Genomic DNA, 72089 nt, shown 5'->3' on the forward strand with positions numbered 1-72089 from the left:
ATGTGTATACTGTATATCTATCTATTGTAACCTTTCACTCTGTGATTTTACTGTACATGGCACATAAATTGATGGCTTTTATTCTTTCTTTTACCGAATGTTACTGACTTTTTCCAATTTTAGGAAAAATGTTCGTGTTACTGATCACGAATCCAAATGTATCATATTCATGCCGAATTTATGTTTGGCGATTGTTTTCCAAACATATTCACTCATCTCTAGTAGTCACGGACCTATTGCACTCTGATATAATAGGACGGGAGTATGCCTGGTTGCCCCGACAACAGCCAGGTCGCTCCTAAAGAAGCCACGTCACAGGCTGCAGCTGACAGGTCAGGGACTTAAAACGCCCAGCTTAGGGATTTAATTCTAAAAGGTTGTTTGATAATATGGCTGTACTTAATGGGCTTGCTCAAGAGCCGGAGGCTGACACCCGATATCCATACTTTGCTGTAAATGGGGAGTTACTATACCGGGTCACTAAGCTGATAAGGGAGACAATTCAGAAGGTGTTAGACATGGCTCATACACATGTGTTAGGTGGTCATCTGGGCATAGAAAAACCCAGGAAAGGAGTCTCCAGAGGTTCTATTGGCTTGAATATGAACATAAGGATGAGTGACCTCATGGAGATCAACATCCAACACTGCGGAGACACCATCACATGTTTCTCAACGCAGTGATCTAGAGCAATGCCCCCATCCCTTATGGGAAATATGCAAAAGCATGTAAATCAACAGCCGCGGAGACACCATCACATGTTTCTCAACGCAAGCAATGACTAGCCAGGTCTTTCCCCGGGAAGGAACAACCACGGGAAGGGCAGTCTCCAATGAAGGAAACCACCTATGCCAAAACATGGTATCCATCCACAGACAGCTGTTTCGGGGTATTGCCCCTCATCAGTGTGTAGTAGGAAACTGGCTAGTAGGAGCAATGCCTAGTGAAAGGCTATGAACATAAGGATGAGTGACCTCATGGAGATCAACATCCAACACTGCGGAGACACCATCACATGTTTCTCAACGCAGTGATCTAGAGCAATGCCCCCATCCCTTATGGGAAATATGCAAAAGCATGTAAATCAACAGCCGCGAAGACACCATCACATGTTTCTCAACGCAAGCAATGACTAGCCAGGTCTTTCCCCGGGAAGGAACAACCACGGGAAGGGCAGTCTCCAATGAAGGAAACCACCTATGCCAAAACATGGTATCCATCCACAGACAGCTGTTTCGGGGTATTGCCCCTCATCAGTGTGGAGTAGGAAACTGGCTAGTAGGAGCAATGCCTAGTGAAAGGCTATGAACATAAGGATGAGTGACCTCATGGAGATCAACATCCAACACTGCTGAGACACCATCACATGTTTCTCAACGCAGTGATCTAGAGCAATGCCCCCATCCCTTATGGGAAATATGCAAAAGCATGTAAATCAACAGCCGCGGAGACACCATCACATGTTTCTCAACGCAAGCAATGACTAGCCAGGTCTTTCCCCGGGAAGGAACAACCACGGGAAGGGCAGTCTCCAATGAAGGAAACCACCTATGCCAAAACATGGTATCCATCCACAGACAGCTGTTTCGGGGTATTGCCCCTCATCAGTGTGGAGTAGGAAACTGGCTAGTAGGAGCAATGCCTAGTGAAAGGCTATGAACATAAGGATGAGTGACCTCATGGAGATCAACATCCAACACTGCGGAGACACCATCACATGTTTCTCAACGCAGTGATCTAGAGCAATGCCCCCATCCCTTATGGGAAATATGCAAAAGCATGTAAATCAACAGCCGCGGAGACACCATCACATGTTTCTCAACGCAAGCAATGACTAGCCAGGTCTTTCCCCGGGAAGGAACAACCACGGGAAGGGCAGTCTCCAATGAAGGAAACCACCTATGCCAAAACATGGTACCCATCCACAGACAGCTGTTTCGGGGTATTGCCCCTCATCAGTGTGGAGTAGGAAACTGGCTAGTAGGAGCAATGCCTAGTGAAAGGCTATGAACATAAGGATGAGTGACCTCATGGAGATCAACATCCAACACTGCGGAGACACCATCACATGTTTCTCAACTCAGTGATCTAGAGCAATGCCCCCATCCCTTATGGGAAATATGCAAAAGCAAGTAAATCAACAGCCGCGGAGACACCATCACATGTTTCTCAACGCAAGCAATGACTAGCCAGGTCTTTCCCCGGGAAGGAACAACCACGGGAAGGGCAGTCTCCAATGAAGGAAACCACCTATGCCAAAACATGGTATCCATCCACAGACAGCTGTTTCGGGGTATTGCCCCTCATCAGTGTGGAGTAGGAAACTGGCTAGTAGGAGCAATGCCTAGTGAAAGGCTATGAACATAAGGATGAGTGACCTCATGGAGATCAACATCCAACACTGCGGAGACACCATCACATGTTTCTCAACGCAGTGATCTAGAGCAATGCCCCCATCCCTTATGGGAAATATGCAAAAGCATGTAAATCAACAGCCGCGGAGACACCATCACATGTTTCTCAACGCAAGCAATGACTAGCCAGGTCTTTCCCCGGGAAGGAACAACCACGGGAAGGGCAGTCTCCAATGAAGGAAACCACCTATGCCAAAACATGGTATCCATCCACAGACAGCTGTTTCGGGGTATTGCCCCTCATCAGTGTGGAGTAGGAAACTGGCTAGTAGGAGCACTGCCTAGTGAAAGGCTATGAACATAAGGATGAGTGACCTCATGGAGATCAACATCCAACACTGCGGAGACACCATCACATGTTTCTCAACGCAGTGATCTAGAGCAATGCCCCCATCCCTTATGGGAAATATGCAAAAGCATGTAAATCAACAGCCGCGGAGACACCATCACATGTTTCTCAACGCAAGCAATGACTAGCCAGGTCTTTCCCCGGGAAGGAACAACCACGGGAAGGGCAGTCTCCAATGAAGGAAACCACCTATGCCAAAACATGGTATCCATCCACAGACAGCTGTTTCGGGGTATTGCCCCTCATCAGTGTGGAGTAGGAAACTGGCTAGTAGGAGCAATGCCTAGTGAAAGGCTATGAACATAAGGATGAGTGACCTCATGGAGATCAACATCCAACACTGCGGAGACACCATCACATGTTTCTCAACGCAGTGATCTAGAGCAATGCCCCCATCCCTTATGGGAAATATGCAAAAGCATGTAAATCAACAGTCGCGGAGACACCATCACATGTTTCTCAACGCAAGCAATGACTAGCCAGGTCTTTCCCCGGGAAGGAACAACCACGGGAAGGGCAGTCTCCAATGAAGGAAACCACCTATGCCAAAACATGGTATCCATCCACAGACAGCTGTTTCGGGGTATTGCCCCTCATCAGTGTGGAGTAGGAAACTGGCTAGTAGGAGCAATGCCTAGTGAAAGGCTATGAACATAAGGATGAGTAACCTCATGGAGATCAACATCCAACACTGCGGAGACACCATCACATGTTTCTCAACGCAGTGATCTAGAGCAATGCCCCCATCCCTTATGGGAAATATGCAAAAGCATGTAAATCAACAGCCGCGGAGACACCATCACATGTTTCTCAACGCAAGCAATGACTAGCCAGGTCTTTCCCCGGGAAGGAACAACCACGGGAAGGGCAGTCTCCAATGAAGGAAACCACCTATGCCAAAACATGGTATCCATCCACAGACAGCTGTTTCGGGGTATTGCCCCTCATCAGTGTGGAGTAGGAAACTGGCTAGTAGGAGCAATGCCTAGTGAAAGGCTATGAACATAAGGATGAGTGACCTCATGGAGATCAACATCCAACACTGCGGAGACACCATCACATGTTTCTCAACGCAGTGATCTAGAGCAATGCCCCCATCCCTTATGGGAAATATGCAAAAGCATGTAAATCAACAGCCGCGGAAACACCATCACATGTTTCTCAACGCAAGCAATGACTAGCCAGGTCTTTCCCCGGGAAGGAACAACCACGGGAAGGGCAGTCTCCAATGAAGGAAACCACCTATGTCAAAACATGGTATCCATCCACAGACAGCTGTTTCGGGGTATTGCCCCTCATCAGTGTGGAGTAGGAAACTGGCTAGTAGGAGCAATGCCTAGTGAAAGGCTATGAACATAAGGATGAGTGACCTCATGGAGATCAACATCCAACACTGCTGAGACACCATCACATGTTTCTCAACGCAGTGATCTAGAGCAATGCCCCCATCCCTTATGGGAAATATGCAAAAGCATGTAAATCAACAGCCGCGGAGACACCATCACATGTTTCTCAACGCAAGCAATGACTAGCCAGGTCTTTCCCCGGGAAGGAACAACCACGGGAAGGGCAGTCTATTGGCTTGAATGTCACAGAGAAATCTTAAATTATTTTAGGTCACATCCCACCTGCCAGCTGACCTCCCCAGTAGCCCACTTCCATAGCCCCTTAGTGCCATTACCTATTCTTGAGGTGCCATTTGATTGCATAGCCATGTATCTAGTGGGACCCCTTGTCAAGTTCACCAGAGGGCATCAGTATATCTTGGTGGTACTGGACTATGCTACATGGTACCCGGAGGCCATACCGCTACAAAACTCCTCCACCAGGTGTATAGCCTGGGAGTTGGTCCATGTCTTTTCAAGATCAGGGTTGCCTAATGAGATCCTAATGGACCAAGGGACCTTATTCATGTCAAAGGTGATGAGAAAATTGTGATGAACCCTGCAAATCATCCAGCTCAGGACCTCAGTCAATCATCCACAGTTCGATGGCTTGGTGGAAATTTTCAATAGACCTTGAAGGCCATGTTGAGGAAGGTCGTAGAGAAGGACGGCTGGGACTAGGACTGTCTACTACCATACCTTCTATTCTCCATCAGGAAGTCACACAGACCTCTATTGGGTTCTCCCCTTTTGAACTATTGTATGGCTAACACCCCAGTGGGCTCCTCGACATAGCAAAGGAGACATGGGAGCAGGAGTCTACATTCTACCAAAGTGTAATCGAGCATGTGGCCCAGATTAAACAGAGGATTGCCAAGGTGAAACACATCATGAGAGAACACCTCCTCAAAGCACAAAAGTCACAGACGAGGGTGTACAATAGTTCAGTGAGGGTAAGACACATCGACCCTGGAGATCGAGTACTCGTGCTCGTACCTACAGAGGAGAGCAATTTCCTGGCCAAGTGGCAAGGCCCCTACAAAATAGTTGAAAAGGTTGGAGATGTCAACTATAAAGTCCATCAACCAGGGAGAAGGAAGCACTACCAGGTATACCATGTCAACCTAATTAAGCTATGGCAAGTTAGGGAGTCCGTGGAAGCTCCGTGTTTGGTGGCTAAGCCTGAAGCTGACCTAGAAGATGTTAAGGTGGCAGAGACACTGTCACGTGCCCAGAAGCAACAGTGCCGATAGTAGCTACATCGGAACAGAGACTTGTTCCCAGAACTGCTACGTTGCACAAAGGTGATAGAGCATAATGTTCTGATGGAGCCTCATGTCCGGGTCAACTTGAAGTCATATTGAATTCCCGAAGCCCGCCGAGAGGTGATCTCTAAAGAGGTGAAGTGGATGCTGAGCCTGGGAGTCATGGAGGAATCCAAGAGTGGCTGGTCCAGTCCAAAAGACTTAGTGCTGAAACCAGATGGAGAATGGCGGTTTTGTAATGACTATAGGAAGCTGAATGAGGTCTCTAAGTTCGATACATACCCAATGCCCCATGTCAATGAACTAATTGAGAGGTTAGGGCCGGTTTGGTACATTACTAGCCTTGACTACACAAAAGGGTATTGGCAAATTTCCTTGTCCCAAGATGCCAAGGAGAAGACTACCTTTTCAACACCAGATGGATGCTTCCAGTATACAAGGATGCCGTTTGGGTTAAAAGGAGCTGCAGCCACATTCCAGATAGCCATGGACCGGATCCTAGCTCCCCACAAGAGGTACGCAGTGGCTTACCTGGATGACATTGTGATCTTCAGCCAGGATTGGGGAAGCCATTGGAGCAAAGTCCAGGCAATACTTGATGCTCTACGAGAGGCAGGGTTTTCAATAAACCTAAAGAAGTGTTTGTTTTGGGAATGGAGGAAGCTAAATATTTGGGTTATGTAGTAGGAATGGGTGAAATAAAGTCCCAAATAAATAAAGTTGAGGCAATTCAGAGTTGGCCCCAACCCCTCTCTAAAAAAGCAGGTCAGTTCCTGGGCATTGTGGGCTACTACTGCCGGTTTATCCCAAACTTCACCATGGTAGGTGCCTCTCTAGCGGACCGCCTTAAAGGGACAAAGTCGGCTAGGCTAAGTGGTCTCCAGAAGCTGAGACGGCATTCCAAGAACTGAATCTAGCACTGTGTAAACAGCCGGTGCTGGTGGCACTGGATTTCTCCAAGGAGATTGTGGTCCAGACGGATGCGTCAGATGTCGGGCGGGGTGCTGTCTTATCACAAAATATGAACGGGGAAGCGCACCCCATAATGTATCTGAGTTGGAAGTTGTCATCCTGAGAGAAAAATTACTCCATAGTGGAGAAGGAATGTTTGGCCATAAAGTGGGTGCTGGACACTCTAAGGCTGGTTTCACATTTGCGTTTTTTTTCGTGGTAATTTAGCGCTAAATAGCGCATGCGTTTTTTTTTCCTATACTTTGCATGGGATGCGCTTATGTGCGCATACACATGCGTTTGTACGCGTTTTACCGCGCATGCGTTTTTTTGCGGTATGCGCTCGGGCGCACAAAATGCAACTTGTTGCATTTTTTGTGCGTCCGATTTGCCTCAAAAAAACGCATGTGCGCGCAATGCGTTTTTTTACAGCAAGACACCCATTATAAGTCTATGGTGAGCATATGTGCGCATTGGCATGCTTATGTATGCGTTTTTTTGCACATGCGTTTTTTTTTTACCATTAGTTTAGACAATGGAATTTAGGGGTTTGGGTAAAATTAGGGTTAGTTAAGGGGGTTTAGGGTTAGGGTTAGGGTCAGGGTTAGGGTTAGGGTTAGGGTCAGGGTTAGGGTTAAGTATGGTTTGGTTAAGGGTTAGGGTCAGGGTTAGGGTTAGGGTTAGGGTTAGGGTTAGGGTCAGGGTTAGGGTCAGGGTTAGGGTTAAGTATGGTTTGGTTAAGGGTTAGGGTCAGGGTTAGGGTTAGGGTTAGGGTCAGGGTTAGGGTTAGGGTTAGGGTCAGGGTTAGGGTTAAGTATGGTTTGGTTAAGGGTTAGGGTCAGGGTTAGGGTTAGGGTTAGGGTTAGGGTCAGGGTTAGGGTTAGGGTTAGGGTTAGGGTTAGGGTCAGGGTTAGGGTTAAGTATGGTTTGGTTAAGGGTTAGGGTCAAGGTTAGGGTTAGGGTCAGGGTTAGGGTCAGGGTTAGGGTTAAGTATGGTTTCGTTAAGGGTTAGGGTCAGGGTTAGGGTTAGGGTTAGGGTCAGGGTCAGGGTTAGGGTTAGGGTTAGGGTTAGGGTCAGGGTTAGGGTTAAGTATGGTTTGGTTAAGGGTTAGGGTCAGGGTTAGGGTTAGGGTTAGGGTTAGGGTCAGGGTTAGGGTCAGGGTTAGGGTTAAGTATGGTTTGGTTAAGGGTTAGGGTCAGGGTTAGGGTTAGGGTTAGGGTCAGGGTTAGGGTTAGGGTTAAGGTTAGTTAGGGTTTGGGTTAGGGTTAAGTATGGTTTGGTTAAGGGTTAGGGTCAGGGTTAGGGTTAAGTATGGTTTGGTTAAGGGTTAGGGTTAGGGTCAGGGTTAGGGTTAGGGTTAGGGTTAGGGTCAGGGTTAGGGTTAGTAAAGTCATGGTTTGGGTTAGTGTGAGGGGCCACCTAATGATGGAAAAAAACGCAAACGCGGTAAAAACGCACTAAAAACGCATACAAACGCATAAAAACGCTGCGTTTTTTTCATGCATGCTCATAAAAATGCTTGAAAAAAACGCAGCAGTTGTATGCTTTTGTATGCGTTTTTCAATGCGTTTTTTTGCGGGAAAAACGCGCTGCAAAAAAAAGCAAGTGTGAAACAGGCCTAAGGTACTATCTTTTAGGCAGGAAGGTCAGACTAGTGTTAGACCATGCCCCACTGAAGTGGATGAGGGAGAAGAAGGGGAACAATGCTCAAGTGACCAGGTTGTTCCTAGCACTTCAGGATTTTAACTTCCATGTGGAGCAAAGGCCAGGGAAACTGCATGGCAATGCTGACACTCTGTCGAGAATCCACTGTTTGATGGCAGAAGGTGCCAAGCCCCATGGCTTTGGGAAGAGGGGGGTATGTAAGATGGCAGCCGGACAGGTCCTTGAGGGGAGATATGTTTCATTGCAGTTGGTAGCTTTAGTGATGTGAGCTCGGAAAGCATGCTTCAGCACATATAGTGCTGAGAGAGTTATTAGGCCATTCCAGGGTTTTACAAGCAGTCAAAAGAGATGGATGGGAATGACTGCTCATATATCCTAACCCCAGGGGTGTGGTTTGGCAGATAAAATGGAGACCGAGTGTCACATTCAGTGTCTGTGTCTGGAGATGTGTGGACCTTCTGTGTGTTGGTCTGTGCTAAGGCCTAAAGAACAGGACACTTTCCTGAGTGGGCACTTTGTGCCAGAAAAGGCTGTTCTTTTTGTTTTCTTCCCAGAACGGCTTATGCAGTCTTAATAAATCTGCCTGGACATTTCAGCAATACCACTTCCTGTGCCTACTTCAACCGCAGCTGAGTGAGTACAAACCTCCACAGGTAATACCATTCTGAAGATACCCAGCGCCTACCAGGAGGAAATGAACTTTATTCTTCCAGGCAGACTGGAGTTTTCTGTCAAAGAGACACAGCTTCAGTTACCACTCAATATACAGTGAGCAGTGCCTGCAACATTGCCCCATCACTGACTGACAGTCACTATGCACTGAAGCAACTCCAGCTGCACCTCTATGACTGAAAGCTTGAGGCCGTTTTCAGCCAGAGGGCTGGATTTGGCCTGTGGGCCACACTTTGCCCAATTCTGCTCTAGAAGATTCTAAAGGTACTGTCACACTTAGCGATGTACCAGCGATCCCGACCAGCGATGACGCGGTCAGGATCGCTGGTACATCGCTAAGTGGTCGCTAGTGAGCTCACCAGCGACATCGCGCTGGGGTCGGGGGTCGCTACCTACCTGTCAGACGAGGCAATGATGGCGTCCTCCCGCCCGCGTCCACGTGTCGCTCGTCGGCACCACAGGAAGCCCAGCAGGAAGCTGACGACGAGAAATGGCCCAGGATGTTCTCGCGCGATCAGCGATAACCAGCGGGGGAGCGGTCGGAGGTAAGTATCAGACATAGCGATATCGCTATAACGTCACAAAAACCAGTGACGTTATAGCGATATTGCTAGCGATATCGCTTAGTGTGACAGGCCCTTAAGAAAGTAAGTGATAATGGTGCAAAGGACAGGAGAAAAGACAAATACAATATTTTTTGTTAACAATAATTCTTGAACTTTCTATTCGTCTTATACAGATAATGACAAATTTATTTTGGACTGCAGCAGTGTATGCAACAGGTTTCGGAACAGTAGGAGGTTATGCTGCTCTCTATGTGATATTTTCAGTGAACTGCCTCTCATCAGCCGCTGCCGCTAGTCATTAGTAGTGACAACCTGAGAAGCCACAGGCAAGGAGACTAAAGCCACATATTGTGTCTCACAAGCTGAGAGTTGTGGAAAAATTACCTTAAATTGCATTAAAAAATTACAATACAGTTTTGAATGAAATATATAAACGACTGATTATCATTCTTTTGCAAGCTATCAAGTACCAATCTTCACATGTTCTTGTATGGATTTAACAATATAAAAATTCAGTTTGGAATACGTTATATGCATTAGATTTAGTTTGTTTTAATGGACACCATGCATATTTACACAAATGGCATAAATTTCATGCATTTTTCATGGCATTTTTATTCTCTCACATGTTGTGCATGCATTTTTCCTAGCATTTATTAACCCATTCACGAGGTGGCCAATTTCTTCTTTTTGCGTTTTTATTTTTCTTTCCACATAGACATATGAGGACTTATTTTTTTGTGGGAAGAGTTGCAGTTTTGAATTACACCATTAATTTTACCACAGAGTGAACTCGAAAACAGGAAATAAATTCCAAGTGGAGAAAAATTGTGAAAAAAAGCAATTCTGAAATTTTCTTTTTAGGAACTGTTTTTACATTTTGTAATAAAAATTACCTTGCAATATGATTCTGCTCAGTATGATACCAATGATACCAAATGTGTCCAGTTTTATAATTATTTTTGTGATAAAAAAAATCAAAAGTTCCGGAGGGGAGATAAGTTTCATTACACCAAATTGCGTTGTGACATAAAACCCAGAGTATTTTCCTCCAGCACACTGTGTTTTGAGGGGTTAAGTCATTATGATAATGGGCTGGCTTTTATGTGGACATCCATAGAGTGGGTGGGAAGATGTCCACCTTATCTCTGGTATTTGTCTGGGGCTTAAGTCGCTGGCCTCCACAGGCAGCAAGGGTCAGTGTCTGGAGGGGAACCACTCAAGGGAAGTGATTGTGCCTGTTTCCAAGCACCTGAACCATGGACATTGCTTACCCTGAGTGGGCTGATCCATGCTAGGAGAAGGACTATGTTTTGTTTTGTTTTTGCCCCAAGGGCCTTGTTTACTTTTTTCCAGCTTGGTTTATATTGCATTTAATAAACCAAGCACATTCTTAAAGAGACAGTGTTCCATTTCTACCTCTGTGTCCAGCTGAGTGAGCTGATCTACCACAAGAGAGAACAAACATGATTCCCTCTATCTGATATGACTTATTACTATGGTTACAGTGAGAGAATTATGAAAAGGGAGCCAGCTATTCTAACTTTGAAGGTCGTGATGCATCGCATTGGTAACCACCAAACAAAGGTGATGCGGGACCTCTGTGTACGCACAGTAGGTGCCCTATATGATTATGTATGCAGGGACGCATCACCATGGCAATTGCCAGTCAGCAATGAGGCTCCATTAGTGAGCATGCACGTAAAGTTCTTTACCTACTTGCTCATGTCGGGTAGCATCACCATGGTAACTTGCCGGCGAATAGTAGAATGCGGCTTCCAGTAATGCGTAATAGGCACAAAAACGAGTCACGACTGGCCATCAGCCAGGCATGTGCAAAAGTGGGGTATACAATCACAGATGCCGTCTCATATTACCACAGCAACTGCCGGCGATGAGACACATTACCACGGCTATCGCCACTACAGGATGATGAAACGCACAGAGTTTTTATGCAAGGACATTTTTAGAGGGATAGGTCACACGGACACTGTACTGGTCAGGATGGGAGATATTGCATTGGGCATGACATGGTATGTAGTTTTATCTATCTGATTTAATTTCCCTTTTCTCCCTCCTGCATGATGCTTTTGCTGATCTAAAACTTCTAATCGTAACATCCAACCATTTTGTAATTGAGCACTAGTATTCTTTATCACTTTAATGTCTGTACAGTATATGTCATTGTGAGGTTTTGGCTACTCATATTGTAATCTTGAATATTAAAAGTTATATTATTTTCTATATCTGATCCTGCTTACCCCTATTTAGACTAATTGGATTATTTCACCCCTGATAGATTTTGTTTATCTGAGGAACAAAATGTGCAGAGGGGCCGGTCAGCTGTAGTGACTGAAGTGACCACAACTTACAGTATATCTATATCTACATACACAACATATCGATACACATAAACTCTGTAGTAAAACACATAGACATGGTATCCCTGCATTACCGCTTTCCATTCTGTAATGAGCAGGTTGCTTTATGCCTGCAGTGAACAGAACATTGGGATCATGCATAGGGCATCAGGATGCTGACTGTGGCAGTGAAGTCAGGTTTAGGTTAGCATATAGTGTTTATTTTTATTGTATAACTTAGTACTTGCATTGGAATGTGGGGAACATTATTCTGTTTATAGGGAGCTGGATGGCCCCAGACTGTAGGTATGGAACTGTGATGGCATCATACTATGTATAGAGCTGTGGAGCCATGAAACGGTATATATGTAGCTACTGTGGGGCCACCATAGTGTATATAGTGAACTGTTGAGGCACCATACTGTGTATAAAGAACAGTGGAGGCCATTATACTAGGTATTAGAAGCTGTGCGGAAATTATACTGCATTTAGGTGGCAATGGGGGACATCATACTGTATATAGGAAGCTGTGGAGAACCCATACTGTGTGTACAGAGCTGTCAGGGCATCATATTGTATATAGTAAGCAGTGGAAACATCATACTGTATATAGAGAGCTATGAGAGACATCATACCATATACAGAGAGTGGTGGGGGGCACCATACTGTACATTATATAGGGAGATGTCCAGAGCATCATACTGTATATAAGGAGCCGTCATGGACATCATTCTATATATAGGGAGCTATGGGGGGACTTTATATTGTGAATAGGGGTACTATTAAGGAATCAGTGGACATTCATTATTATTCATTTTAGGGACACTCGGGAGAATATTAAATGTTAAGTGGGCATTTAAGAAGCATCATTACATTATAAAATCACTTAGAGTATGATAACTGTGAAAGGGGCACATAGAAAGCATTATTTCCATTCATTATTACTTTATAGAGCACTCATAGAGGGTTTTACCACCTTTCTGACATCAGACGTAATATTCCATCCATGTGACCTGGGCCAATTTGACCATGGACGCAATATTATGTCATCGTGATCGGCCGCGCTCATGGGGAGTGCGCGGGCGATCGCCGCCGAGTGCCAGCTGATTTTAACAGCTGACACGCGGCACTAAATGCCAGGAGTGGTCACAGACTCTTCCTGACACTTTAATCCCCAAAATACTGCAATCGAACAAGATCGCAGCATTCCGGAAGCCAACAGATGACTGACAGCCCTTCTGCCTTTGGATCGGAGACCCCGCGGTGTGAAATGGGGTCCCGATCATTGCCATGTTGAGTGGATGTCATCACTGGACTCTGTTCTCAGCCAGGCTGAAATGTGGTGACTTTGGTGAGATCCTCACTAGCACCAGGAGCTTTGAGCGCTCCTGATACTAGGGGGATCTCACGGGATCTCACAACAACTCAGCCTGCCTGGGAACAGAGCCCAGTGTCCAGACTTAACCTCTATGATGTCACCCTCGGTCACTGACACATGGTCCATGGAAACCCATTGACATGTGCACAGACCCATTCACTTGAATAGGGAAATAGTGCTCTGTTCCTCTCGAGTCTCTCCATATGGCTAAGTGTTACTGTACAGTCACATATTGTGTTTTGCCGCATTCTTTAGAAATTGTGGGACAAATTTTGGTGGCATTTTTACTTTTACCCACTTCTTGTGTGAAAATGTAAAATCTTTGGCTAAAACACATTTATGGTGGTAAAAATGTAGTTATTTTGTTTTCACTGCCCAATGATATAAAATTCTGTGACACACCCATGGTATCAATATGATCACTGCACCCCTAGATGAATTCATTGAGAAGTGTAGTTTGTAAAATGGGGTCACTTTTAAAGGTTTTGCTGTTCTAGCACCTCATGGGCTCTCCCAGTTGTTCATGGCACCTGCAAACCATAACAGTAAAATCTGGCACTCCTTGCCTTCTGAGCTTTGTACTGTGCCTGAAAATTATTTCCCAATTACATGTAAGGTATTGGCACACTCAGGAAAAAATGGACCTCAGTTTGTTGTAACAAATTTCCTATTAGCCCTTAGAAAAATTAAAAACTTGGGGGTAAAACAACATTTTAGTGATAAAAATGTAATTTATTCTTTCTTCACTGCTCAGTGGTATAAAATTCTGTGAGGCACATGTGGTGTTAATATGATCACAGCACCCCTAGATGAATTCATTGAGGAGTGTAGTTTGTAAAATGAGTTCACATATAGGGGGTTTCTGCTGTTCTGGCACCTCAGGGGCTCTGCCAATGTTACATGGCACCCTCAAACCATTCCAGCAAAATCTGAACTCCAATATGGCACCTCTTCCCTTCTGAGCTTTGCACTGTGCCTTAAAAGTAGTATTCCCCTACATATGGGGTATCTGCATACTCAAGAGAAATTGCACAACAACTTTTGGGGTCCAATTTCTCCTGTTACACTTGGTAAAAAAATTGGGAGTGAAAAGATTATTTTTGTGAAAAAAATATGATTTTTTATTTTCACGGCTCTAGGTTATAAACTTCTGTGAAGCACTTGGGGGTTCAAGATGCTCACCACACATCTAGATAAGTTCCTTTGGGAGTCTAGTTTCCAAAATGGTGTCCACTGTTTAGGCATATCAAGGGCTTTCCAAACACGACATGGCGTCTGATCTCAATTCCAGCCAATTTTGCATTGAAAAAAATCAAACGGCGCTCCTTCCCTTCCAAGCTCTGCCATGCGCCCAAACAGTTCTTTACCCCCACATATGGGGTATCAACATACTCAGGACAAATTACACAACAACTTTTGGGGCCCAATTTCTCCTGTTATTCTTGGCAAAATAAAAAATTGGGTGCAAAAAATCATTTTTGTGGAAAAAATATGATTTTTTAATTTTACGGCTTTACGTTATAAACCTGGGGGTTCAAAGTGCTCATCACACATCTAGAAAAGTTCCTTGGGGGGTCTAGTTTCCAAAATGGTGTCACTTGTGAGTTCTTTTTCACTATTTAGGCACATCAGGGGATCTCCAAACACGATATGGCATCCGATCTCAATTCCAGCCAATTTTGCATTGAAAAGTCAAACAGCGCTCCTTCCTTTGCAAGCTCTGCCATGTGCCCAAACAGTGTTTTACCTGCACATATGGGGTATCAGAGTACTCAGGACAAATTGCACAATAACTTTTGTGGTGCAATTTCTCCTGTTACCCTTGGTAAAATAAAAAAAATTTGGGTCTGAATTATAGACCCCTCAAAGTGACTTCACATGTGATGTGGTCCCTAAAACAAAATGGTGCTGTAAAAATGAGAAATCGCTGTTTAAATTTTAATCCTTATAACTTCCTAACAAAAAAAAATTGGTTCCAAAATTGTGCTGATGTAAAGTAGACATGTGGGAAATGTCACTTATTAAGTATTTTGTGTGACATACCTCTGTGATTTTAGGGCATGAAAATTCAAAGTTGGAAAATTGAGAAATTTTCAAAATGTTTCCAAATTTCCATTTTTTTCACAAATAAACACAAGTCATATCAAATTTTTTTACCACTATCAAGAAGTACAATATGTCACAAGAAAACGTTGTCAGAATCACCGGGATCCATGGAAGCGTTATCAGAGTTATTACCTCATAAAGGGACAGTGGTCAGAATTGTAAAAATTGTCCTGGTCATTAACATGCAAGCCATGTAGGAAGGAGACAGATGGAAAAGAAGTGAAAAGTGAATGACTCCATTAGAAAGAATGTCACTTGTAAGTCACTATCTATATTTGTGCTGTAATCTCTTAAAATGTTCTTCAGAATTAGTATCTACAAATGTATGGTCACTGTATGACTGTAATTATTGGTATTGGCTTTTGAGTATCGTTTATGAAGGCAAAAAATAATTGTTGTTGACAGCACATTGCCCCTTGTAAACAGGAGATGTTCTACCAATAACATTATATGTATGATAAGGATACAATCTATTAGTCAATGTTCTACCCGCATCATTCTTTGTCTGCCAAAGAGGATGGTAAACAAGTGTCAAATGACTTGAATATTGTCTGTTGGTGCTCATTTAACAATCTGAAATCAGCTTGTACCCTAAATACTTCTGTTTGATCGTACAAATATATTAACATTATGTGTTCCACTTTTAATTTTCATGCATGGTCACACTTTGCATAAACTGGTCCTGTTGGTGACACAAAAAATGACTTTTGTTCTCTAAGATGGGTAAGTTTTAATACCAAATCTAATCTGTACAAAATCAAAACCTGTACAATCGCATGGTCTGTGGTGAAAGACAAAACCCATACAAATAACTATCATGAAATTGCAGCCTTTTCCCACCCTTTTGAAAAAAACAAAACAAACATAAGTTGGTAACTAGTACCTCTGTTCACATGCCTGTACTTATAAATCCACTAAAATTAATCTAAATATCATTGACCTAAGTGGCTTAACAGTATAAACTGTATCTTTATTCAATACACATTATAATATATTTTTACCCAATTCCACTGTGCTTATTGTACGTCTATCCAGCACCATAATTAAACAACGCCGCAGTTCCAAAGAGGGTCTAACCAGCCTATGAGAAAGATCCAATGTTGCAATATTACATCATTCTCATTCTTATATCATTCTCATAGACTGGTTAAAGCCTCTTTTGGATCTGCAACATTGTTTAAAAAAATGGTGCTGGATAGACTTGCACTTATCACGGTGGAAATGTGTATGAATATATTTTAATGTGTATTCAATAAAGGTTACACTTCGCACTGTTAATCCACTTAAATCAGATATACTTATAATAGGTTTGTAAACAAAATCAATTTTTAAAACCGAAAACCCAAAATAGGGTAAATTTAGAGATGAGCAGATCGATTCCCAGAGTATCAAGTTTGGGTTGAATTTCCTGAAATTCATGCTTTCATGCAAATTCAATCATTCAATTCACGGTTCGAAAAAAAAAAATAGCCCACCACCATTTCTCACTACTGAAGCATCAGATAGCAGGCTAACATCATTTTGGGTTGCTGCGTGGACTTCCCCATAATGCCCTTGTACAGTGGTGGTCAGTACCTGGGTCGTCTGAGATCACACGTTCCCAGTGGATCACAGTTTGCTTGGGAGACTCTTTTTCCATTTTCAAAGTCACTGGGTAAGTTTCTTTCTTCTGTAGAGTCAGTAAAATGCAAGTTCTTATGGTCAGCAGGGTCTTCTTTCTCATGTAGAAGGCAAGGTCTTATGATTAGCATGGTCCTCTCCTTCGTTCTCCTGTAAAGTATAAGCTTTTTTGAAGAAAAAACTGGGATTTCTCTGGAATAAAACATCGGATTGCAGATATTTTATTCAGCTGTTTATGACCTGCATGCCCATATGGAAGGCCTAGGAGGGTTGAGAGATTCCTTTTAACAATAAATAACACAATAGTCACATTACTATTTCTTTAACTTGGCTCCTCTATTATACTTCTGTAACATTTTGGCCTTTAAAGGATTGTATATTTGTAGTATAATGACAATAGTTTTGCAAAAATAACTAGAAAGATGATTTATGGATTTTATAATGTTGTAGACAATCCAAGAGATTGCCCTGTGGAATTAATGTGTGATGAATATGAATAATGTGCTTTCCTTTATGCTGCGAGATAGAATGTTGAATACTTTGTTTGCAGAATGTGTTAAGTAATGCTCTCTGGAGGATGAACATCTATCACTGAAGAGTAAATGTCAGAATTTTGCATGATTTGACCAACAATGAGGTATGGTGGTTGACATGGACAAGTTTGAACTTGTGTTTATAATAAAACTGAAGCCTATTAATTCATGCATGAATTGCTGTCACTTGACTGTCCTGTAGGCTGTATTTTTCACTTTTGCTTACCTTAATTCTATAATATGTGAGCATTCTAGGTCATTTACAGCCACAAGAAAAAAATGTGCTTCTCCTACCTTGAGGAAATAGAAGCAAATATGTCTGTTAGTAGGATTAGTGAAGTCATCATAGAGACATTCACATTGAAACATCTCCTAACTTTTTCCTAATTTCTTTGCTGTTGTTTATTTGTTTTTTTTTTATGCACAATTCTGTAGCATGTTGCAAACACTGCACTGCCAAGAAGGTTACTGCTGTCTGTGAGACTTGCTAGTCTTGGTGAAATATGACTTCAAACATGACCATTTTCTACTGAGTATAGATGATCTCTTCCTGATGTAGCAAGCTATATATCTCTGTGAAGGTTGAGTATAGGAAACCTTTTCAATTTATGGTAATGTGAAGAGTCATATAACATCTGCAACATGCACCTACAGAGCGATACAATTTATCTGTTCCACTTTACATTAAGAAAGCCAAATTCTTTAAGTTTGCATTGATCAACACAGGGCGTTGTATTGCTTAATTCTGTCTTTAGTTTCTTGAAGGGGGCAGTAGGTCAAATTAAATCCAATGTTTAATTTGTATTGTCTTTCTTAGAATTTTTTTAATGGCTCCTATTATTTTCATCCTTATTTATAACTAGATGGCGGCCCGATTCTATCGCATCGAGTATTCTAGAGTCTCTGTTAAAATAAAAAATAGTGATATACTTAACTCCCGATGGCCCCCGGACTCTTTCTCTCCTCTCACCACGCTCCCGGCATCTTCTGGTCCCAGTAATGCTTAGCGTGAAACACCGCTGATGACGTCGCGCTCTCGCGAGAGTGATGTCATCTCCGGCCCTTCTCTAGTGTATTATGCTCCTGTTACACCCGGAGCTGCTGTCACTGTTCTGCAGTTACCTAATGTACTCCTGCTACACCCAGAGCTGCAGTCACTGTTCTGTTGTTACCTAATGTAGTGTACTCCAGTTACACCCAGATCTGCAGTCACTGTTCTGCTGTTATCTAATGTATTGTACTCCAGTTACTCCCAGAGCTGCAGTCACTGTTCTGCTGTTACCTAATGTACTCCTGCTGCACCCAGAGCTGCAGTCACTGTTCTGCTGTTACCTAATGTAGTGTACTCCAGTTAAACCCAGATCTGCAGTCACTGTTCTGCTGTTATCTAATGTATTGTAATCCAGTTACAGCCAGAGCTGCAGTCACTGTTCTGCTGTTACCTAATGTATTGTACTCCAGTTACACCCAGAGCTGCTGTCACTGTTCTGCTGTTATCTAATATATTGTACTCCAGTTAATCCCAGAGCTGCAGTCACTGTTCTGCTTTTACCTAATGTATTGTAGTCCAGTTACACCCAGATCTGCAGTCACCATTCTGCTCTTACCTAATGTATTATACTCCTGTTACAGCCAGAGCTGCAGTCACTGTTCAGATCTTACCAAACGTATTGTACTCAAGTTACACCCAGAGCTGCTGTCACTGTTCTGCTGTGATCTAATGTATTGTACTCCAGTTAATCCCAGAGCTGCAGTCACTGTTCTACTTTTACCTAATGTATTGTAGTCCAGTTACACCCAGATCTGCAGTCACTGTTCCGCTGTTATCTAATGTATTGTACTCCAGTTACTCCAAGAGCTGCAGTCACTGTTCTGCTGTTACCTAATGTACTCCTGCTACACCCAGAGCTGCAGTCACTGTTCTGCTGTTATCTAATGTATTGTACTTCAGTTAATCCCAGAGCTGCAGTCACTGTTCTGCTTTTACCTAATGTATTGTACTCCAGTTACACCCAGATCTGCAGTCACTGTTCTGCTGTTACCTAATGTATTGTACTCCAGTTACACCCAGAGCTGCAGTCACTGTTCTGCTGTTACATAATGTATTGTACTCCAGTTACACCCAGATCTGCAGTCATTGTTCTGCTGTTGCCTAATGTACTCCTGTTACACCCAGAGCTGCAGTCACTGTTCTGCTGTTACCTAATGTACTCCTGTTACACCCAGAGCTGCAGTCACTGTTCTGCTGTTACCTAATGTAGTGTACTCCAGTTACACCCAGATCTGCAGTCACTGTTCTGCTGTTATCTAATGTATTGTACTCCAGTTACTCCCAGAGCTGCAGTCACTGTTCTGCTGTTACCTAATGTACTCCTGCTACCGCCAGAGCTGCTGTCACTGTTCTGCTGTTACCTAATGTAGTGTACTCCAGTTACACCCAGATCTGCAGTCACTGTTCCGCTGTTATCTAATGTATTGTACTCCAGTTACACCCAGAGCTGCTGTCACTGTTCTGCTGTTATCTAATATATTGTACTCCAGTTAATCCCAGAGCTGCAGTCACTTTTCTGCTTTTACCTAATGTATTGTAGTCCAGTTACACCCAGATCTGCAGTCACCGTTCTGCTCTTACCTAATGTATTATACTCCTGTTACAGCCAGAGCTACAGTCACTGTTCAGATCTTACCAAACGTATTGTACTCAAGTTACACACAGAGCTGCTGTCACTGTTCTGCTGTTATCTAATGTATTGTACTTCAGTTAATCCCAGAGCTGCAGTCACTGTTCTACTTTTACCTAATGTATTGTAGTCCAGTTACACCCAGAGCTGCAGTCACCGTTCTGCTGTTACCTAATGTATTGTACTCCAGATACACCCAGATCTGCAGTCACTGTTCTGCTGTTGCCTAATGTACTCCTGTTACACCCAGAGCTGCAGTCACTGTTCTGCTGTTACCTAATGTACTCCTGTTACACCTAGAGCTGCAGTCACTGTTCTGCTGTTACCTAATGTAGTGTACTCCAGTTACACCCAGATCTGCAGTCATTGTTCTGCTGTTATCTAATGTATTGCACTCCAGTTACTCCCAGAGCTGCAGTCACTGTTCTGCTGTTATCTAATGTACTCCTGCTACACCCAGAGCTGCACTGCAGTCACTGTTCTGCTGTTACCTAATGTAGTGTACTCCAGTTACACCCAGATCTGCAGTCACTGTTCCGCTGTTATCTAATGTATTGTACTCCAGTTACTCCCAGAGCTGCAGTCACTGTTCTGCTGTTACCTAATGTACTCCTGCTACACCCAGAGCTGCAGTCACTGTTCTGCTGTTACCTAATGTAGTGTACTCCAGTTACACCCAGATCTGCAGTCACTGTTCTGCTGTTATCTAATGTATTGTACTCCAGTTACTCCCAGAGCTGCAGTCACTGTTCTGCTGTTACCTAATGTACTCCTGCTACACCCAGAGCTGCAGTCACTGTTCTGCTGTTACCTAATGTAGTGTACTCCAGTTACACCCAGATCTGCAGTCACTGTTCTGCTGTTATCTAATGTATTGTACTTCAGTTAATCCCAGAGCTGCAGTCACTGTTCTGCTTTTACCTAATGTATTGTAGTCCAGTTACACCCAGAGCTGCAGTCACTGTTCTGCTGTTACCTAATGTATTGTACTCCAGTTACACCCAGATCTGCAGTCACTGTTCTGCTGTTGCCTAATGTACTCCTGTTACACCCAGAGCTGCAGTCACTGTTCTGCTGTTACCTAATGTACTCCTGTTACACCCAGAGCTGCAGTCACTGTTCTGCTGTTACCTAATGTATTGTACTCCAGTTACACCCAGATCTGCAGTCACTGTTCTGCTGTTATCTAATGTATTGTACTCCAGTTACTCCCAGAGCTGCAGTCACTGTTCTGCTGTTACCTAATGTACTCCTGCTACACCCAGATCTGCAGTCACTGTTCTGCTGTTACCTAATGTAGTGTACTCCAGTTACAGCCAGATCTGCAGTCACTGTTCCGCTGTTATCTAATGTATTGTACTCCAGTTACTCCCAGAGCTGCAGTCACTGTTCTGCTGTTACCTAATGTACTCCTGCTACACCCAGAGCTGCAGTCACTGTTCTGCTGTTACCTAATGTAGTGTACTCCAGTTACACCCAGATCTGCAGTCACTGTTCTGCTGTTATCTAATGTATTGTACTCCAGTTACTCCCAGAGCTGCAGTCACTGTTCTGCTGTTACCTAATGTACTCCTGCTACACCCAGAGCTGCAGTCACTGTTCTGCTGTTACCTAATGTAGTGTACTCCAGTTACACCCAGATCTGCAGTCATTGTTCTGCTGTTATCTAATGTATTGCACTCCAGTTACTCCCAGAGCTGCAGTCACTGTTCTGCTGTTATCTAATGTACTCCTGCTACACCCAGAGCTGCACTGCAGTCACTGTTCTGCTGTTACCTAATGTAGTGTACTCCAGTTACACCCAGATCTGCAGTCACTGTTCCGCTGTTATCTAATGTATTGTACTCCAGTTACTCCCAGAGCTGCAGTCACTGTTCTGCTGTTACCTAATGTACTCCTGCTACACCCAGAGCTGCAGTCACTGTTCTGCTGTTACCTAATGTAGTGTACTCCAGTTACACCCAGATCTGCAGTCACTGTTCTGCTGTTATCTAATGTATTGTACTCCAGTTACTCCCAGAGCTGCAGTCACTGTTCTGCTGTTACCTAATGTACTCCTGCTACACCCAGAGCTGCAGTCACTGTTCTGCTGTTACCTAATGTAGTGTACTCCAGTTACACCCAGATCTGCAGTCATTGTTCTGCTGTTATCTAATGTATTGCACTCCAGTTACTCCCAGAGCTGCAGTCACTGTTCTGCTGTTATCTAATGTACTCCTGCTACACCCAGAGCTGCACTGCAGTCACTGTTCTGCTGTTACCTAATGTAGTGTACTCCAGTTACACCCAGATCTGCAGTCACTGTTCCGCTGTTATCTAATGTATTGTACTCCAGTTACTCCCAGAGCTGCAGTCACTGTTCTGCTGTTACCTAATGTACTCCTGCTACACCCAGAGCTGCAGTCACTGTTCTGCTGTTACCTAATGTAGTGTACTCCAGTTACACCCAGATCTGCAGTCACTGTTCTGCTGTTATCTAATGTATTGTACTCCAGTTACTCCCAGAGCTGCAGTCACTGTTCTGCTGTTACCTAATGTACTCCTGCTACACCCAGAGCTGCAGTCACTGTTCTGCTGTTACCTAATGTAGTGTACTCCAGTTACACCCAGATCTGCAGTCACTGTTCTGCTGTTATCTAATGTATTGTACTTCAGTTAATCCCAGAGCTGCAGTCACTGTTCTGCTTTTACCTAATGTATTGTAGTCCAGTTACACCCAGAGCTGCAGTCACTGTTCTGCTGTTACCTAATGTATTGTACTCCAGTTACACCCAGATCTGCAGTCACTGTTCTGCTGTTGCCTAATGTACTCCTGTTACACCCAGAGCTGCAGTCACTGTTCTGCTGTTACCTAATGTACTCCTGTTACACCCAGAGCTGCAGTCACTGTTCTGCTGTTACCTAATGTATTGTACTCCAGTTACACCCAGATCTGCAGTCACTGTTCTGCTGTTATCTAATGTATTGTACTCCAGTTACTCCCAGAGCTGCAGTCACTGTTCTGCTGTTACCTAATGTACTCCTGCTACACCCAGATCTGCAGTCACTGTTCTGCTGTTACCTAATGTAGTGTACTCCAGTTACAGCCAGATCTGCAGTCACTGTTCCGCTGTTATCTAATGTATTGTACTCCAGTTACTCCCAGAGCTGCAGTCACTGTTCTGCTGTTACCTAATGTACTCCTGCTACACCCAGAGCTGCAGTCACTGTTCTGCTGTTACCTAATGTACTCCTGCTACACCCAGAGCTGCAGTCACTGTTCTGCTGTTACCTAATGTAGTGTACTCCAGTTACACCCAGATCTGCAGTCACTGTTCTGCTGTTATCTAATGTATTGTACTCCAGTTACTCCCAGAGCTGCAGTCACTGTTCTGCTGTTACCTAATGTACTCCTGCTACACCCAGAGCTGCAGTCACTGTTCTGCTGTTACCTAATGTAGTGTACTCCAGTTACACCCAGATCTGCAGTCACTGTTCTGCTGTTATCTAATATATTGTACTCCAGTTACAGCCAGAGCTGCAGTCACTGTTCAGATCTTACCAAATGTATTGTACTCCAGTTACACCCAGATCTGCAGTCACTGTTCTGCTGTTATCTAATGTATTGTACTTCAGTTAATCCCAGAGCTGCAGTCACTGTTCTGCTTTTACCTAATGTATTGTAGTCCAGTTACACCCAGAGCTGCAGTCACTGTTCTGCTGTTACCTAATGTATTGTACTCCAGTTACTCCCAGACCTGCAGTCACTGTTCTGCTGTTACCTAATGTACTCCTGCTACACCCAGAGCTGCAGTCACTGTTCTGCTGTTACCTAATGTAGTGTACTCCAGTTACACCCAGATCTGCAGTCACTGTTCTGCTGTTATCTAATGTATTGTACTCCAGTTACAGCCAGAGCTGCAGTAACTGTTCAGATCTTACCAAATGTATTGTACTCCAGTTACACCCAGATCTGCAGTCACTGTTCTGCTGTTATCTAATGTATTGTACTCCAGTTACTCCCAGAGCTGCAGTCACTGTTCTGCTTTTACCTAATGTATTGTAGTCCAGTTACACCCAGAGCTGCAGTCACTGTTCTGCTCTTACCTAATGTATTATACTCCTGTTACAGCTAGAGCTGCAGTCACTGTACAGATCTTACCTAATGTATTGTACTACAGTTACACCCAGAGCTGCAGTCACTGTTCAGATCTTACCTAATGTATTGTACTCCAGTTACACCCAGAGCTGCATTCACTTTTCTGCTGTCACCTAATGTATTGTACGCAAGTTACACCCAGAGCTGCAGTCACTGTTCTACTGTTACCTAATTACCTAATGTATTGTACTCCAGAATATGTACAGGACTGTGCCTGTGTAATGAGCAACGCAGCAGTGATGCCTTTAACGGCTGTAATGTGCCTGTACAATAAGCAATGCGGCCGTGTTGCCACGACAACTAAGCAATTGTTGCTGATTGTTCGCGGCCTAACTGTCGCGACCAATCAGCGAGGTGGGATTTCCATTACAGACAGACAGAATTAGACAATTATATAGTAGATAATAACAGCAATTAATATATTCTCCAATTATTATATTGAAGATGACATCTGGGTATTAAAACATACAGTAAACAAGCTATTTCATCAGAAAGGTTACAATGAAGTGAAGCATTTAGAGATACAATTAGCAATAAACATTTGACTTGATATAATTTTTTTTAAACACGTTAATCTGATAAGAGCATTCTTTTCTAACACCGTTAACCTTCTTTTAGTGCTGATTATATTATATTGTTGTTATTATTATTATTATTATTATTATTATTATTATAATCAGGCTCCATTTTCTCGCCCAACCACTTGCACCAGTGTCCCCATTCCATCACATCTCTTCCAGTCCCTTTCCCCTGCTGTCACCACTCACCTAACTAAAATATTTAACTCTCTCTTCCGGTATCTTTCCTTCCTCATTTAAGCATGCCATCATACAGCCATTACTTAAAAAACCATCCCTCGAGCAAAACTGTGCCGTTAACTATAGACCTGTCTCTAATCTTCCCTTCTTCTCTAAACTCCTGGAATGCCTGGTCAACTCCCGTCTTATCCGCTATCTCCCATCTTATCCGCTATCTCTCAGATAACTATCTCCTCAACCCTCTACAATCCAGTTTCCACTCTCTACACTCTACTGAAGCTGCCCTCACTAAAGTCTCTAATGATCTTCTAACAGCTAAATCTAATGGTCACTACTCCATGCTAATTCTCTTGGATCTCTCCACAGCATTTGACACTGTGAATCTTCAGCTCCTCCTCACTATGCTCCGTTCCATTGGCCTCAAGGACACCGCTCGCTCTTGGTTCTCCTCCTATCTCTCTGCCCGCTCCTTTACTGTATCTTTTGCTGACTCCTCCTCCTCTCATCTTTCCCTTACTGTTGAGGTTCCTCAAGGATCGGTTATAGGCCCCGTCCTCTTCTCTTTGTATAATGCCCCTATTGGTCAAGCAATCAGTAGATTTGGGTTCCAGTACCATCTCTATGCTGATGACACCCAATTATACACTTCTCCTGATAGCACGCTGCCTTTTTGGAAAACACCAGTGATTGTCTTACTGCTATCTCTAACATCATGTAGTCCCTCTATCTGAAATTGAATCTGTCAAAAACTGAACTCCTCGTGTTTCCTCCCTTTACTAACCTACCTATGCCCGACATTGACATTTCTGTGTGTGGTTCCACCATTGCTCCCCAGCAACATGCCCGCTGTCTTGGAGTCATACTTGATTCCAAGATTTCATTCACCCCCCACATCCGATCACTGGCTCACTCTTGTTATCTGCACCTCAAAAACATTTCTAGAATTCAACCCTTTCTTTCGACTCTGCAAACACTCTTACTGTTTCTGTTATTCATTCACGTCTGGACTATTGTAACTCTCTACTAATTGGTCTCCCTCTTACCAAACTCTCCCCTCTCCAATCCATCCTGAATGCTGCAGCTAGGATCATATTCCTCACCAATCGTTATACTGATGCCTCTACCTTGTGCCCGTTCTTACACTGGCTACCCATCCACTCCAGAATTCAGTATAAACTTATTACCCTCACCCACAAAGCCCTCCATGGCTCAGCACCACCTTACATCTCCCCCCTCGTCTCAGCCTACCACCCTACCCGTGCCCTCTGTTCTGATAATGACCTGAGATTAACATCCTCATTAATCAGAACCTCCCACTCCCATCTCCAAGTCTTTCCACGTGCTGTGCCAATTCTTAGGAATGCACTACCCAGGCTAATACGATTAATCCCCAATCCCCACAGTTTTAAGCATGCCTTGAAAACGCATTTTTTCAGACTGGCCTATCGCCTCAACGCATTAGCCTAAATTTCCCTGTGCAGCTCATTTCAAAATTTTTTACCATATCCAGGTTCCTCGCATCATGATCACACATGCTTTTTGCATTTAATAGCCCTCTGTGTCTGTACTGTTACATATTTAGACTGTTAACTGGTTCATGTAGCAACAGGAACACCCGATTCTTACACTAGGGATGGTCGAAACAATAAAAACAATAAAAGCAATTGTTGCCATCCACCTTTCATGTCTCCCTTTTTTCCTTATAGATTGTAAGCTTGCGAGCAGGGCCCTCATTCCTCTTGGTATCTGTTTTGATCTGCGTGTTTATTGCTATGCTGTAATGTCTATAGTCTGTAGAAGTCCCCTCTATAATGTAAAGTGCTGCGGAATATGTTGGCGCTATAGAAATAAAATTATTATTATTATCGTATTGCACACCCCCATGTGTTAGAATTATGTATTATGTACTTTTAATTTTATATCATTTCATTATTTGCATTGACCCTTGATCTCATGCAATCAATGTGTAACTCTTTGCCCATCTTTTTTTATCTATTTAAATAGTCAGTAGGTTTTTGCAATGTATCTGAGGAAAGCATGAGACAGCATTTTATCACTAGGTCATTATCATTGCCCAGATTAGCTGCCTCTTGCCAAATTGTTTGACCACACCCCTCCTCTGATAAGCAGCTCGCTGTCAATAGACAATGTACATAGAGAGCCTGATGTGGAAGGGCTTAGCTTTCTGAGCTCTGACTCATGCTTTATCTAAAACACTGATTGTGTCACAATCGTGGCACCAATAAGCTAAGTGAAACAGTACATTGCTGGAATGTGCTTTTAGTAACACACTGTACGTTATGACAGTGGTAAATTTAAGTTGAAATTTTATTTGTGAAAATATTGGAATTTTGGTGCAAGTTTTGAAAATTTTGCAAGTTTGAAACTTTAAATTTTTTATATCCTTAACCCTTTTACTTCCCAAAGTAGTTTACATGTTAATAACCAGGCCAATTTTTACAATTCTAACCACTGTCACTATATGAGGCAATAACTGTGGAACGCTTAACCGGATCCCACTGATTTGTTGACCGTTTTTTCATGACATAGTATACTTCATGCTAGTGGTAAAATATATTCAATATGACTTGCATTTATTTGTGAAAAAAAAGGAAATTTAGAGAAAATTTTGAAAATTTTGCAATTTTCAAATTTTTAATTCTTATGACCTTAAATCAGAGAGATATATCTCACAAAATAGATAATAAATAACATTTCCCACATGTCTACTTTATATCGGCACAATTTTTTAATCGTTTTCTTGTTAGAAAGTTATAAGGTTAAAAGTTGACCAGCGATTTTTCATTTTTCCAACAAAATTTACAAAACCATTTTTTAGGGACATTTGAAGTGATTTTGAGGGGTCTATATGACAGAAAATACCCAAAAGTGACACCATTCTAGAAACTGCACCCCTCAAGGTGCTAAAAACCACATTCAAGAATTTTATTAACCCTTCAAGTGCTTCACAGGAATTTTTTGAATGTGGGAAAAAAGGAACACATAACTTTTTTTTTTATTTTACTTTAGACCCCAATTTTTTTTTATTTTAGAAAGGGTAAGAGGAAAAAATGGAACCCCAAAATTTGTTGTGCAATTTCTCCTGAGCACACTGATGCCCTATTCATGGGGGAAACCACTATTTTAGGGCCTGCAGAGCTCAGGAGGGAAGGAGCATCATTTGACTTTTTGAATGCAAAATTTGTTGGAACAATTAGTGTCGTGTTTGGAGAGCCCCTGATGTGCCTAAACACTGAAAATCTCCCAAAAGTGACACCATTTTGAAAACTAGACCCCTTGTGGAATGTATTTAGTTGTTTGCTGAGCACCAGGAACCCACAGGTGCATCACAGAAGCTTATAACATTAAGCCTGTAAAATAAAAAAATCACATTTTCCCCACAAAAATGTGTTTTAGCCCCAAATTTTGCATTTTCATAAGGGTAACAGGAGAAATTGCCCAATAGAATTTGTTGTGCAATTTCTCCTGAGTATGCTGATTCACCATGTGTGGGAGAAAACTACTCGTGCAAAACTCAGAAGGGAAGAGGCACCGTATTGGAGTTCAGATTTTGCTGAAATGGTTTGAGGGTACTATGTCACATTGGCAGAGCCCCTGAGGTGCCAGAACAACAGAAACCCCTATATGTTAGCTCATTTTTACAAACTATACTCCCCAATGAATTCATCTAGGGGTACAGTGATCATATTGACACCACATGTGCCTCACTGAATTTTATACCACTGATTGTTGAAGAAAAAAATAAATTAAATTTTTACCCCTAAAATGTTGTTTTAGCCCCAAGTTTTTAATTTTTCTAAGGGCTAATGGGATTTTTTTTTAAACAAACTGATGTCCATTTATCTAGAGTGCACCAATACCCTACATGTAATCGGGAAATATTTTTCAGGCACAGTGCAAAGCTCAGAAGGCAAGGAGCGCCAGATTTTACTGTTATTGTTTGCTGTGCCATGACCCATTGGGAGAGCCCATGAGGTGCCAGAACAGCAGAACCCCCCATAAGTAGCCCCACTTTATAAACTACACCTCCCAATGAATTTATCTATGGGTCCAGTGATCATATTGACACCACAAATGCCACACAGAATTTTATACCATTGAGAAGTGAAGAAACAATAATTACATACTTACCAGTATACTATAGCGCTTTTTCAGAAAGGAAGAGGTGTCATAGTATAGTGCAGATTTTACTGTTATGGTTTGCAGGTGCCTTAACCCACTGGGAGAGCCTGAGGTGCCAGCACAGCAGAACCCCCCATAAGTGACCCTAATTAACAAACTACAGCTCTCAAAGAATTCATCTAGGGGTGCAGTGATCATATTGACACAACAGGTGTCACAGAATTGTATACCATTGTGCAATGAATAAAAAAAAATTAAATTTTTACCACCAAAATGTTGTTTTAACCCATTAACGACCACAGATACATCTTTTAACGACGGCAGCTAAGGGTACTTATGCCTCAGCTCCACTTCTTAATGGCGTTGAGAAATAAGTGTACAGAACCCCCCCAGAGTTGGAATTTCTCTGGGGTCCCAGCTACAGGGGGTAGATGAGACTCCAGAGAACATGATTTGGGTCGGTTTTTACCGACCCCAGTGTTGCGATCACTGTTATTCATGGAATAATGGTGACCGCAAAAACAAAAGTTTGATTTCCCATTTAATTTCTCTTTCCTCTGATATGATCACTCATCAGAGGAGAGAGAAATGGGGTTTCCCGATTCTCCCGGTACCTCCGGTGCCCCTGGACCCTCCTGCATCCCCCTGGCAGCCGGCATCTTCTTTCGGGAAGAAAATGGCAGGCACATGTATAGTGCGCCCGCCGAGATCTGCTAGCTGGCACCCAGCAAAAATAGGAAATTTTTCCTATTGGTTCATTTTGACCACTGTGTTAGACCCACTAGGACTACCGGACTGGTCACCCCCCTAGAACTACCGAATGGAGTCATTTTGACTCCTAGCTTGTTTTTGTTTATTTTTAGAGTTTCTTGCTCCTGGTATTGTTGTAACTTAATTTTATCATTTTTGTTTATTATTACTAAATTACATTTGTGTTTTTTAATAATAATTATATTATTAATAATTATATATGTGTTTTTATTGTGAGATCCGACAGTAGTGCTTTGGAATTTTTTTCTGATTTTCATATTTTTCTACAGGAAATAACAAAAGTAAACTAAGTAAAACAATAATAGACGTTTTACAGTCATTTATTATTAATTTTGTATTATCAAATGCATATACAACATGTTGAAAATTAAACTACACATAAGAGAAGATGGTTACATGATACATTGTTTTCTCTTTGAATTGACTTTTGAATTGCAACTTGGCTGACAAAAGCAATCATCGCGATAAATGCAATTGTATTTGCTTGAGGCTGTGTGCCCACGATGCGATTTTTAAGCGTTTTTGCCGCAATTTTCGGAGCGAAAACACTGCGAAAACGTTTAAAAATCGTGTACAGAATGCCCCCCATGCATTCCTATGGCATTCCGCACATGCTGTGCTAATGCTGCGCTTTTTTCCGCGGCGGAATCGCATCGCGGAAAAAGTCACAGCATGATCATTCTTTTGTGCCAAATCGCAAAGAATTGCCGCGATTCCGCACCCATAGGAATGCATGAGAATCTCTTACTTCCCACATGTGGCTATGCCCACCATGTGGGAAGTTAAGCGTCTCATGTGCGGTTGGTACCCATGGTGTGGAGGAGAGGAGACTGTCCTCCAGGCCCTGGGTACCATACCCCTGTAAAAAAAAGAATAAAAAATCGGTGTATATTTACCTTCCGACGTCCCGCGCTGCCATCCCGGGCCACAGCGTTCCCAGTAATGCCTTGCAGCAAGGTCCTGTGATGACGTAGTCTCGCGTGACTCTAGCGAGATCGCTATAGTAACGCGAGACCAACATCATCACAGGTCTCGCAAAGGCATCGCTGGGAACGCTGAGGCCCGGGATGGCAGCGCGGGACGTCGGAAGGTAAATATACCCCGATTTTTTATTTTTTATTCTTTTTTTAACAGGGGTATGGTACCCAGGGCCTTTTATCATTTTTAACATTCTATCTTTTACTATTGATGCCACATAGGTGGCCTCAATAGTAAAAAGCTGGTCACACTTGTCAAACACTATGTTTGACGAGTGTGACCAACCTGTCAATCACTTTCAAAGCGATGCTTCAAATCGCTTGGAAAGTGCTTGAGAAAATCACGGCAAAATCGCGAACAGAAACGCGGTAAAATCACGGTGAAATCGCGCAGAAAAAAACGCGCAATTTCTGGGAAGGAGTCCGGTTTTCACTGTGCGTTTTAAAACGCTACGTGGGCACATAGCCTGAAACAATCTGATTTCAAACTGGGAATTGACTTATTTTGTAAGTTTTGAAAGTACACAAATAGAAACACCAACAAACTTTTCAAGGTGAGTTGACATAAAATACGGTAAGAACAAACATGTAAATTCAAAAGAGACTGTTCATATTTGACTTATATCCTAAGTCATATTACAAGACTCGCTAAAGGGTTGATTGTTGTCATGATCCATGCGGGATCAGGACTGAGATAAAGCACAGGTAACCTTTTTTTGTGCTTAGGTTTGGTTTTTGCCCCCGGTGGCCATTAAGATTATTGCACGGTGGTGTCTTTTGTTCTAAATTTGCCCCCCAGTGGTGGTGAGCGTCACTGCACTCTGTTTCTTTCTTTTAGTGCACATGATTATAAAACAGGTGTGATTGCTCTATAAAAGGGTGTCAGGTGTGGTAATCAGGGGGTGGTGATAGGCCTCAGTAACAAGCAAGCCTGGGTGAAGGATGGAGCTGAAGGAGAGTCCCGGGCAGCTTAGTGAGAGTCCTGGAGTGGCAGCTATGGTGTCTGCGAGGAGCGCTGGCATGGCTTGGTGGAGTTGCAGCTATGGTGTCAGCAAGGAGTTCTTGCATGGCTTGGTGCAGTGGCAGCTATGGTGTAGAGCTGCACTCATGATGCTGGACTCGGTTGCTGGAAAGCTGGACTCAAGATGCTGGACTCTTTTGCTGGGAAGCCGGACTCATATGCTGGACTCTGTTTCTGGACAGCTGCACGCAAGTGGTGGACTCTGTTTGCTCCAAGGCTGCACTATGGTGTTGGATCCGGTCGGAGGAAAAGATGCACGCAGGTGGTGGGCTCTGTTGCTGGGAGCGTAAGCAACAGAGCAAAGCTAAGTGGTATTTCCCTGTTTTGTCTCTTTTCCTTATGTGTGTTTTAGTGCAGTGGTGGGATTAGTTTCCGCACCGTCCACTTTCCTAGTGAGGGTTTAGGTGCAGGGCGAGTCAGGGTTTTTAGGTTCCTTATCGTCGCCTGGTGCGGAACCGGCCTAGGGAACGTTAGGAGTGTAGAGACACTGACTCAGGGGAGTGCAGGAGGTCTCCACTTCCCCGTTCCCTATCGCAGGGCCACCATTGTTATTGTTACCCAGGTTTTCCCTTTTATAGTTTAAATTCGCCTTACTGGAGGCGGGGTTTCCAGACATACGTGTATTTCTGAAATTCGTCTGTTGGAGGCGGCGTATCCAGCTGCACGTTTTATTATTTAAATTTGCCCAACTGGAGGCGGTGTATCCAGGGTCACGCGTGTCATCTAAATCTGCCCTGCTGGAGGTGCTGTGTCCAGCCACGCGTGGCCATGACAATTGTGATTTGTAGGATCACTACTACCAACAGGTGGCGCTATAGAGTTCAAGTCATCTTCCTCTCTGAAGAGGCAATTTGCATACTAAAAAGTATGAAAGAATTGACATACTAAACACTTGTCTAAGATCCAAATATTCCAGCACATCTTCTTACTTAAAAATAGAATCTTTATTGAGAAATCTTCATTAAAAATCCAAAACCAGGATACAGGTTAAAAAACCATGGTAAAGACAGGCATTTACGCGTTTCAACTCAACAAAGTCTTACTCATACGATTATGAGTAAGACTCTGAGTTGAAACGCGTAAAGGCCTGTCTTTACCATGGTTTTTTAACCTGTATCCTGCTTTTGGATTTTTAATGAAGATTTCTCAATAAAGATTCTATTTTTAAGTAAGAAGATGTGCTGGAATATTTGGATCTTTGCATTTATGTCAGCTTGTGACATTTCCTAGCACTTTCATCAAAGAACTGCCTCCAACGTGACAAGTAAAAAGGTGAGCTGAATATATTCATTTTTAAACATTTGTCTAAGTCAGTGTTTCTCAACTCCAGTCAAGACCCACCAACAGGTCAAGTTTTCAGGATATCCTTGGTATTGCACAGGGGATAATTTCAACACCTGCTAAAGCTCTAATTCCATCACCTGTGCAATACTAAGAAAATCCTGAAAACATGGCCTGTTGATGGGTCTTCAGGACTGGAGTTGAGAAACACTGGTCTGAGTTGTTTCACAGTTCAGACATCGTCGTTCATTTGCGGTGGTACATTGCCCACACAAGGATTTACGGCAAGTCATACAACTTCCAGCTGATCTATTCTTTTTGCATTTTTGTTTTATCTGGCAAAATTTTATTTGCAGCATCCCATTAGAAGAATTTGCAAATTCGGACATGCCACGCTTTCATTAGACTAATGTAAGGACCACCCAACTCTGTAACAAGCTTTTGCAAAAACGCCTTGCGTGAAATGTTTTCAGAGGTCGTCTTGTTGTACACTATCCAAGCATTTATACCTGCTAAGTCGAGGTTATTTTCAAATGAGTGAACAGGCCATGTTGTGTCCCACGAATGGGAACAATCTGTAATGCATACTTCTGTTTGTTTTGTTCTTCCTCCAATCAGCAAAATTCCCTGTTGTTGCTAGGTTGAATTAGACTGTGTGAAAATTGTCCCTATGTCCCTCTTGTAGTTGAGCTCTGTATTAGGTTCCTCCTCCCTTCTTCTTCAGTTTAGCCTACAGCAGCCATTACTCAAGACGCATGTGTACTCCCCTGTACAAATTACCCTTTTTACCTACTGTCCATTGTTAACTAATAAAAGATTTTGGAAGAAATCAGCATCGTTTCTCCTGGTCTTTCTACAGTTGCATTGCCGGTGGAGTAAAACTATCTGAGGACGTCTGGTTTTGTGAGTACAAGTTATACAATTATCTAAGAAGCTGATAGTTAGAACACTTGAGACTCGCAATCATCAGGAGGAGTCAGAATAGTAAAAAGGGATAGCTGTGACCAGGAATAGTATACAGCTGTAATCCGAGAAGAGGATTGTTTAACATAAGGCTAAATGTAAAGCCACAACAGCAGCAGCTTACATGGCTGCAGACATTCTCTGTGCTCTTCACTTCTGAAAACTGCACAGTGAAGGATTTATCCTGTTACTAAGAACAGTTCACAGTCTGTAATCAAGAGAAAGGATCCATCTATAAGCTATTGAGAAGCTGCAGTTTACATAGACTTGTATCATTCTGTGCTCTCCAGCTCAGCTTGTTGCAACTTTGTATTGGTCTTCTTGACAACCAGGAGCAGAAGAGCCCCCACCTTTCACTGCAGAGACTGTAGCTTTTTGCAGCTCATATTACCCAGATCTCATCTGCCTGTGAGTTACAATGGCTGAAGGAAAGTCTGCAATATCCTTATATGTGGACTCAGCCACTAACAGACCCAGGCGCTCTGCTAAGCCGTCACTGAAAGCTATAGAGAACCTTGAAATCATTAAACATGAACTTTCTTGTAATATATCCATCTTATGGCAAAGACTGCAGAGTCTCATTAACAGCATCTCCCAGTATGCCTCTCATGAGTTACCACCAGAGGGAGCCATTGAACAATTGTACTCTGCATACCAGGCTTATAAAGACACTTGTAAAAAATACATCTCAACGCTACGGAAATTAAATATGCCAGAATCGCTAAAAGAATGCGAGGTCTTACAACAGCTCAATGCCGAACGTGATAGCATTGTGCGCGACATTGTGAACAAAACAGAAGCAAAAATCCCACAAATGTCAGAAGTGACATCGCACAGATCCAGGTCTGCTAGGAGCTCAAACCACTCAATCAAGTCAAGCTCATCAAGGTACTCAACCCTCAGTGAACAACTCATAAGAGTGCGTGCTGAAGCAGAATCCACAAAAGTGCAAGCCATTTTCGCCCAAAAGAAAGCAGAGAAGGAAACAGTATCTGCACGCAAGAAAGCAGAGATGGAAGCTGAATCCACATGCAAGAAAGCAGAGATGGAAGCTGAATCCGCACGCAAGAAAGCAGATATGGAAGCTGAATCCGCACGCAAGAAAGCAGAGATGGAAGCTGAATCCGCACGCAAGAAAGCAGAGATGGAAGCTGAATCCGCACGCAAGAAAGCAGAGATGGAAACTAAATCCGCACGCAAGAAAGCAGAGATGGAAGCTGAATCCGCGCGCAAGAAAGCAGAGATGGAAGCCGAATCTGCACGTGAGAGGGCGGAAATAGAAGTCCTGCAGAAGGAATACGAACATGCAGCAGCCGTGGCAAAGCTAAAGGTCTTCGAGCAGGCTCTAGGTGGGAGCCAAGGAGGCAGCCTCAATTCATACAAACTCGACACAGAAGACCCACTTAAGCGCACGAGAAATTACGTGCTGAGCCAAACCAACGAAACCCTGAACATCAACAACCTTCCCGTCAGCACCGACCTCTCTCTAGAGCATCAGGACATTGATCCGCCTGCAGCTTCCAGCTTTCAAGGTCAGTCCAATGGACCACAAACATTCAAACCTGAACCTCCTTCATGTGTCAATACGCTGCCTGACCCTACACCTCACCAAATGCCATACGCCAACGTCTACATGCAACCTAACATGCCGTCAAGGCACTATGCCCCTGATAACTATGTGGTTCCAGTCCCGCATACAACAGAGACCATATGTCACAAACCGGTTGCTGGTCTAAATGCCTACGCCACTCCATATCTTCCCATGTTCTTGAACCAAGAAGCTAATACTCATGCTAACAGCATCACTCAGCCAGCAAATGTTTCTCCATAGTCAGAAAGAACAGACATGGCCGATTTTGCGAGGCTCATGATACGCCGAGAACTCACCAACACTGGTCTCACAAGGTTCGACGACCAGCCTGAGAATTACAGAAGTTGGAAATATACCTTTAAAGCCGCAATTAGTGACCTTGGCATCACTGCTAGTGAAGAGCTGGATCTGCTAATCAGGTGGCTTGGACCTCAATCCACGGAGCGGGTCAAGAGGCTCAGATCCGTCCACATCAGTAATTCAGCAGCTGGACTCATGGCTGCATGGGAAAGACTGGAATGTAGCTTCGGCAGTCCTGAAGCCATAGAGAATGCACTGTTTAAGCGTCTGCAGGATTTCCCCAAAATATCTGGCAAGGAGAGTTCAAAATTCCTAGAGCTCAGTGACCTACTCCTAGAGCTCCAGTTAGCCAAGGCAGACACGCACCTACCTGGTCTCAGCTATCTGGATACCGCTCGGGGCGTTAATGCGATAGTTTCTAAGCTGCCATACCATATACAAGAGAAGTGGGCCACTATTGGGTCAAAGTACAAAAAAGCCAATCAAGTCTCTTTTCCTCCATTTTCCTTCTTCTGTGACTTCATCAAGGAAATTGCAGAGTGTAAAACTGACCCCAACTTCTGCTATGAAGAACCTAGCGGCTTTGCACCATTCCCTAAGTACAAGAGTTCATGCTCTCATGACAGCAACCGCAATGGTCCAGTGTCTGCAAAAAAGACAGAAGTTCTGCCTACACCGACATCAGCGCCAGACAAAGGCAGTGAAGGTGAGAAGGTTGAAAATCCAAATCGCCAGTGTCCAATTCACAAACTGCCACATCCCCTAAAGAAGTGCATCGGCTTCAGGAAGAATCCCCTTCAAGAACGAAAGGAGCTCTTGAAGAAGTTTGGAGTATGCTTCAGGTGCTGCGCCTGTACTGAACATCTTGAGAAGGACTGTGTCATCGCCATCAAGTGTCTAGAGTGCGACAGCGAAGACCATGTGCAAGCGCTCCATCCATCACAGCACGACTCTGCGTCTACACCTTCTCCCACCACAAGCCATGGCGGGGAGAGTTCAGACCAAGCGATAAGCCAAGTTGCGGTATATTCCTCATGCACCGAAGTCTGCGGAGAAGGTCTTCGAGACAAGTCCCGCACGAAGATTTGCCTAGCAAGGGTATATTCCAAGGGTCATCCAGAGAAGGCAGTCAAGGTGTACGTTAGTCTGGACGACCAGAGCAACAAATCACTGGCCAGGTCAGTACTCTTCAACTTGTTCGACTTAAAAGGAGACGTCTATCCTTACACTTTGGGCACCTGCAGCGCCGTTATAAAAACCTCTGGAAGAAGGGCCGGTGGCCTCATAATAACTTCTCTTGAGAAGGACGCCATGGAGATACCACTACCCACGCTTGTTGAGTGTAACCAAATTCCATTCAACAGGGAGGAAATCCCAATGCCAGAAGTCGCTCTTCAGCATCCTCACCTCAGAATGATAGCCAAAGAGATGCCACCCCTGGACGACAAGGCAGACATCCTATTTCTCCTCGGCATAGACATTATACGACTGCACAAGATGCATCAACAAATCCACGGACTACTCAATGAACCATATGCTCAGCGCCTCGAGCTAGGCTGGGTTATCATCGGCAATGTCTGCAGCGACCAGACACAGGATCCTAGCAACACCTCTTACAAAACGCTTATCACGTCAGATCACCATGACTTGTCCCCCCTGCCAGACCCAGGCCATTACTGGACGAAGGCGAAATCAAATGACACTAAATGTCAGCAACAACCATCTGACAATTCAAGTCTGCGTTGTCTTCGAGACTACAACCTTGAGAGAACAACACTCGGTCCTACAACAAAGGACAACTCACCACCAACAGAGGAAGACAAGGTGATCATCAGGGTCACGAGCATCAAACCCACCAATGTCAACTATAACAGCTCGGTAGCTCCCTCACCTTCCCTTCCCACAAAGACTGAGTTGCTAAAGGATTCACAGCAAGTATCTGCTGAGTTCTCAACCTTTGACGCCCATCTCCATCACAAACCTGGTCAAGCCGAATCCATGCTAGACTTTAGTGCTCAGAGTGAGAGCCCTTCTCTCAACAGCCTTCCTCTTACCGATGGTGAAAGCGTTTGCCCCACACAATGCAGATTCATCATACTGCCGGATGTCGAACAAGGCACGTTCACTTCCCAAGCATCACCCTGTGTTGAACTTACTATCGAACGAGGAGCCTCGCCTGTTCAAAACAGCATCCACGGTCCTCCGGGGTTCAAAACACCCATTGCAGTTCAAGGCAGGGCATCACTGAGACAGCTCACTACTCGAGGCATCAACAGGAACACTATGTTACCATCTCAGAGACAGCAATCCCAAGTCCTGCACCGTAGTTCTTTAAAGATTCTTTCAACCGTCATCAAGAGACAAGTCTACGTTTCTTACGATGCATCTATGAAGACTACAGCTGCAGGAACCTCTTCAAGTGCTTCAGTTTGCTGGCTCTTTCGAACAGGAGTCACATGAATGTATCTTAGTCACTGGACTTTGCCACGGCGGGGAACATACCTTCGCATGCTACTGCTGTGCTAGGACACAGGATTATCAGAATCCAACTGAACTTTAACTTCCCCTTATGGACTGGAACGTCTACTGTTGGGTTGGTGGAAGAGTTGGCATGTTGCGGCTTCCCCAATCCGAAGATGGGTTTCTATTGGACTTATTTTTCATTTTTTATTCAAGCTCTACGTTTTTACTACAAGTATGGACTTGATTTCTGCATTGTGTTGCATTGTTTTTCTTTTCTCCTCTCATTGCAGGTTTCACAATGTCGAAGGATAGATTCTCCTTATATCGCACAAGGACTTATGAAATCTGACAATTTCAGACGGGAAGTGTTGAGTCCCACGAATGGGAACAACCTGTAATGCATATTTCTCTTTGTTTTGTTCTTCCTCCAATCAGCAAAATTCCCTGTTGTTGCTAGGTAGAATTAGACTGTGTGAAAATTGTCACTATGTCCCTCCTGTAGTTGAGCTCTGTATTAGGTTCCTCCTCCCTTCTTCAGTTTAGCCTACAGCAGCCATTACTCAAGACGCATGTGTACTCCCCTGTACAAATTACCCTTTTTACCTACTGTCCATTGTAAACTAATACAAGATTTTGGAAGAAATCAGCATCGTTTCTCCTGGTCTTTCTACAGTTGCATTGCCAGTGGAGTTAAAACTATATGAGGACGTCTGGTTTTGTGAGTACAAGTTATACAATTATCTAAGAAGCTGATAGTTAGAACACTTGGGACTCGCAATCATCAGGAGGAGTCAGAATAGGCCATCTCTGAGTACATGTTCTTGTGGTGTATTTGCGTGCCATTTGATCTACGACATCTACTCCGTATTTAGTTTCATTATAAAACTTTTCAGTTTGAGGTTTTTTTTAGCAGATTCCGAAGCAACGTCGACATCGAGATGGATGGAACTCAAAATTATAACATTCTTGCTTGGTTTGCCTTGACAAACGGTAAGTGTAAAATCATCCTCATTTATAAAAACTTTAGTGTTGTACAACTTTTCCTTCATTGATTTGATCTCTTTAGGCACTTCTCGGCTTTTCTTATTTATCGTTCACACGATGGTAATTCCCTGGCTTTTTAGTTGTTCAGCAAGTTTTACTGACGTAAAATACACTGCTCAAAAAAATAAAGGGAACACTTAAACAACAGAATATAACTCTAAATAAATCAAACTTCTGTGAAATCAAACTGTTCATTTAGGAAGCAACATTGATTGACAATCAATTTCACATGCTGTTGTGCAAATGGAATAGACAACAGATGGAAAATATTGGCAATTATCAAGACACCCTCAATAAATGAGTGGTTCTGCAAGTGGGGACCACAGACCACATGTCAGTACCAATGCATTCTGGCTGAGGTTTTGGTCACATATGAATGTTGGTTGTGCTTTCACACTCGTGGTAGCATGAGACAAACTCGACAACCCGCACAAGTGGCTCAGGTAGTGCAGCTCATCCAGGATGGCACATAAATGTGAGCTGAGGCAAGAAGGTTTGCTGTGTCTGTCAGCGTAGTGTCCAGAGGCTGGAGGCGCTACCAGGAGACAGGCCAGTGCACCAGGAGATGTGGAGGGGGCCATAGGAGGGCAACAACCCAGCAGCAGGACCGCTACCTATGCCTTTGTGCAAGGAGGAACAGGAGGAGCACTGCCAGAGCCCTGCAAAATGACTTCAAGCAGGCAACAAATGTGCATGTGTCTGCACAAACGGTTAGAAACCGACTCCATGATAATGGTCTGAGGGCCCGACGTCCACAGATAGGGGTTGTGCTCACAGCCCAACACCTTGCAGGATGCTTGGCATTTGCCACAGAATACCAGGATTGGCAAATTCGCCACTGGCGCCCTGTGCTCTTCACATGTGAAAGCAGGTTCACACTGGGCACATGTGACAGATTCTAAAGATGCCATGGAGAGCGATCTGCTGCCTGCAACATCCTTCAGCATGACTGTTTTGGCAGTGAGTCAGTAATGGTGTGGGGTGGCATTTCTTTGGAGGGCCGCACAGCCCTCCATGTGCTCGCCAGAGGTAGCCTAACTGCCATTAGGTACCGAGATGAGATCCTCAGACCCCTTGTGAGACCATATGCTGGTGCGGTTGGCCCTGGGTTCCTCCTAATGCAGGACAATGCCAGACCTCATGTGGCTGGAGTTTGTCAGCAGTTCCTGCAAGATGAAGGCATTGAAGCTATGGACTGGCCCACTCATTCACCAGACCTGAATACGTTTGAGCACATCTAGGACATCATGACTCGCTCCATCTGGAGCGCCCCACGGGGCCTGGGGGTACTCGGTACCAGGCCCGTCGTTTTCCACGGGGGACGGTGTCATGGCGACGGCGACCCGGTCCGTGGCCCAGAGGCGTCCAGTAATAAAAAGAGGGGAAAGTTGTGTGGTATTTATGTGGTAAAAATAAAGATAATGATTATAGATGGTGAAATACGTGATGCCACCTGTGGTATTCTAGTAAGAGGTGACCAGCGCTGCGGTGTTGTTCCTCTGGGATGGATGTTGGGCGCAGCTATGATGTTGTAGCCCTCCACAAGTAGGGCTGTAGTCCCAGGGCAAAGATGTTAAATAAATGGTAAAAGTGGCTGTGAACGTTGGGGTGCAGATAAATGAGAGAGACACAGATAGGTGCAGTTTCTTTACCTTTTACTGGTAATAGGTTGCAGTCTGGAGTACCACACACAGGAAATGGAATGAGTCCGGCTCGCCTGGAGGCATTCAGGGGATCCACCTTGCCAGGTTGGGATTTAGGACCTTCCTTTCTGCGCTTTGTGTGTGAGTCTCCGCTGTATATAACTATGCTGCGACCCTCTATTTGTGATGGTTTCACTAACCTGTACGGCTGTCAGCATGAGCCTATTTCACGGGTACCGTTCTCTTCACCGTCGGCCTCGGGCTCCTTATCCACTGCCGTGCCCTCATGTGATTAATGTGCACAGGAATTTACAATGCCCTGTACTTTCAGATTCGGTTTTCAGGGCATACAGCTCCTGTCAGCCTAAGACTCTGATGTCCCTTTTCTCTTTATTAGCGCTTCACTCAGGGGTCTGCTATATGCAGTATTTTAGCTTCCCTAGAGTCTCTTAGTCTCTGCTCTTGTCCTTTCCCTCTTCACAGAGCAGCTTCTTGTCTTCATCTGACAGGATCTTCCAGAAAGATCTCTTTACCTCATGTCCTCACGTTTAGCTGTCATTTTTTCCTCACAGCTCACAGCTGTTTCGTTTCCATGACAACCCCTTCAGCTGATTTCTAGCTGACTCACCAACCCCCTCTGCTGGCCAGAATTTATAAGGCATCTCCCTTTTCTGACCTGCAGCAGGAAATTGTGATTAAATCTATGCTGCCTGGCATGGGGAACCCTTTTTGCCTACAAGCATGACTTTACCCATTAGAGGGAGGTAATGTCACTGTGACAACCGGACTCTGGGGTGTCACATTCCCCCCAGTTAAGTTCAGTACTCCTGGACTGAGGAAACATAACAAGAATTGTTAACAGCAACAATTAATGAAAATCTACAAAGTCTTAAAAGTGTAAAAATTATCAAAAACCAGACAAGAAAAAGAAAACAATAGCACAGTTATTGCAGCGACCAGTCCTTACCCTGCTGTCCAGGAATTGTCTTTGTGCTTGTACCTGGAGTTTGGTTGGTGGGAACCACCTTAACCAACTTTGTGTGTCGTCCCTGAGCGTGGCTACAGGGCACTCTGTAGATGGGCCTGTTTTTCAGCCATGCCGGCGGCTTATTTCCTAGGCCTTTTTGGAGTAACTATTTACAAATACAGTTCTGACCACACATAGTCCTGTGGCCCAATTGTCCTGTAACTGGTTATTGTGAATACTTTAAAAAAAAGGTTCTTACAGTAAGTCTCTGTAGGCTCTCATGCTTAACGGTTACTACTATACATTTTTATTAATTTATTTACATTACGTAATCTCTGTAACGGGCAGGGATCTGACCTCTAGTACTACGAGTGGATCTACGCAGTATAGGTATTTCTGATGACCTGACCTGTTCTCTGATGTCTACTGTTGGTGCATTAGTCACTACGCTATAAGTAGACTTGTGTATGATAGGTATTCTAGACTGGGTTCTCTCTACTCCTAGATTCACCATGAGATTGTCAGATTCGCCGTTAGCAGGGGACAGATTTCCGCATTCCTCTGCAGATGTGGTGTCTGTTACTGGAGCCATTTCATTTAGAGTCTCTTCTTCATCTGGTGCAGTAGGCTGATGAAAGGTTAGTACTGGTACCACTATTGCCTGATTTTCTTGTGTCCACGTCCGAGGAAATTCTCCAAGTATAGTGTGGATCTTTTCTTCCACCTCAACTATGGGTTGTGGAGTGTCTTGGACTTCTTTCTTGTCCTTCAATTAATCAGGGCACATGTTTAGATGATCTATTGAGACTGCTTCGAAGGTTTCTCCTCCATCTTTGCTGATGATACATACTTTGGTGTTATTAAAGTCTGAAGGTATCACGGTGTATGGCTCTGCCTCCCACTGGTCATCTAGTTTAAAAACACGTCTGTTTCTTTTTAGTACTTGTTCTCCTGGTGTCAAGGGAACTGCAGGGGCGTGGTGGTTGTAATTTCTTTCCTGTCTCTGTCTTGCTTGGGACAAACTTTTCTCCACACATTCTTGTACTTTGCGGTATTGTTGCTGCCGCTCTGTATCCCAGTCTGCATCTGGTGATGTTGTCTCAGGTGTTGAGACTCCCATGTCTAAATCAATAGGTAACTTGCCAGGTCTTGCTCTCATCAAGTAGGCCAGAGTGAAATTGGAGGAATTTACCGGTATATGATTATATAGATCTACCAGCTCTGGCAACTTCTCTGGCCACTGGTATTGTTCTTCCAGAGGTAAGGTCTTCAATAAGTCAATGACCACCTGGTTCATCTTCTCACACATACCATTTGGCTGTGGATGGTATGGCGTCGTTCTGATTTTCTTGCAACCGTACATGTTACAGAACTCCTGGAACAATTGTGCCTCAAAGGCTGGACCGTGGTCGGTGAGCACTTGTTCAGGGTATCCGTGCGGTCGACAAAAGTGTTGCTGAAATGCCTTGGCTGCTGTCTTCGCTGTTTGGTCTTTAACAGGCACAACTACCAAGAACCTTGAGTAATGGTCCATGATGGTCAAAGCATAGGTGTAGCCATTCCTACTCAGAGTTAACTTCACATAATCTAAGGCTACCAATTCAAGCGGCTGTTTTGTGATGATCGGCTGTAATGGGGCTCTCTGGCTGCTACAGTCTTTTCTGCGCAGGTTGAATGGGCCACATTCTCGGCACCACTTCTCAATGGAATTTCTCATGCCAACCCAGTAGAATCTTTCACGAAGTAGGATTTCCAACTTCTTACAACTGAAGTGTCCTGCTCCTTTGTGGTATGCCTCTAAGACCATTGGCGCATCCCTCTTCGGGACTACCACCTGCCAGACCAGTTCATGTGTCCGCGAGTTAATGTTACTCCGACACAGTTTACAATCGTAGATGAACAGCTTGCCTCTTTCCTTCCATAGCTGCTGTGCTTCCTGTGGGTGATCTGGACCAGGGTCAGCTTCTGCCAGGCACTCCTTTACTAGGTGAACAGCTGGATCACTATCTTTGTGTCTCTGACCACTCATGATGGGGTAATGGGTTCAACGTTACCTCTCGTATGACAAAGCACTTATTCCTCACTCCTTGAGAGCGCTGGGCTGCAATTGGAAGGCTGGTAAATTGATTTCTTCGAGTTCTTTTGGATCTTCTCCCCGTCTGGTGAATTAGGCATTCTGGACTATGCATCCGCATTAGTGTTCTTATGTCCTGCTCGGTACTTTATGGTAAACTCGTAGTTGGACAGTCGGGCCATCCATCACTGCTCAAGTGCCCCGAGCTTTGCCGTTTCAAGGTGGGTTAGTGGATTATTGTCCGTGTAGATGGTGAACTTTGCGGAAGCCAAGTAATGCTTGAAGCGCTCTGTTACCGCCCAGACTATGGCGAGGAACTCCAGCTTAAAAGAACTGTAGTTGTCGGGGTTCCTCTCAGTGGGACGAAGCTTCCTGCTGGCGTAGGCAATCACTCTCTCTCTGCCTTTCTGCACTTGTGATAGCACTGCTCCCAATCCCACACTGCTGGCATCAGTGTAAAGTACAAATGGTTGGTCATAGTCAGGGTAGCCCAGGACCTCATCTCCTGTGAGGGCCAATTTCAACTTGGTGAAGGACTCTTCTATTCTTTTGTTCCACTCGAACAGAAGATTTTTGTTCTTGGCCTTCTTGGATTGGCCCACTAGAAGATCTTGCAGCGGTGCTGCTATTTTGGTGAAGTCCTTGATAAATCTTCAGTAGTAGCCTACTAACCCAAGAAATTGCCTCACTTTATGGATAGTGCTGGGTCTTTGCCAGTCCCGGATAATTGTGACTTTGTCAGGATCGGGTGCCACACCTTCCGCACTAACCACATGGCCTAGGTACTGCACCTTGGGTTTCAAAAGGTGACATTTGGACGGTTTTATTTTCAGGCCAAAGTTTGGCAGGGCTTCGAATACCTCAGCTAGGTGCTTCAAATGGTCTTCGAAGGTTTTGGAGAAGACGATGATGTCATCCAGGTACAGCAGAACGGTTTAAAAGTTTTTATGTCCAAGGCAGCATTCCATTAACCGCTGAAATGTTCCTGGTGCATTGCTAAGCCCGAACGTCATGTAGTTAAATTTGCAGAGGCCCATTGGTGTTGTAAACGCTGTCTTCTCTTTGTCTGCCTTTGCCACAGGAACCTGCCAATACCCACTGGTGAGATCTAAGGTAGAGAAATAGTTAGCAGTTCTCAGGGCAGCTATTGATTCCTCAATTCTAGTCAATGGGTACGCGTCTTTATGTGTAATGCTGTTAATCCGCCTGTAGTCTACACACATTCTCATAGTACCGTCTTTCTTCTTAACGAGGACTAATGGTACGTCACTCAGCTTTCCACAGAGACTTCTTACCTCTGCACATAGCATTCACTTGGTATGTCACTCAGCTTTCCACAGAGACTTCTTACCTCTGCACATAGCATTCACTTGGTACGTCACTCAGCTTTCCACAGAGACTTCTTACCTCTGCACATAGCATTCACTTGGTACGTCACTCAGCTTTTCACAGAGACTTCTTACCTCTGCACATAGCATTCACTTGGTATGTCACTCAGCTTTCCACAGAGACTTCTTACCTCTGCACATAGCATTCACTTGGTATGTCTCTCAACTAACCCCCTGCTTTACCCCAGTATTATTTATGACCTTGTTTACTTTGGCTTGATCATATGCATCTGGTCCACTCTTAATTATCTGACCAAGAGGAGCAAAGACCACTCCTCTCAGCTTCACACCTGAATGCACTTTGTAGCACATATATTGCATAGCACAAGTCTGCCAAGACTTTAGTCTGCAGTGTGTATCCTAGAAGTGTGTATCTTAAAAGTGTGAGATGATATGAAAATATGAATTAATCCAGAATTGAACCAGAAGGGAACAGAAGGTAAATGGAAACAGTCACTGTAAATAATGTTTTTGTTTGTTTCCACTCTAACCCCTATAATCCTTTACTTTCTGATAACCCCACTAATCCCTACACCAAGCAAGGAACTGTTCATCTCGTCTTCAATCCTTCCAATCCATCTCGCCTCTTCCTCAGATCAGTTCCTCAACATACAATCCTCTGTCACCAAACACAGACAGCCCCCTCATGCCCTCTCCTGCTCCTACCTGCTAACACTCTCTCTGCTCCACCTCACTGCCGGCGATATCTCTCCAAATCCTGGTCCTCCTCACCACATTCCCACAGTCATTTCTACCTCCCATCCACACCCAATCACAACTTTCCATAGCCACTGCAACCTTATACACATTCGCCCAGCCCCAGCTTCCCCAGTCCCACTATCAGGAGCTCTGTGGAATGCTCACTCTGTCTGCAACAAACTTTCTTTCATCCATGATCTTTTTATTACTAACAAACTTTCCTTCCTCACCATCACCGAAACCTGGCTCACCTGCTCTGACACAGCCTCTCCTGCTGCACTCTCATATGGTGGATTCCACCTTTCCCACACCCCCCGCCCCAGCTGCAAGCATGGTGGAGGAGTTGGTTTTCTCCTGTCAGATAACTGCTCCTTCACCCCAATCCTACTGCCGCCCTCTGTTACCCTCTCTTCCTTCGAGGTGCACTGTGTGCGCATCTACTCCCCCTCCAACCTCCAACTAGCTGTCATATACCGCCCTCCAGGGTCAGCCACCACATTCTTTGACCACTTCACCACCTGGCTACTTCATTTCCTTTCCACTGATATCCCCACCATCATCTTGGGTGACTTCAACATCCCCATTGACACTTTCCTCTCAGCTGCCACTAAACTTCTATCTCTCACTTCCTCCTTCGGCCTCACTCAATGGTCTTCTGCAGCCACTCACAAAGATGGCCACACATTAGACCTCATCTTCACCCGCCTCTGCTCCCTATCTAGCCTCTCTAACTCACCTCTTCCTCTATCTGACCACAACCTACTTACATTCTCTTCCCTCTCCTCCTCAGGTCCAAAATCCCCACCTCAAAAACTTGCACACCCTCGCAGAAATCTTCAACACCTCAATCTACACTCACTGTCTGAATCCCTCCTCCCTCTTACAGACATAAGTTCCCTACACAATGTGGATGCCGCTGCCACTCTATATAACACCACAATAGCTGTAGCTTTGGAATCAGTTGCCCCTCTCAAACATACCAAAGCTCGCAAAATCAACAGACAGCTCTGGCACACCAGTCTGACCAAAGAACTGAGGTGGGCTTCCAGGGCTGCTGAGCGGAGATGGAAAAAATCCCACTCCTATGAAGACTTCATCACATTCAAACAGTCCCTCACTACTTTCAAGGCCACACTCGCTGCAGCAAAACAAACCTACTTCTCATCTCTCATATCCTCCCTGTCTCACAACCCTAAACAGTTATTCAACACCTTCAATTCTCTCCTCCGCCCCCCAGCACCTCCTCCCTCTCTACTCATCTCAGCTGGAGACTGCCTCATTTTCCAAGGAGAAGATTAATAACATCAGAGACAGTTTTGATCAACAACCCCCAGTGCCCTTCCTCCTACCTGCCCTGCCCTCCTCCCCCAAAACCAAGTTCTCCACCATTACAGAAGATCGACTCTCCACTCTACTCTCAAGATCACATCTCACTACCTGTGCACTTGACCCAATCCCATCCCACTTCATCTCAAACCTCACCACAGTCTTCATCCCAACCCTAACCCATCTCTTCAACCTATCACTAACAACTGGTGTTTTCCCCTCAAGCTTTAAACATGCCTCAATCACACCTATCCTCAAAAAAACCTCTCTTGACCCATCCTCTGTATCTAGCTATCGCCCTATATCACTTCTCCCCTATGCCTCAAAACTACTGGAACAACATGTCCATCTTGAACTATCCTCCCACCTCTCTTCTTGCTCCCTCCTTGACCACTTGCAATCCAGCTTCTGGCCACACCACTCCACTGAAACTGCCTTAACTAAGGTCACCAATGACCTACTAGCCGCCAAGGCCAAGCGACACTACTCTGTCCTCCTCCTCCTGGACCTGTCCTCTGCCTTTGACACAGTGGACCATTCCCTATTACTACAGACCCTCTCATCTCTTCGTATCACAGACTTGGCCCTATCTTGGATTGCACCATACCTAGCAGACTGGACATTCAGCGTCTCTCATTCGCACACCACCTCCTCACCGCGCCCCCTATCCGTCGGAGTCCCGCAAGGTTCAGTCTTAGGGCCCCTGCTCTTCTCCGTTTACACCTTCGACCTCGGACAGCTCATAGAATCTCATGGCTTTCAGTATCATCTCTATGCTGATGACACACAGATCTACATCTCTGGACCAGATATCACCTCCCTACTAAACAGAATCCCTCAATGTCTGTCTGCTATTTCATCCTTCTTCTCCGCTAGATTCCTAAAACTTAATATGGACAAAACAGAATTAATCATCTTTCGCCCATCTCACGTGACCCCCCAACGGACCCATCCATTAAAGTAAACAGCTGCCCACTCTCTCCAGTCCCACAAGCTCGCTGCCTCGGGGTTATCCTTGACACTGATCTCTCTTTCAAACCACATATCCAAGCCCTTTCCGCTTCCTGCCGACTTCAACTCAAAAATATTTCACAGATCCGTACATTCCTCAACCAAGAATCTGCAAAAACCCTAGTCCATGCCCTCATCATCTCCCGCCTTGACTACTGCAACCTCCCGCTCTGTGGCCTCCCCTCTAACACTCTCGCACCCCTCCAATCTATTCTTAACTCTGCTGCCTGACTAATCCACCTGTCCCCCCGCTATTCCCCGGCCTCTCCCCTCTGTCAATCCCTGCACTGGCTCCCCATTACCCAAAGACTCCAGTTCAAAACTCTAACCATGACATACAAAGCCATCCACAACCTGAGTCCTCTGTACATCTGTGACCTAGTCTCCCGGTACTTACCTGCATGAAACCTCCATTCCTCACAAGATCTCCTTCTGTACTCCCCTCTTATCTCCTCTTCCCACAAACGCATATAAGATTTCTCCCGTGCATCCCCTCTACTCTGGAACTCTCTATCACAACATATCAGACTCTCGCCTACCATGGAAACCTTCAAAAAGAACTTGAAGACCTACCTCTTCTGACAAGCCTACAACTTGCAGTAACCACCGATCCACCAAATTGCTGCACAACCAGCTCTACCCTCGCCAACTGTATCCTCACCAATCCCATTGTAGATTGTGAGCCCTCGTGGGCAGGGTCCTCTCTAATCCTGTACCAGTCATGACTTGTATTGTTTAAGATTACTGTACTTGTATATATTATGTTTACCCCTCCTCACATGTAAAGCGCCATGGAATAAATGGCGCTATAATAATAAATAATAATAATAATAATGGAACTGCCCAGGGGCTACAACTATCTCTGATTACCCCAGCCTCTTTCATCTCTCGTAACATACTCTTGGCACATTGGTAGTGTGCTGGGGGTACAGGCCGGTGTCTTTCTTTAATGGGTGGACGATCTCCGGTGGGGATATGATGTTGGACTCCTTTTGCCTGCCCAAAATCTAGAGGATGCTTGCTGAAGACCCGTTCAAATTCTCGAGCCACCCGGTAAGCCCCATGCTTTTGGTGTGAAGGGGTGGAGTCAGTGCCTATGTGTAGCTGCTGACACCAATCCTCCTGTTGCCCTTCAGAGCCATTCTCTTCCACCTTGTCAGATGGAAGCAAGGGTTCTAGTGCCTCTATTGCATTGTTGCTGATGGTGAACAATTTAGCAAGGATGGCATACCGGGGTAACTGGACCTCTCTCTCCCCACAATTTAAGATGCGTATTGGTACTCTCCCCTTGAGAACATCAACTACCCCTCTGGCTGTCAGGATAGTGGGCCTACTATCAGAATACATGGGTTCTACCAAGGCTTGGTAATCTTGACCGCTTAGGCCTATTGCTGCCCGACACCATATTAACATTTCACTTCTGGGAGGTACTGCAATGGGGAAAGGATCACTTACTCTGACACTGCTGACTTCTCCATCAGACAGCTCTACCTGTTGTCTCTGCATCAGGGCTCTGATCTCCTTTTGCAGGATCTGTTGCTGACTGGAGCTGGCGGTCTCGGCTACCTGTTGTAACAAAACAATAATTTCTCCAAGACAATTTTCAATTACATTAGTGCCTAAAGTGATCATAGGATGGCATTCTCGTTTGTCAACATCAACTATTATCAAACCTTGCGATTGCAAATCTACTCGGCCAGTCTTGATGGTCACCTCTTTATATCCCATCTGAGGCAAGGGCTGACCATTGCTGGCAAAAATGGCAAGGTTTTTATCTGGGCTATGAGTAATGTCTGAATCTGCCCAGTACTGCTTAAAAAGAACATATGGTATCGCTGTCACCTGGGAACCGGTGTCCAGTAAAGCGTTCATCGAAAAACCGTCAATCACGACAGGCAATGTGACGTTTTTCGAAAACGGACGTCCAAGAGTGGACCCTCTGGGTCGCGGATCTGGAGCCCCGGGGGTCGAGCGCTCCAGGTGAAGACCGACCCCTATACAGGGATCGTTTGGGGCAAGACTACCGAGGACAGAACCACGACAGCCGGTACCAGGAGGGGCGGCTCAAGGACAAGAGGCGCCCGTAGGCAGGAGTACTGGATTGAGAGGTAGAGGACCTTAACAGGACTACAGGATGGGTAGACAGACAGGGAGCAGGTACTAGAGGGGAGAGGACCGGGAGGAAGCGCACAAGGGGGTACAAGGAGGGAGAACAGGGCGGTCATGCAGGGTGCGAGAACACTGGGAACAAGGAAGCAGAGCCGGGGGCTGGAAGCCACGGGGAAGACAGACAGGACACAGGCGGTACTATAGGAACCGGAAAGGGGCCAAAGCGCAGCGTGGCGAGCACACAGCAACACTCAGGCGTCCTCTCAATAGAGAGCGCGCCAGAAATACCCTAGGGTCCGGAAGCGGGCGGTACGTGCCGCCCCCGGCGCCACCCCCCGTAGGCGGAAGAGGGGACGCTGGTGCGCGCGCGCGCCCTAAGGAAGGAGCGCGGTGCAGTCACAGGAGGGGAGGCAGAGCGTGGGAGCGCGCCGCGGCGAGGACGCCGGTAGGAGGAGGTGGCGGCGGTTGCCACTGGAGGAGGGGCGGGAGCGGGTGCAGCCGTGACCGCCGACATGACAGGCAAGACTGGTCGTCCTCCTACATACTTGTCTCGCCAATTTGGTAGGCCTGGTCGTCTTACTCCTGAAGGTTGGCCCTTTGCCCCAGGGGTTGCTTGTTTAATTGACAGTATCTTACTAGGTGTCCTGCCTTGTTGCAGCGGTGACAGATTGGGCTGTCCGTCCTCATTGTAACGATCACTGTCTCTCCCTCTGGTCGGTGGGATCCTCTTCTGCTGCCGCCACGGGTCATCTTCTGGACTGGAGGCCAGCTGGTTCTTCTTCTTTGGAATCATTTGCAGGGACTGCACAGTTTTTGTGAGTGTAGCCACACTTTTAGTTAGTTCCTTGACTTGGAGACGTAAGTCTGCAGCAGAGTCCTTATCTTGGGACAGCTTGTCAGTCTCAATAGGGGTCTTTGGAAAGGATGCTGTCTCCTGCTGGTATGTAATTGCAGGATGCTTAGAGGGCTCTGTGCTGCTAGGGTTCGGTTCATGCAGCACTCTGATGGCTCTATCCTTAAAGTGTGCAAAGTCCAATTCAGGATTTTGTAGGGCCATTATGCGCAGCTGTGTCCTTTGGTTGTTAGACTGGAGTCCCTCTATGAACTGCTCTGTTAATAATCTTAATCTTGCACGCTCTCAGGATCAACCTGCTTTACAGCCCGTAGTGCCTCCTGAAGATTAAGGTCATACTCCCGTATACTGTCCTGCACTCTCTGTTTGCACCCAAAAAAATCTCATTTTTATCTCTGTTGCAGTACGGGTATCAAAAGTGTCTTTCAGTCTGGTTAAAATTTGTTTGACAGTTCTTTTATCAGTGTCCGCCCAGGACTTTACTTCCCTCTGGGCCGCACCAGTTAACTGGCCAATGAGGATACTGACTTTTTTGGCTTTCTGACAGGGGGTACACTTGGAACAAACTACGTAGTCTTTCTTTAAAATCACTCAGGGTGTGCGACTCCCCTGAATACTGAGGTAACCAGGCCGCTCCTGGTGTATATGGCATTGATAGCAGCATTATGGGGGCTGTAGCTGCTACGGCTGATGAATCTTCACCCGCGCTGAGCATTTTCTTCCTGCTTTTTCACTTGCTCACTAACGTCAGAGCACGGGCAGGGGCTTCGCGTCGTGCTTTATTTCTGGCTCTGTCCACAGTTGCACGCCCCTCTCTGCTTGCAGGCGCTGTATGTCACAGTTATGGCGGATATTTGAAAGCTCAGTAAAGTCTTTAGCACACAATTTAATAAAGTTTTTAAGGTGCACAGTACCCAGCTTTGCCAGGCTTCTTGTACCCAACTTTGCTAGACTCGCTAAATCCTGTTCGTGATGCCAGTTGGAGCACCCCGTGGGGCCTGGGGGTACTCGGTACTGGGCCCATCATCTTCCACAGGGGACGGTGTCACGGCGGCGGTGACCCGGTCCGTGGCCCAGAGGCGTCCAGTAATAAAAATAGGGGAAAGTTGTGTGGCATTTATGTGGTAAAAATAAAGATAATGTTTATAGATGGTGAAATGCGTGACGCCACCTGTGGCATTCTAGTCAGAGGTGACCAGCGCTGTGGTGTTGTTCCTCTGGGATGGATGTTGGGCACAGCTATGATGCTGTAGCCCTCAGGTAGGGCTGTAGTCCCAGGGCAAAGATGTTAAATAAAAAGTAAAAGTGGCTGTGAACGTTGGGGTGCAGATAAATGAGAGACACAGAGAGGTGCAGTTTCTTTACCTTTTACTGTTAATAGGTTGCAGTCTGGAGTACCACATACAGGTGATGGAATGAGTCTGGCTCGCCTGGAGGCATTCAGAGGATCCACCTTGCCAGGTGGGTATTTAGGATCTTCCTTTCTGTGCTTTGTGTGTGGGTCTCCGCTGTATATAACTATGCTGCGACCCTCTATTTGTGATGGTTTCAGTAACCTGTATGGCTGTCAGCGTGAGCCTATTCCACGGGTACCATTCTCTTCACCGCCGGCCCCGTGCTCCTTATCCGCTGCCGTGCCCTCAGGTGATTAATGTGCACAGGAATTTACAATGCCCTGTACTTTCAGATTCGGCAATCAGGGCGTACAGCTCCTGTCAGCCTAAGACTCTGATGTCCCTTTTCTCTTTATTAGCGCTTCACTCAGGGGTCTGGTATATGCAGTATTTTAGCTTCCCTAGAGTCTCTCAGTCTCTGCTCTTGTCCTTTCCCTCTTCACAGATCAGCTCCCTGTCTTCATCTGACAGGATCTTCCAGAAAGATCTCTTTACCTCACGTCCTCACGTTTAAAGGGAAGGTGCCATCCCAAAAAAATTTTTTCAGCAATTTAAAAAATGTAAAGAATTAATGTTTACATTTTCTTAAAAAATATTATCATTTGTTTTTAATTTTGTAAAATATGAAAAATAATTTTAAAAAGTTTGGCATTTCCACTTGTTAACACTAGGGGGAGCAGATACTGAAATTTGGCACAAAAACCTAGTGTATAACTAGCTCACATTACTGTCCTGCAGTAATTTTGGGTGTACAGTGTCCATGATGTTTGATTTTGATATATGATCATGCCCTAAAATGGACACTGTATGGGTGGAATCTGCTGACATGGGTGTGGTGTCACTCCTCTCCTCCCCTACTGGGTGCTTGCTAAGGGAAAAGAGAGGATGACATTTAGGAACACAGTGAGCAGCCATTTTGGTGGGGCCTGCAAAGTTACTGACTGTCTTTGCATGTAAAGTCTGGATCAGAACAGGCCATCAATCAGCAGAAATGTTTCCTGGATTTCTGTGGAACAGACAAGAAGACGGTCCATCCATGTGTATAAAACACAGCGCTCTATATACAATCCCTGGCACCGAACAGGGTGCCCCCCACAGACCAGCACACTGCTCTCCTGAAATACTCTGTGCTGCTGTCACCCTGCTCCTTCCTCCATATATCAGGCCCCTGTTACCTTGCTTTCACACATCGCCAGGATGGGATCTGAGGAGAGGAATGGGGTCTTCGGTCACCAAGGATGGCAGGCAGCAAGGATTCTGGGAGCAGAGTGACAGCAGCACAGAGTATTTCAGGAGAGCAGTGTGCTGGTCTATGGGGGGCACAGAGGGAGATATATGGTAGAGGGAGCAGGGTGACAGCAGCACAGAGTATTTCAGGAGAGCAGTGCGCTGGTCTATGGGGGGCACAGAGGGAGATATATGGTGGAGGGAGCAGGGTGACAGCAGCACAGAGTATTTCAGGAGAGCAGTGTGCTGGTCTATGGGGGGCACACAGAGAGATATATGGTAGAGGGAGCAGAGTGACAGCAGCACACAGTATTTCAGGAGAGCAGTGCGCTGGTCTATGGGGGGCACAGAGGGAGATATATGGTAGAGGGAGCAGAGTGACAGCAGCACACAGTATTTCAGGAGAGCAGTGCGCTGGTCTATGGGGGGCACAGAGGGAGATATATGGGGGAGGAGCAGGGAGACAGCAGCACAGAAATCCAGGAAACATTTCTGCTGATTGATGGCCTGTTCTGTTCCAGACTTTGCATGCAGAGACCCCATTCCCCTCCTCAGATTCTGTCCTGGCGATGTGTGAAAGCGAGGCGACAGGCGCAGTCCAGGGTGACGCTGGGAAGCAGGCTGGGGGGGAATGGAGACCCCTCTCTTCAGCTGCTTCACCAGCCCTCCCCTGACTGCACCTGACTATTACCCCCCTGACCCATGTGCAGGTGCTCAGCCAGAACCACCCTAGAATGGGTCCCCTTTTAGCAGATCACAAATAATACCGCCATATACTTCACACACAATGCCGCCATATAGATCATACACAATACCACCATGTAGATCACACATAAAACCAGCAGGGTGACAGCAGCATAGAGTATTTCAGGAGAGCAGTATCACACGGCAGAGAATTAGATACACGGCTCAGCAGACAGTATCACACAGGATAGGAATAGATACACGGCTCAGCAGGCAGTATCACACAGGAGAGGATGAGATACACAGTTCAGCAGTCAGTATCACACAGGATAGGATTAGATACATGGCTCAGCAGTCAGTATCACACAGGATAGGATTAGATACACAGTTCAGCAGACAGTATCACACAGGATAGGATTAGATACACGGCTCAGCAGACAATATCACACAGGATAGGATTAGATACACAGCTCAGCAGACAGTATCACACAGGATAGGATTAGATACACGGCTCAGCAGACAGTATCATACAGGAGAGGATTAGATACACAGTTCAACAGTCAGTATCACACAGGGGAGGATTAGACACATGGCTCAGCAGACAGTATCACACGGCATAGAATTAGATACACGGCTCAGCAGACAGTATCACAAAGGAGAGGATTAGATACATGGCTCAGCAGTCAGTATCACACAGGATAGGATTAGATACACAGCTCAGCAGACAGTATCACACAGGATAGGATTAGATACAAGGCTCAGCAGACAATATCACACAGGATAGGATTAGATACACAGCTCAGCAGACAGTATCACACAGGATAGGATTAGATACACGGCTCAGCAGACCGTATCATACAGGAGAGGATTAGATACACGGTTCAGCAGTCAGTATCACACAGGGGAGGATTAGACACATGGCTCAGCAGACAGTATCACACAGGAGAGGATTAGATACACGGTTCAGCAGTCAGTATCACACAAGAGAGGATTAGATACATGGCTCAGCAGGCAGTATCACACAGGGGAGGATTAGATACACAGTTCAGCAGTCAGTATCACACAGGAGAGGATTAGACACACGGCTCAGCAGGCAGTATCACAGGAGACAGTATTACAGATATGCCCACACTAGTGAAACTTCCAGCCCCTCCCCCCAATTATACACTAGACTATGGGCTGTATATGTCACTGTCCTCCTCAGACAGCCATAAAATCTCTCATAAAAGCAAAGGTGTCAGATTACCGGAGATCACTGGGGCTGTGTGTGAGTGAGGAGGCGGAGACAGAGCAGGAGGACAGTGGAGCTGGAGCACGGTGCAGAAAGTGGAGCTCAGCAGATAGCACTGGGCTACAGTAAAATGGCGCCCAGCCACACCTACAGCAGTGAATGGTGCAGCCCACAGGGGTGTGCCCAGTTCTCTGCTAATGAGGCTGCATGGTGGGGTCGGGAGCCGACCGCAGTCTCCTATGTCCAGGGACGGCCACATTTGCAGACTGTATGAGTCCTCCACAGATCTGCAAATCAAGATGGCAGCGCCCAGTGGCTACATTAAAACATTATTACAGACAAACCATAAATCCTGGTTAGTACAACATTTGCTTTAACAACATGTTTTGTTACTTACTCTTTTTTTGCAAATTATATAAAATTGCGGCACCTTTCCTTTAACTATCATTTTTTCCTCACTGCTCACAGCTGTTTCGTTTCCATGACAACCCCTTCAGCTGATTTCTAGCTGACTCACCATCCCCCTCTGCTGGCCAGAATTTATAAGGCATCTCCCTTTTCTGACCTGCAGCAGGAAATTGTGATTAAATCTATGCTGCCTGGCATGAAGGTCCCTTTTTGCCTCCAAGCATGACTTTACCCATTAGAGGGATGTAATGTCACTGTGACAACCGGACTCTGGGGTGTCACACATCCACCAACGTCACATTGCACCACAGACTGTCCAGGAGTTGGCGGATGCTTTAGTCCAGGAATGGATGGAGATCCCTCAGACCATCCTCTGCCTCATCAGGAGCATGCCCAGGCTTTCTACAGTAGGGAAGTCATACAGGCACATGGAGGCCACACACAATACTGAGCATCTTTTCCTTGTCATGAGGCATTTCCACTGAAGTTGGATCAACCTGTAATTTGAATTTCCACTTTGATTTTGAGTATCATTCCAAATCCAGACCTCCATGGGATATTCATTTTGATTTAGTTTGATAATTGTTATGTTTTATAGTTCTGAACACATTCCACTATGCAATGAATAAAAATTTGCAACTGGAATATTTAATTCAGAGATATCTAGGATGTGGTATTTTAGTGTTCCCTTTATTTTTTTGAGCAGTGTAGTTGTCTGTGGTAACATTTCTTCCTTTTTTCAAAAACAACTGCATTAGTTTCATGACTACGTGGTCGGCTAAATGGTCATCAGCACGGCGTGAATTATCTTTCCAAGATAAGGGAAGCCATTTGCAAGATTTTTGCCATCCTTGTCAACAGCTAGCCAATATTTATGGCAGTATTTGTCCAGCTTGGAAGGAATATACTGAGTGAAAGGACACCTAGTTTTGCTGGGGAAAAGTTGTTCATCAACAGTAATGAACGGGCCAGGATTATAAGAAGCAATGCAATTATCAATGAATCTATGAATCTTTTCACTCTATAGAAAAGAGAGCAAACTTGTCGGTTTTGAGTCGCTGGGATCAATTGGACTTCACATCAAATCTTAGGTAATGCATACTTTCTACAAAACGGTTCCTAGACATCGTCATTTTACAAAATGGTATTCCCCAGTCATTGGACCAAATACTGGCAATAGAGTGATGGCTCGTGCCTGATATTACACAAGCGTAAAATATGGCAATAAATGCCTCTAGCTCCTCATCAAAAGGAGTAAAATCTTCCTAATTTTTCCTGCTTGCTTCTGCAATTGTACATCTCTTTATGTGAGTCAAGATGAACGAATCAAAAAATAGTCGCCTTGCACTCAAAGGATTATCACTAATTACATGCCTTCTCGCGTATCCTGTAGGGCCAGGTGCTTCTCTAAGTATGTTTTGGTTTGCATGCTTACCATGTAAGTGTTCTCCAATCTCGAGAGGTTTCCATCGAATTCCATCGGCTGAAACAAGCATTCCTGGAGATTCATCATTGCCTTCCGTGGTGTTGGTTGCTGCATTGCCTTCGCTGCTGCCGTCATCTGTTGATGATACATTTTTGCGACATTTTGCAGATTGTTTCTGTCCACGACCTGGAGGATGATCGCGAAGCAACAATTGTGCACGAGCTTTATCCCCAGTTGAAGAGCTTGCAACATGTGGAAAAAAGTTGTTGAATATTTTGTATTTTTGTTTTGTAACTCAGTGTATGGAAGAACAAATAAATATACATAACTACTTACCTTCCAGATTTGTTCCTTCTGAATATTCAGATTCACTAGAAACGTTTTGAGGATTGAAATCTTCGTCAGTGTCAGCATCAAATTGATTTTCCTCCATTTCGCATTCCAATTCATCCTCCGATATTGAATGCGAAATAGCAAGAATATCGTCAGGCTTTAGCACACTTCTTCTAGCCATATTAGCAAAACTGCAGGCCATATTCTAAAGAAATTATGTAGTCCACTCGAGAGTTCACTGGTTCACTGATGGATGTCCTGTATATGTCCTGTGTATGTCAAGTATATTTGCAAAAATGCTAATTATTCTTAGTCTAAGCCAACATTTATTCTAAACTTATCCTAAACATACAAGTAGATGAAAACTGAAAGAAATAATAACATTTAGCGTCAAAGACTAGCAAAATATAGTAGGGAGTCAAAAAATAACATTTGGAGACAAAGACTAGCAAAATATAGTAGGGAGTCAAAATGACTCCCTTTGGTAATTAAAGGTAAATTTTGAAAAAAGGTACTTTTTTTCAAAAATTATTTTTTGTCACAAAATTTTTTTTCGCATCCTTAATGAGTATCAAGCTGGAATTCGGAAAAATGTAGTCACAGAAGAGGCATAAAAATTGCGAGGAGTCAAAATGTTTTAAGGGTACAAAAATTAAAAGTTTGAAAATTGCAAAATTTTCTAAATTTTGCCAAATTTTGTTTTTTTATAAGCGCAAGTTATATTGAAGAAATTTTACCACTAACATGAAGTACAATATGTCTCAAAAACACTAGCTCAGAATCAGTGTAATATGTTTTAGCGTTACAAAGCTATAACCTCATGAAGTTACAGTGGTCAGAATTGTAAAAATTGGCTTGTCACTTATGGGTTAACCCCATATTTTACATTTTCACACAAGATGTGGATAAAAATGGCATCATAATTTGTCCCACAATTTCTACTGAACATGACAATAGTACTGCTTAGTCATACGGTGTGACGAGTGACTCTGGAGGGACGGAACTCTATTTGCATTCTGTAGCGTAGATTTTCCTAGAATAGTTTGGAGACTCCATATGCAGAACCCCTAAGTGCTTGAAGAGCAGAATCCCTCCTCAAGTGACCCCACTTTGGAAATTATACCCCTTAGGGAATTCATCCACAGGTGGAGTGATTAGTTTGACTCCAAGGGTGTCTTCTAGAAACAAGCAGCAGTGGATATTGTTGAGTGAAAATTGTAAGCTGCCATTGTAGTGACCACATACTCAAATTCGGACTAACACCACTTATGTCTGAATTAAGACAACTATAGAATTAAAAATAATCTTTATTTAGATTTTATTAAAAACAATATAAAAAATAAAATACAGGCTCTCCATGCATGTGTTGTGACAGTGAAACAGCCGTGACACATGCAGCTGCGTCTTCGGACAGCTAATCAGCAGAAGCGATCCAGTTAGCCGGGTTTTCACTGCAGCTTATATGGTACGTGCTATAGCTTGCTGAATAAGGAGTAAGCTGAACAAATTTGCTCATCTCTACTTCCAACTTAAGGATCCACTTGACTACAAGATGGATAGTCTACGGTGGAAGTCTTGTAAAACATCGGCGATCTTCTTAAGGACAAATGTCACATCCACCTACGTCACAAGAGCCTTGTTTCTTTGGTTACAGCAGTTGGAAGACCATATTAAGAGAGGTACCTCTAGAGAAGATCTTCTGGCCTCATTACCCCTCTTGCATAAAGCAGCAGGATTCCTTGCAGATGCCTCTGCTGAATCGGTCCAGATTGTTGCAAGAACTCCTTTGCTCTCCAACACCACAAGAAGAGCACTATGGTTAAAGCTGGGGAGGAGAGACATCCTATCCAAGCCTAAGCTATGTTCTATACCCTTCAGAGCGGATATGTGTTTGGTCCTACCCTGACTGAGTTGTTGGAAAAAGTGGCTGACAAAAAGAAAAAGTTTTCCTGAACCATAATCCCTCAAAAAGATGCCATTTCACCCCCCTCAGATGCAAAACCCTCAATATAGAGGAAAAGGTAAATCTGGATGCTGGAGGTACCCGAAAGGAGGTAGATGAAGAAGTAATTTTCAAAACCCACCTTCAGGAAGGCAATGACGTCGAACAGGTAGGGGGCTGGATTTCAAGCATTTTCCCAAAATGATGGGAAATAACATCAGACTGCAAAGTCCTTGACTCAGTCAGGAGGGGAATGAAGATTGAGTTTTCCTCCTTTACCTCACAGAGATTAGAAGTAACATCTCTTCCATCAACAAAGGTACAGAACATCCTGAAAGCAGAGCTCCAACTATGTTATCCTCTGCAGTAATATCTCCAGTTACAGAAGCAGAGTGGGGATAATGTCATTACTCCCATATGTTCCTTATAATAAAACAAGTAGCTGATCGTGTTATTTTCAACTTGAAATGGATGAATCAATACATTGTAAACCAACGATTCAAAATGGAATCCATAAAATCTACAGTCCCATTGATCGATAAGGACTTCGCCATGGCCACTTTAGACCTCCAGGATGCATACTACCACGCACCCATTCATCCAAGCTACTATTGATATCTTACTATTGCGTTCACACTAGACCAGTGAGTCACTTCCAGTTCAGGGTCTTTCCCTTCGGCATATCTTCTGCTTCCCGAACATTCACAAAGATCATGGTGGAGGTTGTGGCCTTTATCAGGAAGGAAAACATCTGCATCATTCCCTGCCTGGACGACTTTATCATCATGGCTCCTTCTATTATGATTCTATTGACACATTTCCTGTCTGTCCTACATACCCTAACAACTTTAGGCTGGAAAGTAAATTAGAAAAAATCAGATCTGACCCCATCAACCAAGGAGGTCTTTTAAGGGATCCTCTTAGATGCTCAAAATCAGAGATCTTCTCTTACATTACCAAACAGTTAATTTTAAGATCAAGGGTACGGATCCTAAAAAAACAAAAGTAGGTGTCCTTAAGATATGCCATTTCGATCCGGGGATCAATGACAGCATGTATTCAGGCAGTCCCTTGGGCCCAGAGAATCCCCCAAAATGTATCCTCTCTCGCTGGGACAAAACTCCTGGAGCACTCAGTACAAGACTCTACCTTTGTCATGGGGCAGTAGGGGAAAAACAGGAGATGTGGAACCAGGACCCGTGAACTGCCCTTCAGGCTAAGGGGTGCCCTGACTTTCCTTAACTTGGGGGTACACTTGATGGTAGTGAGGCCCAAGTCCATCGACCTGTTCCTATTTCCTGTTTAGCCCTGAGCTAAACCCCCAACCCCCTTCCCAGGAGGTGAGACAGGGAATAAAGTTAACTGTACCAAAAACCAAAGGAAAGATAATACAGACACCTCGGGGTTAAATAAACTAAAAAACAAAACTTAGCTTTCTCTGCTGCAATGCACCAAGCAGCAGAGTAAGGCTCCAGATCAGCATTCAGCTGCAGCTCCACTGCACACAGCCAGCTCCTGATAAGCTGAACCACCACTGCACCAGGTAGGTCCTGTCTTCACCACGGTTGGTAGCAAAAGGAAGAGTATCACCAATAGTGAATTGCAGCACCAGGTGGCCTAATAAAGGGAGATGGGAGTGGCACCCACCTGCAGAGATAATTAATCACAATGCAGTAACTCCAGCAGCCACCAGGGGGTAAAACCCACCAGCAAACTAACTAAAGTTGTAGTAACACCAACGGCCACCAGGGGGAAAAACTGACATTAACCCCCGATGGCCAGAAAGGAAAAAAGTTTAAATGTGAGCAGCCCAAACTGACAGATCCAAAAATGGATCGTGACACCCTTCCTCAGCACATAAAAATACCTCTCAACTGGTGGCACAGCCATGAAAATCTGGAGAAGGGAATACCTTTGATTAAACACCTGGTTTCTTCGGTAACAAAAGATGCCAGCTAACAAGGTTGGGAAGCAGTGACATCACGTGAAGTAATTCGAAGTGTGACATCTTTTAAGTGTTACATCAGAAATATACCAGAATGGTAAACCATGGTATATTCTCCTTCATGCTGTCATGTCCTGATCCATCTACTTTTATCCACAGGTACGTCTGAACTCTCTTAATCCAGAATACCCACTGCACCCCTGAACCCCATGCACTCCTCATCCTCTGTTTTTAACTGGTACATCTGAACTCTCTTAAACCAGAAAACCCACTGCACCCCTGAACCCCATGCACTCCTCATCCTCTGTTTTTTTAACTGGTACACTGCTGTTTTTTCTCATATTGATATGCCCATGCTCCTCACACCTAGTCTTATCTTTCCATCTTATTCTGCCTCTTTCTTCAGCTTTGATACTTGTCAAATGTCCTATTAACTGCAATCTGTTAATTACTCCCTGCTGTGAACTGTCATCCTGCTCCATCCTCATCCCCTTTCTCTCTCACCTGGCTTCATTTCATGGACATATGAACGGTATAATTTGCATGGAGTAGGTCAGATCTGACCTTGGTCAGATGTGACATCATTTGACATGTAACATCTTTTAAGTGTTACATCAGAAATACACCAGGAATAGTGCAGAATTTGGCCAGAAAGTTAAGAATAATCACTGTCTTCTAATTTTACTTGCCTTTCATTTCTTACCCTGCTCTTTAACCATGCTCACATTTTCCCTCACTGTTTTTGCTACACTAATTCTCACTCTCCTTCACTATCCCCAAACCCCTGCATGCTTGTACCAAATAACTATCTCCCCTTCTCTCTTACCCTCCTTCCTCGCTTCACTGCAGACCTGCTCCTTAACCTCAGACCTCTTCAAATAAAATATTATGCAACTCGGTCACTCTCCTTCATCCACCTCCTTTCCCTTGCTCTGCTTCTTTTCACTGCTGGCAACATATCCCCCAATCCTACCCCCCCGCCTCATACACCCCACTAATCTTCACCCCTATCTTTCTCACACTAAGAGAAACTACCGCAATCCCTCACACTTAAAATCTTTACCACTGACCCCCACCCGCTGCTCCCTCTCTCTGGAGCACTTTGGAATGCCCGCTCCGTCTGCAACCAGCTTCACGTGATCCATGATCTCTTTACCTCCCGCAACCTTTCCTTCCTGGCCCTCACTGAGACTTGGCTGACACCCCCTGACACAGCTTCCCCTTCCACACTGGGTTACGGCAGCCTCCACTTTACCCACACTTTTCGCTCTGGCAACAGACATGGCAGAGGAGTTGGTTTCCTCCTTTCTAAAAACTGCTCCATTAACCCTATCCAATCCCCACCCTCCCTTCTTTCGAGGTTCACTCTGTCTGTATCTACTCTCCTTCTAATCTCCAAATGGCTGTCATATACTGACCACCAGGTTCAGCAACTGCCTTCATTGACCAATTCTCCACCTGGCTCCTCCACTTTCTCTCTGCTGACATCCCCACCATCATCATGGGGGACTTCAACATACCCATTGACACTCACCAGCCAGCAGCCTCTAAACTCCTGTCACTTACCTCATTCTTTGGACTTACTCAGTGGTCCTCCACAGCCACCCACACAGATGGACATACATTAGACCTCATCTTCACCCGCCTCTGTTCCCTACCTAATCTCACAACCTCTCCCTTCCCCCTATCTGACCACCATCTACTGACCTTCTCATCCTTGTCCATCTCACCTGCCCCCATGTCCTGCCACTAGCAAATCCTCACAGAAACCTCACACACCTAGACACTCACAGACTCTCAGACTCTCTTCGACCTCTGTCCTCCATATCGTCACTCCACAGACACAGACACAGACAGCGCCACCGCTTTCTACAATGCCACGCTCACATCAGCCATAGACTCAGTCACCCCTCTCACCCATGGCAAAGTGCAACGAATCAATAGGCAACCCTGACAAACCAACTCACCAAAATACTTTGACAAGCATCCAGGGTTGCGGAGCGGCGTTGGAAGAAAACACACGTGCCAGATGACTTCATTGCTTTCAAACAAGCTACACTTGCCTTCAAATTAGCCCTCACCTCTGCTAAACAGACCTATTTCACAAACCTTGTATCTTCATTATCCCACAACCCAAAACAACTGTTCAGAACATTTAACCCGCTCCTGCGCCCACCACTGCCACCTCCAACTCCCCTCATCTCTGCAAAGGACTTTGCCACCAACTTCAAAAATAAGATCGACCAAACAAGGTAAACCTTTACTGTTCCACCACCCCAACCACTCCACATGCCAGACCTCTTCCCTTCCCTAATAACCTCCCTCTCCACCATTGCTGAAGAAGAGCTTACTCATCTCCTTTCCAAATCACACCTCACCACCTGTGCACTTGACCCCATCCCTTCCCACCTGCTCCACAACCTCACTAACACGCTCATTCCAGCCTTAACCCATCTCTTCAACCTATTGCTATCTTCTGGTACATTCCCCATCTACCTTCAAACATGCCACCATCACACCCATCCTCCAAAAAACAAACCTTGACCCAACTACTATGCCCAGCTATCACCTCATATCACTGCTCCCATTTACTTCCAAACTCCTTGAACAGCATGTCCATGCTCAACTTTCCTCCCATCTCTCATCTAACTCTCTCCTTGAGAACCTCCAATCTGGCTTCCGCCCCCACCACTCCACCGAAACTGCCCTGACCAAAATTACTAATGACTTACAGCCAAAGCTAACAGACAGATCTCCATCCTCCTCCTTCGCGACATGTCCTCTGCCTTCGACACAGTCAACCACTGACTACTGCTATAGATTCTTTCTTCCCTTCACATAAAAGACCTTGCCCTGTCCTGGATCGCCTCATACCTTTCGGACCACACATTTAGCATTTCCCACTCCCACACTACTTCCTCATCATGCCCTCTTTCTGTTGGAGTTCCCCAAGGCTCTGTCTTGGGGCCCCTACTTTTTTTCATCTATGCCATTGGCTTAGGACAACTTAAAGTTCCATGGCTTCCAGTACCACCTGTACCACCTGTATGCTGACGACACTCAGATCTACCTGTCTGGCCCAGATGTCACCTCTCTGCTGTCCAGAATCCCAGAGTGTCTATCAGTCATATCCTCCTTCTTCACCTCTCACTTCCTAAAACTCAAAGTAGACAAAATCGAACTCATCATCTTTCCTCCATCTCATGCATCTTCTCTACCTGATCTATCTATTATGGTAAATGGCATCATACTCTCTCACGCACCTGAAATCCGCTGCCTCGGAGTAACTCTCGACTCTGCCCAGTCCTTCAAACCGAAGCCCTGAGAGCAGCAAAATTGATACTCTAGGGAATCCATGTCTGAATCTACTCCAACATCCTGACCACTGTGGCCCATCTATGTCCTCATGGAAGCACAAAATTTGAGAGCATGCAACAGGTCTCAGCAAGAATTTTCTTTTGGGCAGAGTGTAATCTGTCCTTGTCAGCCCTTCATCTAAAAGGATCCGACAATATCGAAGCAGACTTCCTGAGCAGGACAGATCTAGATCTGGGAGAATGAAGCCTCAGTATGAAAGTGTTCCTGTCAATAACCAAGAAATGAGGTCGCCCAGATGTGGATTAGCAGAAAGCAAAAGTAAAGCGTTATTTCTCTATAGGTCCAAATGAAACCTAATCAAAGGCGGATGCCTTCTAACACCTGTGGAATTTCAGGTTGGCCCATGTGTTCTAATTCCATTATTGCCAAGGACTTTCCAAAAGTTTAGAATGGACAGGGTAAAAACCATTCTGATCACCCCTGTCTGGCCAAAGAGGAGTTGGTTTGGGGCTCTGAAATTCCAGAACTCAGAGGAACCTCTTACCCTGCCACTAGACCACGACCTTCTACGTCAAGGTCCCATTTACCATGCAGCTCCCCACAGCTTATGCTTGGCAGCCTGGCTTCTAAAGCTGCAGTCCTGAAAGCCAGAGGCCTCTCAGATGCCATCATAAAATACTTTGCAAAAAAGCATGGAACAGGTCACTAATGCCATCTACTCTAAGATATGGAAGACCTTCTCTGCATGATATGGATCCACTCCCATCAATCCTTTCCACCCTAACATGGCTAAAATACTTGACGGCTTATTAAAAGGACTAAGAGCTAGTGCCTTGAAAGTCCAGGTGTCGGCCTGAGTTCCTACTTTGATCAGAACCTGACAGACCACCGATGGTTAAAGAGGTTCATGACAGCTGCCTCCAGAATCTGTCCACGGAGGTCAAATGTAATTCTAAATTGGGACTTGAATATAGTATTGAAAGGTCTAACTATACTACCCTTTAAACCTATGGACCAAGTCTAAATAGAAAAGCTATCCTGGAAGGTAGCTCTATTGGTGGCCATTACAACAGCAAGAAGGGTGGGCGAGATACAGGCCCGATCCATAAGGGAACCATATTTCAAAATTCTGGACGACAGATTAATCTTTCGCCTAGACACTTCATTCCATCCAAAGGTATCTTCTGACTTCCACATGTTCCAGGAAATAATTCTACCTTTCTTTTGTGACAACCCAAAGAAAGATAAAGAAGCAGGGTCTGTGGCAGCTGAGCATGTGGGCAAGGTGGTGACTTGCAGGACTAGATGCCAACACACAACTTCAGGTAAGAGGAAACATAAACTTTACTACATTAAGTCATCATACAGAACACAAGACAAAACAATGCTAGGCTCCAGATTCCACACATTAAAGAAAGGGTGAAAATCACAGGTCTCCAGATGTCAGACGATGACAGGAGGTCATCAAGCGTGGATGCAGTCCAGGGTCATCTGACACGGGCATATCAGGAGAACCGTTCTCTCAGGCCTCAGGCGTAGCACAGGCACAGCAGGAGAACATCAGACACTGACCTCGGACAGACGTCATCACAGAATGGACCCCAGGGAACAGGCAGGAAATCAGGACACAAGCAAAACACGAACAGCATGGATCCAGGAACACCGACATGGAAGCTCAAGACATCAGCTGGTCAGATCCAGGACCCTCAGGCACAGACTCCCCAGGAATACGGAGGAGCCTATCCAGGAACATGAGTACACTGGAGACTCCTCAGAAACACGAAGGAGGAGGCAGTCCAGGAACACGAGTGGGACCAACTCAGAAACAAAGGCTGGACCACCAGGACCATGGACTGGATATCTGGACACGGGCTGGACATCTAGGACAAAGACGGGACATCTGGACTCCATACAACAGACATGGCTCTAGGCAGAGAATGTCAGGACCCAGGAAAGACATCAGAGACACCAGCAGGACTTCAGGAACACTGGCAAGACTTCAGGGACACTGGCAGGACTTCAGGGACACTGGCAGGACATCAAGCAGCAGTCATCAGGCTCCAGGCACCAGACAGCGGTTGTCAGTAGTATCCAGACACTTGACATGACCTAGAAAGGAACTCAAGCGGTATGGTGCAAGCACTGCAGGCTTGGACCAGAAAGTCACTGGGTACATAGATAAAGACACATAAGGACTTAAAGAATATCACACAGCAGGAATACACATTGAAGGCAAGGACTTTGGTACCAACACAGACAGGATGGGTCCAGGGACAAAGACATTAGCTTTCCTAGAACTGATAGCAGAGAGAACAGGAGCTGGAGACCAAGCAGACCAGGAGCAACATGGAGGACCAAACACACATGGCCTGGTTCAGAAACCTAATGAAAAGCTTTGGTCATGCCCAGCAGGGAAGAGGAACTTTAAGTAGGAGCTGCCCCTCAGCAATAGGCTGAGGACAGCAATTCAAACGCACACTGCCCCTAATAAAAGCGGGGAAGGTGTGGCTGCGAGCACTCTAAGCACAGACAGAAACCAGTACAGCATAGCCAGCACAGGAACTGAGGCTTAAGGCACCTTACAGAGACTGCAAGTCTTGACACAAGTGGAAAGTCATGCACCAACTGCAGAGGACCTCGCAACCCACGGATAGCTTCCACAGCGGCAGCCAGAGACAGCACACGTGGATGCAAAAAAGAAACAGCCAACAGCACACGAATTGAGAAGGATGCACATTCAAAAGGTCCCAGGTCCCAAAGGAACAAACGTATAGCCAGAAGACGAAAAGGGAACAGCATCCACTCCAGGTGAAGAGGTGAATATCTTTTATTCTGCCAAAAAGAGATACGACGTTTCGGCCAGAAGGTCTATATCAAGTACAACACAATAACAACATGAGCAGCCATATATGGTGTGGACGGACCAATCACCATTTTGGAAACGCCCTCACATTAAAATACATGCATAACATTTCAAACAAAACATCAAGTATATGGAATAAATAAAAAAATATAAGAAACATAATGTGCAGTTATATAGATCCAAATAATTCTATAAATGGAGGAAAGAAGGCAAAGGTAAACAGAGAGACCAGAGCGATCACCCAATCAACTCACAGCATCATTGTTACTATGCCCACAATGATCCAATCGCTATGATCCTAACAAAGCCCTCCTACACCAGCCTATGAAGGCGCTCTAAACCTTTGCCGCCAACACCGTGACCAATCATTGTAATCATCATAAAACAAAGACGCTGTCATAGATACCTGTGCATAGCATAACCAATGGCTGGCGGTGACGCCACGCCGCCGCAGGAAAAGCCCAGTAATGGCGAAGTCCCACAATAAGTCAATGTCAGGAGTATCACGCGAACGCGATCTCACAGACAAGACATCATCATCGGGAGCCCGCCCCACCAGGCCGCCCGCAGCCGCGCATGCGCACAAACAGCCACCATACTAAAGTGCCATATCCATAGCCCTAATATAGCAGTTCGGTTAAGGTTGCCACCTAGGCAGAGGCGTCACGTGATCGGTCACATGTGTGATCACATGGACCACCATGTAAACAATCCGCCGCCACCGGAGCATACAAGAACCAGAACACAATTGTCAAAAAGTATTTTTAAAATTTAAAAAATTGCACCAAATCGCCTAAGGTATCTAGGAAAGCCAATCACAAATGAAAATTGTAACAAGTCTATATGGCGGTATTTGAGGACCAGCATGTGTATTGTTCCACCTACTGGCGCCATGTCCGGGCCTGGTGGTGCTACATCGATGACATTTTCTGCATATGGGAGGGTAGCTGTGATGATCTTTTGAAATTTCAGAAGGAACTTAATTGTGCTATTCCTGAATTGAAATTTATTTTGACACACTCCACTGATCGAGTTCAATTCCTTGATACTATGGTGTATAAACGGGATGATGTTTTATATACCGATCTTTATGTTAAGGAGACGGATAGGAACAGTCTTCTTTTGTACAATAGTAATCACCCAAGGAGAATGGTTGAGTCATTACCTTGGAGTCAGATGCTACGGGTTAGGAGAATTGTGAAAGATGAGAACTTGGTTGATTCTAGACTTGAGGAAATGTGCGATAAATTTGTTAAAAGGAGTTATCCGATCAAAGAGGTTAAACGTTACAAAGAAAAAGCATTGATCTTGGCCCCTGATGAAATTGGACATAAACGTAATGTGGGGACTCACAAACGGATCCCATTTGTATCTACTTTTTGCCCATTAAGTGGTAAAATAGGGGGGATTTTGAATAGACACTGGAGTCTCCTGCAGAGAGGTCTACCACATGTTAGTGAATTTGTTAGCACACCGATTTTATCTTACAGACGAGGCCGTAATTTAAAAGACAAGCTAGTAAAGACGGATATAGGATCTGTTAAAAAAGAGTCAGTACAGCTGACGTTGTGTCCACCAAACTTTGGCAATTTTCCATGTCTGGGATGCGTGAGTTGTGGGAACATGATTAAAGGTGACAGTATTAGTCATCCACGATCCGGTAAAAAGTTTTATATTAAAGAGAGATATGCATGTTCCTCCAGCTTCGTTATCTACTTGATCACTTGTCCTTGTGGACTAATGTATGTTGGTGAGACATCTATGGAGATTAGGGCGAGGATCAGTAAACACAAGAGCACTATTAGGACTAAACTTGTTGATTTACCGGTACCGAAGCATTTCGTTGATTGCAAACATTCAGTCAACCAATTAAGATTCAGAGTGATTGATGGGGTTCCATTGTTGAGACGTGGTGGTGGTGATAGGGTTACACTTTTAAAGAAAAAAGAATTAAGATGGATATCCACTTTAGACACTCTACAACCGAGGGGTCTGAATGTGGAGTATAATTTACATATTTGTACCCGATAATATTCACCTACTCTCTTTGAGTATTGACATCTTCTTCTTCTTTTTATCAAGTTTTTTCATGAAGGAATTTTTAATTTCTTTCTTGTTTTTAACCTGCATTTTTGTGCTTTTGTATTGTAGTGAGCGCTGGGGTAGTGATTGGAGGACATAGGGACTGAACAGTCCTGAAGGCATTGAAGTGGATTTATGAGGGCCTGATGTTCGGTCCCTGTGCCCTCTATTCCCTCATTTGCCGCCCTATAATATTTTTCTTATGTGACTACATTGCATTTTGTATGAGCAAATAAAACTTGCTACAATTTTCATTTGTGATTGGCTTTCCTAGATACCTTAGGCGATTTGGTGCAATTTTTTAAATTTTAAAAATACTTTTTGACAATTGTGTTCTGGTTCTTGTATGCTCCGGTGGCGGCGGATTGTTTACATGGTGGTCCATGTGACCACACATGTGACCGATCACGTGACGCCTCTGCCTAGGTGGCAACCTTAACCGAACCGCCATATTAGTGCTATGGATATGGCACTTTAGTATGGTGGCTGTTTGTGCGCATGCGCAGCTGCGGGTGGGCCTGGTGGGGCGGGCTCCCGATAATGACGTCTCGTCTGTGAGATCGCGTTCGCGCGATACTCCTGACGTTGACTTATCGCGGGACTTCACCATTACTGGGCTTTTCCTGCGGCGGCGTGGTGTCACGGCCAGCCATTGGTTATGCTATGCACAGGTATCTATGACAGCGTCTTTGTTTTATGATGATTACAATGATTGGTCACGGTGTTGGCGGCAAATGTTTAGAGTGCCTTCATAGGCTGGTGTAGGAGGGCTTTGTTAGCATCAAAGCGATGCGATTGTGGGCATAGTATCAATGATGCTGTGAATTGATTGGGTGATCGCTCTGGTCTCTCTGTTTACCTTCGCCTTCTTTCCTCCATTTATAGGATTATTTCGATCTATATAACTGCACATTATGTTTCTTATATTTTTTTATTTATTCCATATACTTGATGTTTTGTTTGAAATGTTATGTATGTATTTTAATGTGAGGGCATTTCCAAAATGGTGATTGGTCCGTTCACACTATATATGGCCGCTCATGTTGTTATTATGTTGTACTTGATAAAGACCTTCTGGTCAAAACGTCGTATCTCTTTTTGGCAGAATAAAAGATATTCACCTCTTCACCTGGAGTGGATGCTGTTCCCTTTTCGTCTTTTAGCACACGTGGATGGTCATGCAGTGGAGCAAAGACATTACAACACATGTACGGCTATAACAGATCTAGCCTTCGGCAGGAAAGTCCTCCAGGCTGTTGTCCTGTGGTTCTTGGGAAACACTGAGGATAGACAGAAGGGGAGGGATATTTAACCCCTTAACCCCCAAGGGTGGTTTGCACGTTCATGACCGGGCCAATTTTTACAATTCTGACCACTGTCCCTTTATGAAGTCATAACCCAGAAATGCTTCCTTGGATCTCGGTGATTCTGACATTGTTTTCTCGTGACATATTGTACTTAATGTTAGTGGTAAAATTTAATTCAAATAACTTGCGTTTATTTGTGAAAAAAATGGAAATTTGTCGAAAATTTTTAAAATTTTGCAATTTTCCAACTTTGAATTTTTATGCCCTTAAATCACAGAGATACGGCACACAAAAAATGTAATAAGTAACATTTCCCACATGTTTACTTTACATCAGTACAATTTTGGAACCAAAATTTTCTTTTGTTAAGAAGTTATAAGGGTTAAAACTTGACCAGCGATTTCTCATTTTTGCAACACCATATTATTTTTACGGACCACATCACATTTGAAGCCATTTTGAG

This window comes from Dendrobates tinctorius, unplaced genomic scaffold, assembly GCF_039654945.1.
Source record: "Dendrobates tinctorius isolate UK_male_01 unplaced genomic scaffold, ASM3965494v1 ptg000004l, whole genome shotgun sequence".
Lineage (NCBI taxonomy): Eukaryota > Metazoa > Chordata > Amphibia > Anura > Dendrobatidae > Dendrobates > Dendrobates tinctorius.